At 38.6% G+C, this 72,089-nt stretch overlaps 2 protein-coding genes and 1 pseudogene across 3 annotated transcripts; 1 reads left to right on the forward strand and 2 right to left on the reverse strand.

Annotated features, from left to right (window-relative positions):
• Positions 1 to 10,833: 10,833 nt before the first annotated feature.
• On the reverse strand, positions 10,834 to 19,825 carry LOC111338860 (uncharacterized). 2 transcript variants are annotated; one of them, XR_016001455.1, is made up of 6 exons: positions 19,726 to 19,825; positions 19,114 to 19,301; positions 14,884 to 14,959; positions 14,019 to 14,246; positions 11,220 to 13,571; positions 10,834 to 11,188 (listed from the first exon to the last, which is right to left on the reverse strand). XR_016001455.1 is itself a non-coding variant. In XM_022945404.2 (5 exons), exons 2-5 carry the CDS (start codon positions 19,258 to 19,260, stop codon positions 12,580 to 12,582), a joined length of 1,443 nt encoding a protein of 480 aa, XP_022801139.1. In that variant the 5' UTR covers positions 19,261 to 19,301; positions 19,726 to 19,825; the 3' UTR covers positions 10,834 to 12,579. The 2 variants fall into 2 exon arrangements, 1 of the variants encoding a protein (XP_022801139.1); XM_022945404.2 differs by having other exon boundaries at positions 10,834 to 13,571.
• Positions 19,826 to 30,965: 11,140 nt separating this feature from the next.
• Positions 30,966 to 31,753, forward strand: LOC148730756 (uncharacterized; annotated as a pseudogene).
• A 14,884-nt stretch (positions 31,754 to 46,637) lies between these two features.
• LOC111338868 (uncharacterized) lies at positions 46,638 to 50,288 on the reverse strand. Its single transcript, XM_022945412.2, has 4 exons — positions 49,286 to 50,288; positions 48,588 to 48,663; positions 48,242 to 48,469; positions 46,638 to 47,860 (listed from the first exon to the last, which is right to left on the reverse strand). The coding sequence occupies exons 1-4, from the start codon at positions 49,445 to 49,447 to the stop codon at positions 46,833 to 46,835; spliced, it is 1,494 nt and encodes a 497-aa protein (XP_022801147.2). The 5' UTR covers positions 49,448 to 50,288; the 3' UTR covers positions 46,638 to 46,832.
• Positions 50,289 to 72,089: the final 21,801 nt, after the last annotated feature.

The raw sequence follows: 72,089 nt of genomic DNA on the forward strand, positions 1-72,089 counted from the left end.
GTTAAAAGAAGAGGACAGGACTAACTTTGATTTGAATTCTTCCTTTCAATTTTTTATTTTTTTAAATCAGTTCCTACGAACAATCTGGAACATGGCTCTTGCAAAGGGACTGATTATCTTGTTCATTTGTTTCTACGTGTTTACTGTCATTCTCGGCAAAGAGGTAAGTGTTGTAGAAAGTTAAAGCATTCAGCAGCAAAGAGCAAAACTGAAAGATGAATAAATGAGTTTTTTCGTTTATCCTCAATCAACCCCGAAAGAAAATAACAAAAAATTTTGGCCGTTGAAGGTCTGAGTACTAGGCTAACCATGGACCATCGCTGCAACGAAGCGCCAGCTTATACGAAGGTGAAATTACACCGCGTATGCCAGGAGGGAAGATTGCTTAATTCACATTGATTTCGCAATCGTTTCCCATAAATTCACTTATCTCCATACTGTTGTAGAAAGTTAAAGCATTCAGCAGCAAAGAGCAAAACTGAAAGATGAATAAATGAGTTTTTTCGTTTATCCTCAATCAACCCCGAAAGAAAATAACAAAAAATCGCCCGCTCACAGCTGCGACGAATGCAAACACTTTCGTGTCACGCCACGCAGCCAACATGGTACTTTTAATGCGACGGTTTTATTCAGCGTACTTTCCTTACCTTAATTAATGTTGACTTTGACGAAAAAGTGCATAGGACTGCGTAACTTCTAAAGTATAGATTCTTTATTTAGTATTAGAGAGCTTAAGCACCTGACGTTCTTGACAACACGAACGGCAGAGAAGCCGCGTAAGACTGGATCGAGGCCTTGGTGCGAAATAGAAAGGTTAAGCAGTGGACGTTTTTCAGACACGGACTTCTACCCGTGTTAACATGTCTTTGCTAAAAGATGCTAGAGATATGACCTTAATGGACAAGGGAATAAGTTTCTTTACCCCACTCTCTTGACAGAATGAATAATTCGTCTTACATATTTAATAGGCCATTCGCTCCGACGAAGGGCTAACGCTCGAATCGTCAGCTTTTGTAATCATTACGGTGGCCAATTTACCATTTCAACTTTGTTGATATATCCAAATTACCACTTCATAGTTGTGTAAACAATGCGAACAAACGAGCATGAAGTTTTCAGTGCATGATCTGGATGCCTAGAGGACCATTTCTCTTTCTCTAAATTCGTTAATCACAGCGAGATTTGTTATTCTTATGTTTATAGTCGGTTGCTCAAAACCTAGCATAGATGCATACGATATACGATGTGCAGTTACAAAATACAACCGATGCAGAAAGACAATCATCTATCTCATTTTGCACTTTGTTATTGCATCTAAATGTCGCTTAAGTGTCTTAATTCTAAATTATCGCTCAAAGTGATTTGTGATAAGCTTAAACCCGGTTTAAAAAAATCTTAGTTCTGCATTTGATGATTCAAATGGACATGAAATCAAATGACTTAACTCACTCAGACTTGGCGAGAAAACTGTCTGCCATTGTCGAATCCCGTTTAATCTATCGATTAAGCAAAAACCGCTTTACGCGCTGCGAAAACGTTTTTTAATCACTTAATGAAAAGCAGAAGAGCTTTTTATGGTTTTGAGTCAATAATTTGTCTCCTATAAACAAAATAACAGCTTTTTTTTGTGGCGTCCTACCTTCAACCTGAAAAGTGGCGTTCTGGCGTCTGCGACCTGACCACGCGAACGTCATAACATGCGCAGTATGTATATAGGTCCTCTAATGACTTCCGGTAGGCGTTCGTGACCTCAAGAACGTCTGGTGCATAAGCTCTCTATTGTGTGACTAACGACGGGGAAGCGTTCAGAAAAGGCACGAAGATATTCACTTTTGATTGCCGGAGAGAGTGCACTTGTATTAAAAACAAGAGTATGAAATGTAACGATTTGTGCCCACGGAAGAAACCCAAATGCCCAGATGGTAATAAAATGCCTAGGTTCAAGACAGTAACGAAAAAGCACAGAGGTCAAGTCTGCAAATGTGAAGGTAAATGTTAAGTTTATCTAGTAAGAATGCCCTAATAACAATTATTATTACACGTCTCGGGCAGTCAGAGGGCCAATAACTAAAATCAACCAATCAAAATGCTCTATTGCCGATCAATATTCTTTCAGTATTGGACCAGGCACTGTCCCGAATGATCCCGAATGATACTGCACTTGTGTCCCTTTGAACTTCAGTCGTGTAATAAATCTCTTATTAGGGAGCCTAAGCAACCACGACGACGAACAGAGGACGACGACCGGAAGTAGTAAGAACGTCACTGCGCAAGCGCAAACCAAGAATTCTGTCGTCGTCTCGACGTCGACGACTTGGGAAGGACCTGTTTCACGTCGTCGTGAACTTCCGAACTTCAAAGCAGTTTTTCTCATCAAAAGGTGCGGGTTTATTGTCAGTTTTTTGACAGTCTATGGCCGGTTGGAGTTTGTATTCACTTCTTCGGTTGATTTAAACCTCCCTATTCAGTTTTCTAAACAAATAAAATTCGAAAACCCACTAACTCAAATTCCTTCCTCCGCACAACAGATGTATAGTCAAACGGTGAAAGCGACCACGTAACGTTTAAGTTTATTTGAGTATATTTTATGAAAGAGTGCTGTTTATAATTTTTATTGAATGAAAAGTTTTAAATGGCAGTGCAATACACCTCTGCGTTCGGTCAAAAGCTGTGTATGGAAATGCGTGTTGCTGTTCTTCAATCGAGACGCTTTAAACAGCAATAAATCTTCAGATCGGTGGGTTAACATGAGCTTGAATACCTGTCAGGTTTTTGGAATCTATTTTCAAAATGTTTGATATAGATTTACAGCCATACAAATTATTGCGACAAAATTACAAGGGAAAAAATAGTATTCTTGGGTGAAGCGCGACGACTGCTATCTGTGCCGATCGCTAGCTAGCATTGATTAAATTTGACAGACTTCCTTCGTTTGCTCGCCAAAGGAACGAGCATCAAAGATAGAACATATTAGGCTAAAGCATGTTGAAAATCAGGCAAACCTTGTGCAAAATAGGTTTGTTTATATCAGCAACACTTAGAACTGAATTTAAATCTCAAATAACTTGCGTAAAATTTAATATTTTAAACTTTTGCGATGCGTAAATTATTGTAAATAAAGCTAAAGCTTAATAATTCCTTGGACTGTTGATGTTCAAGAATTGAACCTATATATCGAACTTTCGATATATAGGTGGAAATTTGATCCATGAGTGAGAAGAAGGTTTTGGACGTCTCTGAACGATGTCATTTCTTAAACTGACGAAGCGAGAATAAACAAGATCTTAGACGTCGTCGTCCTTGAGCAACTTCACTGCTTAAGTTTCATTTTCCCGCTAAAGACGACGTCCTCGTTCCAGACCCTCCTCGATTACTTGACGTCGTCGTCGTCCCTTTGGTCGTGGTTGCTTAAGAGAGGCCGCCAGAATATTTCGAGAATCGAAAATCAGTGACGAAAAATCTAATTTTTTTTTTATTTTGCCAAAACATCCCTTTCTGTGAACTAGTTTCGAAAAAAATCTCTTAAAGTTCCAGCGATTTTCTTTCCGGCTGAAATTTAAAAAAGTTTGAAAATTCGTTAAAAAAGCCGTTTTCGCCTTGCCTAAACGGTCAAATCGTCACGCAACTTTAGAAAAATGTTGGCAGCGCCAAACAAGTCCATTCACCATCAAACTTTGCACAGTAACTATAATATCACTGCACAGTAAAAGCATATAAAAAGTTTCTTGTAATTCTCCTTGGCATGGGTTTTATCGCCGTTGTTATTAAGGTGTATTTTGCACGCCTTTTTAGGAGACAAAATGAGGGCTAACTTTGACCGGTTTAAACGACACCTGGTACCTAAAAATTTCGACATTAAAACCCTATCAGACGAGAGCTCATTTATCAAACTATTCACCTGGAGAGTTTGGCCGTTGGAAATCAAGTCTCGTCTTGGTAGTTAGATAAAACGTGATGCCACCCAAGTGCCATGTAAGCGTGCAGAATTCGATGTTCATTTCAAGCTAATTACAGAGTCAGTTTGTCGAAAATACACAGAAAAAAGTAAATGACGTCAGCATCGTCATGTTTCTTCTGTGAAGCTGTGAATGTAAAGCAAAGTAGTTTTTAATCTTTTAGTCTTTCGTAACTACGTTTTAAGTGCCAGCGTGTCTCTTAACACATGTTAACACGGCTGATGGAATTTACAAACTTCAGAACATTTCGAAAACAATCACAATGTTGGCTAAAACGCCGCTACTTACACTAAATTAATGATGTGTTGAGTTGCTTCTTACCAAATATACTAAAAAATCTTCGTGCTTAAATGAAGAAAAAGAAAGCTATTTGGATCATTCACAGCATTCATGGTATAGACAACGTATGCAATTTACCAAGTTTATTGACCTGTGCGTGACCTAAGCCGTGACGCTTAACATGTTCGGGTCAACAAAGAATGGCCTCAAATTCTTTTATTTCTGCTTTAATAATCTTGGATGAAAGAACGATGTAAAAAAATTCGTCGAGGAAACTATCATCACATTTTTTAAAGAACTTTCCTAGAATAATTTGTGTGAAAATCTATCGTCGCGTAAATGGCCTTTTTGAATGGCAAGGATTCATCCATGTAATCCAGTTTTTCACTATTGCTCAAATAGTGCTTTACTGCGAAGGATCGTTCTCATATACGTCTCATAACCGCAGTTCACACATATGTTTCATATGTTTGTTGTTGTTTGATTTATCATCTACGGGTTTATATCGAATTAATTTGATGGCCTGCTCCCAGTTGGCTTGTTAGCTCAATTGGTAGAGCGCTGCACTAGTATCGCAGAGGTCAGTGGTTCGAATCCCGTACAGGCCTGAAATTTTTTTCAGGTCTGATTTTCACTATTGCTCAAATAGTGCTTTACTGCGAAGGATCGTTCTCATATACGTCTCATAACCGCAGTTCACACATATGTCTCATATGTTTGTTGTTGTAATCCAGTCGAGCGTGCAGTCAAAGAAGTCCTGAAGTGGTGGCTATCATGCAGGATGTTCTGAACACCTTAAAGCTGCAACACGGGGAAGTAACGAAGGCATATTTCAGGCAGGAAAACGCCGGTTGCTATCATTTATCATGTACGATCCTAGCGTGTCCAGCCATTACATAATCTAGCTACTGGTGTCCAGGTTATAAGAATTGACTTTTCTGACCCGCAGGGAGGTAAAGGTGCCGCAGACAGACTTGCGGCAAAATATAAAGGCCACGTAAGGGTCTACATAAACGAAGGCATCGACTTGTGTAAAGAAGTCAATTCCAAGAAGCTCTTCTTTCCCACGAGGCCATCGAAGGAGTGAGAGTAGTTGCAATTGACAGCATGGAGGATTCCGTTATTGATGATGCAAGGAAGATTCCCGGTATAAGCAAGCTCAACAATTTTAAGTTCAACCCCGAAAGCATTACAGCTTGGCGTGCCTATGAGATCGGGAGTGGGAAAGATATCAGATTAGAGAAGCAATCTTCCGGTAAGTGCTAGTGAGCTACATACAGTGTTGACAAGTAGCATATTTTTGATATGTTGCAATCTCCTTTGCCCCCTGTCCGCGCACAAGTCCCCCGTCCATACTCGGCCACAACCGTGTCCGTGGGTGTGTCCATCCGACCGTCTGACAGTGCAACCATCGATTTTTCTTTCTCTTGTCGATCACGTGTTTGTTAATTGATCGCTTCCTTCCCGCTTACCACTTCTTTTTTTTTCCCCGTGGGTCAGATCCGTTAGCCAGTCTCACTTTCGTCAATTTACAATTAACATAGCAATATTTTTTTTTTTACATGCATGGTCTATGTTGTACCTAATTTTCTTTGCAAAATCGCATAAAAAATTACCACAATTTAACAACGTCTTCTTTATGGAATCTTTTGAGGACCATAACATCCTTCCATTTTCAGAGTGTAGTTATCGCTGGATGGGGTCAACATTTTCTGCAGGTGGTTTTAAATCACTCAGCAAAAAACACCCCACGCAGACGGAGTCGGAGACTACAGAGAAACCTGAAATCTCTAAGACGCACAAAGTGATTGCTGGTGATGAAACAGCAGCATTTTCCTGCCCTCAAGACGGGTGCGTGAGAGTTTTTCAAAGGTATTCTGCCTTAGAGAAACACCTGACCTCAGAAAAATGCACAAAGTCTTTAGAGAAGAGATCTTTGCTAGACCTTGCCAAGATCGCATATAAATCTGCATTGGAAGAAGGTGTGGGGACTATAACAACTCTGCAACCAGTTCCAGGACGTGAACGTCGAACTGATTGCTCTAATAGGGAAGGCTGGGCTCTTAAGTCAACCAAGAAGGCCTACAGGCTTAGTGAGAAGCAGAGGGCATACCTTAATGCCAAATTCAATATTGGCCAAACGTCAGGTAGAAAATTAGACGGGGAAGTAGTTGCAAGAGAGATGAGACGTGCCCAAGTACCTGACGGTGCTCGAGTTTTCAACGTTGAGCCCAACCGCAGATCTCCTCCTACTTCTCCCGCCTTGCTGCTAAGGTTCGGAAACAACCATGACCGGATGATTGCGATGTTCAGGCCAGCGAAGAGGAAACAAACTTCACGATGGCAAGGAATTTGGCCCTAGAAACTATATCTCTTCAGCACCCAATATTGCTCGATCATGTGAAAGTGTAGTGTGATCGTCCGGGTGAGTGTAAAGTTAGGTCGTTCTGTTCGGTTCGTTTGTAATGTTAATGTTGTGAATAAGTCGTTTGTATGGAGCCGGTAGAAGTTGACACCTGTTTAGGGGAGTCTGTTCTAAGTTAGTAAACCAGCCGTTGAAAGTGGTCAATGCTGTAGGTTAGGCATTGCGCAGAGGAACTCTGCGCAATGCTTAACCTACAGAACGACCTAACTTTACCGACGGATCGAAACGGACCAATCATGACCGACTTACGCCACTTGAGTCTTACAGTCAATAACATCACGGAAAAACTGACCAATCATTTTACACGAACTGAAATAAGAACATTCTACTGACAACAGGTATTCACTTGACTCTGATGACGTCCGCACCGGTTGTCGAAACGTCAGTCACTACCATTGACAACAGTCCTTCTCAATCAGGACTACACTCACCCGGACGATCACAGTATACTTTCGCATGTTACCCCCGGGTTCAAGCCATTTACTGCATTGTTCGATCAGTTCGATATTTGTACCACAATAAAAAACGACACGTTGAAGAAGCTAAAGCTTGGCATGCTGCAGAGTATTTGCCAGAACTAGGAGCTGAACGTTCCTGTACTTGCCATTCGACGAAAAGCACCATACCTTACCTTGCTTGGTGGAGCTGTTTCCCAGTGCTCATGCCAGATACGCCAGTATCCCATATTAATTCTGATCGGTTACCTCGTTTGCTTGTTATTAATACCTAGGGCTGTAGTGGCTGAACAGACCGCCTAATCGATGATATTTTATTTACAGGACCCCAAGGACAACAGTGTTACACACTGATGGGTTTTTCAATCCTGTATAAAAATTCGTTATTATTATTATTATTATTATTATTATTATTAGATAAGTAAATTTTAATCAGCAATTTTGGCATTTTAGGTGGTTTAGGAGTTTCTGTTTTGGCTATTTCAAATTAATTAAAACAAGAGGGTAATTTAACAAAAAAAAAAAAAAAAACACAAAATATACGTACGAGATACGATTTAAAAAGACATGCAGCCAATGGAGTAAATGGATAACTTAATGTAACTCTAAAAAAAAAGCGAGCAATGGACAAAAAGAACACAATCGCGCTATTTTAAAATTCCCCCGTAAATGTTCTCAATGGTCCTTTCATTATTTAGATCGACAGGTACGCAGCGAGCTGAAATAATTATTGAGCCGTCACACGCATGTAAGGTACACTTTGTGCGTTGCCAGGAAGCTTCTCACGCATTGCATATGCGTTTCATGAGTGCATGTGTAGAACTCAAATACATATTGTGATTTCGCAGTAATTTGATGCTCCCTCTTTGGAATAATGTCATGGCTATCTACGCTGTACATGTTGCACGGCGTCGACCAAGGCCACATACTTTTTTACACTAAAACGGGTATGTACTTGCTTTAACAGTGCCATCAGGTGCTAGTCATTTGCACGTTCGGTTATGTTTGAGTTTGCTTTTCTAAAACTATATGCAACTGTGTTTTGGCAGCTGTTAAATTTGACCACTTGCGGCACATCTCAAATTGCTTTTCTCAGGGAAATTCTCAGTCGTGTTTCCAGTGCACTTTCCTTTGCGGATTCTTCAGTGTAGCACCAAATATTTTTAATAAGAGTTTGACGAAGTGAGCAAAAAGCAGAAAAAGGCTTAACCTAACTAAGTGGTCAAATTTACTGGTTACCCAATTTGGATCATGGGTTAGGTCACGTACGCAAAATGGTCACGCTAAGGATGAACTTACGAGAATTTTCAAATGTTATCTACGTTTTCGGTCACATATAAGTCACCAAACCTAAAATCCTTCTCTTTTACTAAGTTAAAGTTTTAGGAATACGTTGAAATTTACTTTTGGATATGCAGTATAAACTGAACAGATCATTTCTTCAAGTATAAGAAGCGATGTTTTTGTCAAGAAATGTTTCGGAATGTTTTTAAGTTCGTAAACCGCTTCACTGAGTCGCGTTAAGAGACATGCTGGCACTTAACGCGTGATTAAGAAAAATTAAAAACGACTTTAGTTAACATTCACAGCTGCACAAAAGAAACAACGATACTGACTACTTTCAATGGTCATTTATTTTTTTCTGTGTATTTTCGAAAAGATGACTTTATAATTAGTTTGAAATGAACATCGAATTCTGCACGCTTACATGGCGCTTGGGTGGCATCACGTTTTATTTAACTACCGAGACAAGACTTAATTTCCAACGGCCAAATTTTCCAGGTGTATATTTTGATAAATGAGCTTTCGTCTGGTATGGTTATAATGTCGAAATTTTTGGTACCAGGTGTCGTTTAAACCGGTCAAAGTTAGTCTTCATTTTTTCTCCCAAAACATCGTGCAAAGTACGCCTCTATAAAAACGGCGATAAAAATCATACCAAAGAGAGCTACAGAAAATTTTTTATATTCTTTTACTGTGCAGGGATATTGTAATTATTGTGCAAAGTTTGATGGTGAATAGACTTGCTTAGCGCTGCCAACATCTTCCTAAAGTTGCGTGACGATTTGACCATTTAGGCAAGGCGAAAACGGCTTTTTTAACGAGTTTTCAAACTTTTTAAAATTTCAGCCGGAAAAGAAATCGCTGGAACTTTAAAATATTTTTTTCGAAACTAGCACACAGAAAGGGATGTTTTGGCAAAATAAAAAAAAAATTCGATTTTTCGTCACTGATTTTCGAATCTCGAAATTTGCTGGCGGCTTCTCTTAAGCTCCCTATAAGCGCGAAATATATCGTATTAACCAAGCTTGCTCGGGACCGTACTGGGAGAAGATCGGCCCTCGGTCTTTTTTGTACGGACCTCGCTGCGTTCGGTCCGCGCTGTCAAGACCTCGGCCGGGCCGATATTCTCCCAGTACGGCCCTCGCGCTTGGTTAATACGATATATTTCGCGCTTACAATGCGAAGCGTTACTAGACGTGAAGGTTACTAGCTTATGTATGGAAAGCCGATTTATTTTTGGACTGGCTGCCAACGGTAACAGTGAAACTACAATTCTAGCTGGAAGTCCATACATCTCTATGCGTTCTTTTTGCGGATGTCTTCTGTTGACTGTTAGGCCAGTATTAATTTTGTAGCGACTGTTTCAATAAAAGGGCTACTTTGTCCCCAGATTCCCTGCGACAGCATTCTGGCGCCAAAATGGGGTAACTACAAAAGGGGTTATTGTTAAAAATTCTTATTACACTAAGCGCAAATCAAACAGTTTGCCATATGGAACACTCAGAATTCTCATTCATTATTATTTTAACAGAGTGTAATAATGGTTTACAGTAACAGAGTGTAATAATGGTTTACAGTAACAGAGTGTAATAATGGTTTACAGTAACAGAGTGTAATAATGGTTTACAGTAACAGAGTGTAATAATGGTTTACAGTAACAGAGTGTAATAATGGTTTACAGTAAAAGTGCAAGTGTAGCTGTTATGCAGTAAGCACCGACGATTTTTAAAACGAGAAGACCTTCTTTCTTTATCTAGCGCGCTCTGAGACTGACCAATCAACTGGAAGCCTTTGTTTCAGCATTTTGAACATGGCTAATGCTATATACAGAGTATTTCTAGAAGATGCTCTGTGAAAGAACTCAAGTTCGCGTCTCTAAAGGGTCCATAGTAGAGCTCTCTTTATATAGCAGAGTTAAAGGAAGCAAGCGGTTTAATATTAATTGGACCTTTTTTCTTTGGTTTTAGTGTTTGATAGATGCATCAAGATGTAACAGCATGGATGTGCTAACCAGGGGAACTTCGGGGTGAAAAAATACGATTTAAGCTATGAGTCAGAGTTATTGTATGATTACTTCTTGAAAATAATAAAGTCGATTATTATTATTATTATTAATATTATTATTATTAAAGGGTTTTCAAATGTGTTAAGTGTCTCACTATCTTTGCTGCACGAATTTCCCTGATTGGAAAGTGGTTTCAAGAAAAGGAATTAATTTTGGAGGCTCTTAATGAATGCAGATCCTATTGCTTTGGTCAATGAAGGGCACGAGTGTTTTTTCCTTTATTTCCTTTGTTTTTGTTTGCTTTTGTTTTTTTTTTTTGTTTTTTTCAGTTTTGGGTTTAAGAACAGTCCTCTTTGAGCCGCACCCTCCCGACGAAACAAACACGCTAAATATTAAACGAGCAAGTGCATGTAAAAATTAAAGAAGGACCACATTAACCACACATTTTTAATAAGAGTAGATGAAATTTTATTTACAACAATGAAGTGTTTTGATTATAAAAAATCTGACATTTACAGTCAAATCTGAGAGATAAGCGCAAACATCCAAAATAACAGACACAAAACTGTTTGTGGTCTGTTTCTATTTACAGATATATATTTCTCTTAAACTAGCATCTAAAAGTGTCTCAACTATTGCCACATTGATTACAAGTCTTCGCGCCAAAAAACGCGTCTGTGCGTCAGACACAAGTTTTTTCCACGCTCTTAGCCTCTTGGCCTCCTAAAGAGATGAAAATTTATTATCTAAGCAACAAATGTCACCTGGAGAAAGCACAGGAGGGCTCAGTGGATGAATTGGCTTTCTTTCACAACCTCAGTGAGAAAAGAACAACGACATATTTGCATTCATGCTTACGTGGAAATGTTCCTTGATCAAGAATTTCATCGTATAAGGCCTTAACTGTCTTTCATATATGGAACTTTTTCAAAACTATGCTTCATAGTTTGTGTGTAAGTTCTTAATCGAACTGAATCCCTCCAGACATATGCTTACTTGGAAGTCAATGCCACGCACCACGTACACGAATTACTAATAGATTGTGAACCAGTCAAAACCTTTGCAAGATTTTAGTTTAGCTAAATTGGACCCAAAGGCTGCAAGAAATAATTTATTGGATGAATCACTACGCTTTTGTATATAGGCTGATAGTTTCGAAAGAAACTGTTTGGGGCTGCGTTGGTGGGAGTAACGAAATAATTTGGATATATCAAGAAAGTTGAAATGGTAAATTGGCCACCGTAACGATTACAAAAGCTGACATTTCAAGCGTTAGCCCTTCGTCGGAGCCCTTCGTACATAGGTTTTGTTGTACGATGAGTAAATACAATAGGATTGTTTGAAAATGACTGTTTGCCAGATCTGTTTGTTTGCCGTTGTTTGCGCTTGTCACGCATACATTATTATGCAAAATTGTGTGACGCGCCAAAATGACATTGGAGTCACGTTTTGAAATGGTGGTAAAGAACAAAAAACAACAACAACAACAACAACAACAACAATAACAACAATAACATGCGAAAATACACATATTTTCTGCCATAGGCGCAATTTGTTCTCATGGAATTAAATTATCTTAGAGAAAGTCAAAGAATGAATGACAAAATAACTGAATGCAGAAATGAATAAGTGAATGAATGGACGAATGGATGAGTGAACGAAATTAGGTAAATTTGAATTCCCAATGGTAATCAATGCAGCATTATTCTAAAGAATTCGGGTCATGGGGAAGGTTAATAACTGATGGATTTATACTTATATGGTTCCGATCGCTGTAAAAGCCAATAAGGTCTGTATCACTATCATTTCTTTACTTTAAGCGAATGGATTTCCATGTGGAGCTCACTTGGTTAAATAGGAGGTTGAGGGAGTTGCTTCACAGTTTTTTGACTACATGCAGGTGTTTTGTCCCTGTACAGTAGTTTCTTTGAAGCCATAGTTATATATCCCTTCCATTACCAAAATGTCAGATGTTATTATCCTAACGTATAGAAGATATTTCCCGTTAGACATATTCTAAGAATTGAATGTTTTATGAAGACCACATCCTCCATTTGACAATTTCCTTTGTTCTCGCTACCTTCCTGCATAACATTGTACTGAATACTAGCCAGGAGAATATATGTATTTTGATCAGTTCTGAGAGTCAAAGAAATAATTTGTAATAACGCATCCTTACAGCTGGTTTGAGACATCTGTGCGGGAAGAAAACCCAGGATTCATCTTTCCTAAGTCAATATCTTCAATTTTTCCTTCTTTCCTGTGGTTAACAACTCCGCTTTCTTTCTCTTTCACATCTCCGTTGACATGAGTTTGTGGAAGTTGTTCCTTCTCTTCTTCAATACTTTCCATAATCTTCTGTCCAGCGTAAGTGATGGCACCGAAAAACACGAATCCAAAAGCTATGATACCCACGGAAACTCCGATCAAAGCCTTAGTGAGTGGGACGATCGCGTACGCACTGACCAGGGCCACGGTGTCCAAGACATATATCAAACCAGCAAGGACCTGTCGATGGAAATGGCTGCCCAACACAGAGCCAAGGGGAGCTCCTAACACAACAATTGGGACACAGACTGCCAGGTAATAGTACGCGTCGGCACTCACAGCTTGTTGGATAACTTGGCGCCAGTAGAAACCCACCACGGTATTTCCCGCCATTAGCACAACGGAAGTTGGTGTTGCCGTCTTTTCACTTACTCGGAACAGAAGTGTCAGCATACTGAAGCTGCAGATGTCCACGCCACTTCCGGCAATGGCAGAGAAAATTCCGCCGATGAATCCAGTTAAAGTCAGAACAATCATCTTCCATAGCGTGAAATCTGGGATGACTTTGTATGTTTTTCGCTTGTGGTAGAGATTCAAAAGGAACAAGGCAAAAGCGAACGAGAACCACACGCAAACAAAACCAATTTTCTTCTGAGGTGGGGTGAGGTTAGGGTCAATGAACTCCAAACCAAGTGCCATGCCGACGATTCCACCAAGCGAACAGAATATGATGGAGTGCCATTCAAGCTGCACGCGCATCCAAAAGATGGTGAAAGCTGCCGCTGTCATACCGCAGGACTGGATCATCAGTGAGAAGTCACGCGCCACTGCTGGAGCAATGTTAAAAGCGAGGGTCATGACGGGAAAAGCGACCGCGCCTCCACCTTCACTTGTCATTCCTACCACGGAAGAGAAGAACTGATTATGTTTTCGATAAATCAACATTTGGCAGTTGAAGAAAGACTCATGGAATTGGAAATGCAGTATTTAGCTTTCTGATTGTTTAGGATAGAATGTACTGACTCTTTGGTTCAGCATGTAATGAGAGAGCGCAACAATCGCTTACATAAACGGTCTCATGCTCTTTTTCAGGAGATACCTATGAAGAATGAATTTTCTTTTATGTATTCAACACTGATCTAGTTTGGAATACAGTGCGACAAGGATAGACAAAATCTTTTTGCAACGAAACGCGCTTTTAATCTGCATAGTTGAAAATAAAAATCTTTACCAACTTTCAAGCCATCGATTGTCTAACTTAGTCCAGTCGATGCCGGGAAAAACAAACAAACGAACAAAGGAAAGAAAGTGAGGTTTTCGTAAGGGCCAATTAAGAAACTATTTACCTGCAATCATTGAGCCAAATATCATCGTTATGGAGATGAAATATCGGTCAGGGAACAGGCTCCAGAAGTCGTAATTGATGGCGCTACTCCACCAAATAACTTGAAAGAAGATAAAGGGAATGGCCACGCCCACCAGTCGACGGTGCTGGACAATTAGTCTCTCGTGCCATGGTGCGTTCGGGTCGAGCTTCTGAAGAGCCTGGGTTTGAGTGTCGGTCAGTGCTTGACCTGGAATGTCAAATTCAAAATTTGTAGTTGATTAACCCTAGCTTCGCTCAGAACCGTTGCCAGTTTCTTCCCTTCCTCAAATTTATTCTAGGGATGAAAAGCAGTGCTAAAAAAAAAAAGATGACATTTGGACGGCGACACGTCACTTTCATGAAGTATAAATGAAAAGATATTGACAGTGAAATATGAAAAACGAAGGTGTGAAACAAGGCATTCAAATTTGGAGAACAAAAGAAATGGAATAACTAAATGAAATAGTTTGCTGGAAGGAGGTTGTTTGAGTGTTTGAGGATGAGTAACATCCATTAATAAAAGCAATCAAACTTTCCACGGCATTTCTCTAAGATTTTTAAATTGTTCATTAAAGTTGCTTTGCCTTTGTCAGTGTTCTTACGTACATGTGTTAGCCATTCACGGAATATTTCTGCTCCTCAATGAGTTGATAAAAGTGGCGGCACGTTAAAGCTACAGAATTCGTATCACAGGAATGGCATTAATTCTCTTTTCTATTGCCCAGATAAGTCCCATTTTGACCAAGCAAAACCACAAGTAAATCGTAGTGAACGCATATTGGTACATTTTCATTATCTCTAGACGAAACACGACTTGAGAGGCTCTAAGACTGCGACTAACTTACCTTCCAAGAAATATTTCTTGAACCATTCCAATGGGGTTCGCTTTCTCTTTACTTTTGCATTCACGCCTGAGTCGTTCTGATAATCAAAAGTAAGTAAATCAGTAAAGACGAAATAAATGAAACTATGTAAGTAACAAATTATTTCAACTTATTAATACCCAATTAATAGATATGTTACCGACGACCTTTTGCACGATAAGTAGATCCAAATTCGACATTATTAGAGAAAAAATTCACAAACACATATCTGGCAGAATTACAACTTCTTTAATTTCTTCAACAAGATAAAAAAAAAATCCTAAAACTTTGTCCAGCAGCGAGGGTAATGGACTGGTCTAATCTTCAGGGAAATTTCGCAAGTGTGTCCAGTGGCGTTGCCTTAGCAACCACATAAATTCGTTACAAACCCACTAAACCCAAAGAGTGACCTAGGACCCGTTTCTCGAAAGTCCCGGTAACTTTATGGGCCCGTAAAGCTGTTCTATTTTCATTAAAAATGAGGTTTTTAAAAGTTTTCAAAATGATACAATAAAACTATCAGCTAAAGAAACAAAAAGGACTGGGTTGGGTGCCAGAACTTGCTTTCCTGTCCTTAAAATGTTGATTTTAAAACATGGCTTCGGGCTCGTTAAGTTACCGTGACGTTCGAGAAACGAGCTCCAACATCGAATTTATGTTTACAGTAACACTACAGAATCATTCAGTAAGATCGTGAGAAATAAAGGAAATGATTGCCAATCGAGAAAGCTTTGATACTTAAACAAATTGTCTTCGTCAGTAACAAAGGAAATGTATGGAGAAGTGAGTGGAGTATAAGGACACATGTTGGAGTGTAAAAAGGTGAAGGACTAAAAGAATGAATCCGTTTGTTTCAAAGTTCCAGCCAGTTTGTTTCTACTCTAAAATCAGCGTAGAACGACTGTCACTAACATGGTTTATGATTTCTTTTTTCAATCACTTGGTTCACTTCTAATTCCTATTTGAATGTGGTTTCGGTAACGTTATTGATTTGCTGCATGCTTAAAATATTAGATATTGATTTACGGCCGGTAGGTCTTTTGATAAAAAATGATAAATCATACATATCATAATGATTAATGGCTCTATTAATGACTCTATTATCGTCATTTGAACACACCGTGTTCATTTGATATTCAACGGCATTTGCTAGCTATAATCAAAGTTCGATATTCGTGCTTGATATTAGATTTAAAGCATGCTGATTACGTCATATCACTTGAAATTGCTATGATTCAGCAAAGTTGTGGTCTCTATATGCTAAAAATACGAGATAATCTATATCTGTAAACTAACCCAAAAGGAAAAACAGTGACAGACATGCATTCTAGGTTGAATTTGAGACTGTTTTCTCTTATCCAGGTAACAATCTATCATCTAATCCTGTTTCCCTTGATATTAAAAGCGACATTGCTAAGGTGCTTGACTATGCCACTTTCATAATTGGACCAACTCAAAGTGAAGTTTGATCTTTATCTAAGAGTCTATATCAAGTGTTATGCACCCGGTATTAAATACAGTACCTCAGTCTTTGACCTTAATCTTCCTTAAAAAGTTCTTAAATAAAATTAAAATTTACTGTATCCACTTTGAGTCACTACTGACCGACTTTTGATAGCTCAATAAATTCTCGTGTTTCGTTAAGGTGAAAAGTAATTCAGATATTTGACTTAATTGAGCGCATTTGTTGTTCAGGTTAATTCAGCTGCAAGCTAAAGATGCTTGCAAGAGGGGGAAAGAGATCGACTATGAAGCGCGATACCAAAGCAAGTGCCAATAATCTCCAGCCGAGTGTTGTTATTGTTCCGTTATTGCTTTGTTTTCTTACGTTCTTATGAACTTGAAACTTAACAGAAAGAGCGCTTTAATTAAAATAGGTTTGTGGAGTGTTCCCATCGGTTACGCTATTAACACAGTTTGTACGGGACTCTACTGAGTCGAAGTTCCTTTAAAACGAATCTTTTGAGACGGTGTCGAACAACTTTTTATTTTCCATCGAAATTTCGTACTTTAAAGCGCTTTGGGCTGTGAGTCTTCACGGAAAATATGAAATGTTTGAAAAGTGTTAATAGTCACACATTTGAGCTAATCTTCCCCACTTAAAAAAAAAAAACAAGGGAGTTGATGTTAGCCGCACTCATTACCTCACAGGACTACTCAAGTTATAGAGGATTTGGCTCTTAATTTCCAAGGTCAATGTGCCTCACAGATGCTCTATGGTGTACCAGACCCGAGAGAAGTCTCAAGTTTCTGTTTTTCTTTTTTTTTTTTTTAACGCTGGATGTGCAGGCATATTCAAAATTTTTTTGAGAATGATACCATTTTGTTACGTAGTAATGACCAATTCGACTTTAAAGCACGAACAATTTGTCACTTATTGCTTTAGCAACGTCCCTCTTAAGTAGATGAGCAGTGATTTCTTTCGTGAAGTTTTTCTTGATCGCTGAGCCGCGTAGCTGAGGTTGTACTAACTTAGTTTACTTCAGAGGTAACTTTCGCTTTCTGGTGTGCATTTGGTTTTTGTTCGTAGAACTGTTTCAAATGCAAGCATACAGTGACTTTTCTAAACGGGCTTTTTCTTTCTTTCTCTCTCAAATCGCACCGGAAAATTTTAGTGCAAACCGAATGCAATAAACCCAGAGACTAATATGAAATGTTTCATGGAGACAAATGCCAGAATTAAAGAAGAAAAGATGAAGAAAAATCCAGTCGTTACGATTTCGAAGCTATAGACTTTACAACGGGTAAAGCTCAAAATTCATGACGCTGCCTGTGGTCAGTGAAATTGATGTCCAATAAAGTTTCGTTTCCTTACATACAACCGCAGAAATATCCGGTACGTAGGCCTCATATAGCGTGTGCCCATGGAAACAATTTAAAGCAAGCCGTTTTGATTTTCATGGGACATTCATGTTTAAACTTTCATCATTTCTGAAATTAGTGAAATGGATATCACACATATTATAAGAGCTGCCCTGAGTATAGTTGTTAGAGTTTCAAGTCAGCGTCAAAGCTCCTTGCATAGGCTTCTCAGGTGCGTTTTGAAAACGGCCCAATATTTGTGAATAAACGCCGGCCGGTTTCGCTGACGATACAATGAGAAAAAGAAAAAAAGAACAGATTTGTAATATTGGCTTTTGGTGATAGCGAGATAATTAAAAGTAAACAACAACTTTATCGCGATGACGTCAAATGACTCAGCTAAGGTAATATGGTAATCTTGAAAGGTTCTTCCTTTCTTCTGCGTAAAAAGGCTTGCTGGTTCCTGTTCTTAAGGTTTTCCTTCTCTGTTAGTTTTTCTATGTTTTCAAGTTATTTGTTTAAGCATCGCCAGTTTTTACGTCCAAATGATAACTCACTCGTTTCAGTAGGGCACCGAAGTGCAGATCTAAAAGAGTTTCAACAAGTAGTGGGTTCAGCTCTTAATTTCCAGAACCGCAGACACAATGCATCTTCTTTAACGGTCTGATACTCTGGTGCAGTCGTCAGTAACTGAGATTGTTTCAGTTTACAAACGAAAATTAAGGGAAAAGAGACTAAGGAATGATACAAATAATCTTTCTGAGCTACTTTTCCTGAAGCTATTTAAAGAGGCTTACAAAACTAATTCTTCAAGTGCGTGCACTTTGCAGGATTCTTAAATATTTCCTATGCAATCAAGTGAACGGAAAACATACGATATAGGTCGATTTGGGCAGACCGTTTTAAAGTCGAGGAGGAATTTGTAAAATTGAAGTTACTAATATTGAGTAGCTTTAAACTTTTTGAAGAATTGTTTTCATTTAATTATCATTTTTGATTTTCAATAGTGCTTAGGAGAAAAGTTATGATGCTTTTGCCTAAAGAGATAAGATAGCTGCGTAACAGACCAAAAGGGCCTAAGGTGTCGTTAGACAAAAGATATTAAAAGTGGTGTAAATTATATTTCTCAATAACTGAATAGTTCGTTCCATCGCGAGTTGTTATAGTGCTAAAAAAATTAAAATCCCTCCTTAAACAAAGTTAATCGCTTGTGTAAAATAAAGCTACTGCCTAATATTGGCCCTGGCTCCCTGGTGTATATTCCACAACCCATGGTTTCAAAACGGAGGATCTTTTAAGACTTCTGGCCAAATTGAACATGTTTGGTACCTTTTAATTTATTTATGTTTTATTTATTCATGAAGAACACTGAATTAACTGAAAACTAAGCATTTATCAAGTAAGCCTTACTTGTGGCTGTGTAGTTTGGTTCTCGTAAGAAAATTGGCTCCACTGTGCATGACCGAGAGTCGGTGAATGTGGAGGTCTGTGGTTGTAACTTCCATCTCCTGGAAAATCCAGCGCAACTTCTCCGTTTACATCACCTCTCCTTTCCATCGCAACTTCCTTTACTTGCAGGTTGACTTTGTCAACAGCACCTTGGCAAAATCATGGAACACAATTAGAGACACAGAAAATGAAGCTGGATAAATTAAACGAGCGAAAGCAAGAACTTATTGAAGAGCTTCCTGAACAAAATTTCACTTTGTGACTCCAACGATAAAACATTCTTTGGAACTTGTCAACATTTTTCACAAGATTCGGCAAAAAAATATAAACAGCGTATTAAAAATTATCAGGTTTGTTAACTTGCCAGAGAAAGCACGCGAGAATACATAAGAGAGCCTCCCTTAATAAAGTTCGGAAAACAAATAAAGAATGATGTTGCGGTAACTGTCATGATAGATGTTTTTAGAACTTGCCACCATATGTCACAAGACATAAAAAAAAAAAATAATAACAAATTGTGTACTGAACATTAAACACGTTTGTTAGCCTGTCAGAAAATTCATACGCACTTACTTTGAGATCAGCCCGGCTAGAAACGGGAGTCACTACTTGTGGATTACCTCGATGATATCATCGTTTATTTAACATCCTTTCATAGGTACACGGAATTAATTGTCTTGTGACTATTTACGGAAACTGTCAACTCATCATCATCGTACAAAATACGCGATATTGTATTTAGGAATTAAGGCATGCAATGCGATTGGCTAAACCACCTCATTCCAACATCTTTTTGTTTGGCTGCATTTGTAAATAAATATAGCGTTTCTAGGGAATTTTCGGCGAAAAGAGGAAAATTCTTGCCCTGGGTTCAATCTATTGATCAATTTGATTTTTAAAAAAATGGCGCCAGGAGTAAGTTAAATCTTGCTATGCGACAAAAATCCTCTTTGAACTCTACGCTCTAAGATGTGGTGCATGATTCTCTCTTCTAGTTGTTGTACTTTTCCTTTGAATTCACTTAAGAGAATTTGGTTCTAAATCAAGTTGGTACGCCTCAGCTGATTAATTTCTGTATTCTCATTATTAACTCGATAGGCGATGTATTGAAGTTGTGATGGGAAATGACATGTCCATCACTTAGAGACGTTGATAAAAAGGATAATGCACAAAATGTAGCTTACTAACATTGAATTGAGATGAACTGAGCCCCGTGGCAACAAACTCACTCTACTCATCCAAAGGAATTATTTTAAAGTAAGGACGACTTTTACCATTGAAGACTTCAAGTTTTAATAACCTTATTCGTACATATAAAAAATATTCACAAGACCAATGCAATAGTGATATAAAAAAATTAATAAATAAGCTATAGAAACGGGTTAACACAAAAGACGTACACGAAACTATTTAATCTTAAATCACGCAGATTCCAGGTTCGCGGTAAGTCACCAAGAGCTAGAGTTCTTCGCACGAAGTATTTTAATCGGACGGAGCATTTAATTTCGGTATATAACAAGTATTATGGATCATCAGTGCTCCGAGTGCGGGCATTATGTGGAGTCGGTTGGACGTTTAAAAATTGCTTTTAAACTACCGCTCCACGGCTTGTGAATTTAAAAAATTCAGCTTGAATTTGCAATACGTTGAACATTCCCCATCGTCAGCCATCCTGTATTTCGTTTGTTTGTTATTGTTCCTTATGTTTCTTCTTTTTATCTTACCAATCTGATGATTTCTGTAAATTCCTTCCAGTCAAAGGTGGTTTTACGCTTCGCGCAAAAAATGTTACAAAATGTTGCCAAATGCTGTTACGTAATGCCCTATAACTTACGTCTGGTAGTTCTAAATTTAAAAAATTCGTTTCCTGTCACCCTTTTTTTCCTCCTACCAGGCTCGTTAACCCGGTTAATAAAGTTTCTGGATGAACATTCGAGGTCTAAAATAAGAGGAAAAACTGGACTTACTTCTCTGATTTATTTTGAAAATAAAGGGGGCCACGCCAAGCAAAAGGCTTATTATTTTTCTGCATGTTTGTCGCTTCTTTTCAAACATTCAAATTACCCTAAATTGCTTTGCGCAGTCAATTGGTTTGACGTCATTTCAACCGCATCTCCTGGTTCGCATGATTATCTGTTATCATGACCTAGTGGTTCTTTTCTACACGAGGCGTACTTTGGACACCTGTTCAATGGGCGAAGTTTGACGGAAATACTTAAAATTGTTGTTCGGGTCGTTCACTACTCGTGAGTCTAGCACAATAACTTTACTGCCTATTGTGGACGGAATCTTGATGAAGTATCATTTCAAAGAACAAAATCAACCAACGTACTTTGAAAGGCAAAACTGAACGGAAATACGTAAAACTGTTGCTCAGCTCTCCAGACTGAATGGAGCTTTTTAGCCCAATATATCTTGTGTGGATCTAAGCACTGAGTAAAATGTATAATCTTTTCGGATTCAAGCGATGGTATCATGATAAACGTCATTGTAAATCTCGAACTTCTAAATGTATGCTGCGGTTCATTGCGATCCTTTTCAAAACACAATTAGCTAAGCGTCATTCACCATGAAGGGCAACATTAACTTTTATTAGAAAGCAGTAAATTTAAACCAGCTCAAACCATCTCAAATTCTTCCTCTAAGTTTGATATTTACCCATTTTTCGTAATCTCATCGTCTTTTTTTTTCTCGCTTGCAAACTTATCTATTGAAACCGTGTGGTAGGAGATATTTGATTTGAGAGCAATCTATAGTCGAATTATGACGAGCGAATTAGCCGGTGAAAGTCCGAATCTGCTCACTGCGTTGAAAGGCCGACGGGCGATTTAGTCGTCTCATCTATAACTATCAACTATTTGGGAATATAGTAAACTTATGTCACTCTATCATTTAAAGAGTTCTTAGTCTTGATACAGACTGATGAAAAAATGAATACTTGTGCTATCTCTCTTACCGGAAATATTTCTGCATTTGCCCTACGGTCGGGTAAATAGGTTGAAAGCGTTCAAGGATCATTTATCACACGCTACACAATATAGGAAGACCAATATCTAGTTTCAGCATCAACGATGTTTTTAAGTAATTGTTTATCTCTTAATATGCAGCTAAATGTCTCGAGTGGTTCAAGCCCACGCCACTTATGTTCAAATATTTTGAAAGAAATAAAGAACTAATTTCTGTCGGTTATAATATTCAAAGAAAGTAAGTGAAAATCCATTTAATACACGTTTCCTGAGTGTGCAGATGAAATCGCGTGAGCAACAATTGCAATGCAAAATTTATGATGATTTTTGAGATAAGATTTTTAAAAATGACGAACTTTACATCGCATTTAAAAATGCAACGCTTGTGAGTACCTTCCTAGCAAACGTCAAACATACACAAAGAAATGACGTCTGCCTCAAACAAAGTGATCTGGCAGAGCTAGACAACTTTGTTCGTTGCGGAAATTACGGTGTTACCTCACAAAACAAAACTAGTTTCGTCCATGAACGCAAGAGTGACGTTATCACGGTCATGCTAACGGCAACATTCAGACTCCGAAGTTTCCGTAGACAAATTTTTCTCTTGATAATCTAGGTCTGTCTTCTCTAAAAAAGGATCAGCCAGTTTTATGAAAAGGATCTCAGAGTTTGGGTGTGAAATTTTGAGCATTATGCTTTTGAGAGTCCCCCATGAAATCATAGTGCTATGCCCAAAAATAATGCTCAAAATTTTTCCTTGAGCACAATTCAAATTTTCAAAATATCGAGATCAAATTTTTTCAAGTACCAGGAAGAAAAGTAGGCTCTCTGTTGACATTATTCAAGCTCAGTATATTTTATCTCTTGTTGAACTATTGCATCACGGGAATTTTTAAGAACTTTAGTGATACCGGCGTTAAGCTGAATGCTATAAGTGGAGCGTTAGTTTTGCCCAAAATTGTGCCACTATAACTTATCTAACCCTACTCAAGTTGTGCACAACGAACGTTTCTTGTTTAAATAACTTAGTACATTTGTCAAGGACTTTTTATAGGCAATGTCTACTTACGAGCGTGTCCACGAGGAAACCAGGCAGAACCGGGCAGGGGCGATAATGCTCAAATCACCGATTTGGCTCAAACTTGGCACAAATGCTATGAGAAAATTAATGGTCAAAACATTTCATTCCCTGAGAGATATAGGGTCCTCGTGGGCCTAATATATATATATATTAGACGATACCACAAAGGTTGGGTCGTTTGGGGTGACCGTCTCGGTTCTCCTCCATCCTAGCATTAGCACTGCACTGATGAGGCCCAGAAGGCCGAAACAGTACTGTCTGCAGTTAGATATAGCTCTTTGGCATACAAAGCTTTGCTTTCATGTCCAAATTGAGCACTCTATCTAGGATGAGTCATTGCCGTTGCAATTGCGCATGCTCGCTGGTTTACTCTAGTTTGAGCACTCTGGCATGGCTTAGACGATACCACAAAGGTTGGGTCGTTTGGGGTGACCGTCTCGGTTCTCCTCCATCCAAGCATTAGCACTGCACTGATGAGGCCCAGAAGGCCGAAACAGTACTGTCTGCAGTTAGTTATATATATATATATATATATATAGGAAGTCTGCAAGTCGATTTTCGCGTGGAACAGTGCTCAATACGTTGAAGCAGAGCAGAATAGATATTATGAGAGGAAAAAAAGGACGTAACTACATTTCCCGACAAGCCTGTTTCGTGAATCGCTTCACTCTTCAGGGGTTTAAACCCCATTAAACCCCTGAAGAGTGAAGCGATTCACGAAACAGGCTTGTCGGGAAATGTAGTTACGTCCTTTTTTCCTCTCATAATATATATATATATATATATATATATATATATATATATATATGTATAGATATAACCAAAATAGCGGAATGAGATCATCATCTACTAAAAAGTGCTCAATAGCAGGGCTAGAGCTATGGATAATTATACTTCAAAATTTACGTTACTTGAACTTTTACTGCAACTCTGAGTTTCATGCCTCTTGCGAAGCAATCGTCAGGTAGTTGACGGACCTTTAGTCAACTAGTGCATTATCCACCTGACGAGAGAGGACTTTTCCTTTCGAAACAGATCTGTAGTATCAAGTTTTAATTTTTATTTTCCTAAATAATCGTTTACAAAGCTCCATATGATTGTAGAGCACTCTGCGATTCAAAGATGAGGTTTTTTACATTTTTACATTTATATATATATATATATATATATATATATATATATATGTAGCCCTTTCTCTGGGGTGTTCTTGGTATGCTGTTACAATACAATTAATTGCTGCATTAGCGGACGGCTATATATACTCGAGTAGTTGTCATTTACATTTATTCGCGTGTTACGACCGTCCCTTCGCCCTAAATATTAAATGCGCAGTGACTAGGGGTTATCAGTTTCCCTTAAACGCAGTTCTACATGCTGCTATATGAAAAATTTAGCACGTTTACTGAATCATTGAGGAAGGGGAGGGGGTGGGGTGAGGAAGGGGAGGGGGTGGGGTGAGGAAGGGGAGGGGGTGGGGTGAGGAAGGGGAGGGGGTGGGGTGAGGAAGGGGAGGGGGTGGGGTGAGGAAGGGGAGGGGGTGGGGTGAGGAAGGGGAGGGGGTGGGGTGAGGAAGGGGAGGGGGTGGGGTGAGGAAGGGGAGGGGGTGGGGTGAGGAAGGGGAGGGGGTGGGGTGAGGAAGGGGAGGGGGTGGGGTGAGGTAGGAACGGGGTTAGGAAGGGGTGGGGTGAGGAAGGGGAGGGGGGTCGGGTGAGGAAGGGGAGGGGGTGGGGTAAGGAAGGGGAGGTGGTGGAGTGAGGAAGGAGAGGGGGTCAACGATCAATTTCGTAGTAAGTATCAAACCGACATAGTGACTGCTCTTAAAGGTTACAAAGAATAACCGATAATCCGCTAATGTTAACATCAAAACACGGAAAATATCCTCTGTTGTGCGTAGACACTTGAACTTTTTTTAGTGATTCAAGTAGGGCAGAGACCATGCCTGCCTAAATTCCTTTAAAGTCCGAAAATGTTAAAATGTAAAGTTAACAAAACAATGGACGGTAACTGTAGGTTGTCAATCAGATACCCGTTGATAAGAGAAATCGTGTTTTACGGACGTCAGCTCGCATTTCAAGAATATGGGAATGTCAGACTTAGCGATTTTGTCAGAAGATGAGTTTATTTCGCTGAGAGCAGGATTTTGCGACACCGAAAGTCGCGTTTTTGCAAACATCTTAGGCATAACGTTTGTATGAAAGGTGACTAAAAGTCGCCCTCGCCTTCAGAATTGTCCAAAACAGCGATAGTTATCCAGACAAAGCAGGAGATTAGTTCCGTCTGTAAGATATTTTTCCAGCGAGTCTGAAGACTGGTTGGATTTTTAAGTGTTACTAGCATGAAGTGATACAGGTAATTCTTTTGTAGTGACTTATTCATACACTCACTTTGCGCCGACGTGCGGTGCCTTTTCATTTTGGTAATTATTCGCTTGGATGAGAATTTTATCTTTATAGACTGATTTTTCGCCATTCCACCCTTCTGATTTTCTGTGCCTCAAAGAACGGGTGTCCGTAATCAAAATATGAAAACATTTGTTCATTTCGTATACTTGCAGTTTTATCAACAAGTTATCTCGTGAACAGGCACAACCAAACGTACTAAAGACAGGTAACTGCTGTCAATAAAGGCTTAATTCAAGATAAATTATAAATGAACCGATCATGGTGGACGGTCTCAAATTTTGCGTATTTTCAACGCCCTCAATCAATCGCCTATATAATAATCTTTGTCGAGCCTTAGCGCAGCAAACAATTCACAATTTCTTCGATTTCCACTTCCTTTATAAACATCACTAAACAAGCTTCTTCTGTTGCAAAAACAGCTACTTTAATTTCCCAAACAGCTCTAATTGTTTTACACGAAAGTATTTTCAATGAAACCCGCTTTATTATTATTATTATTATTATTATTATTATATTTTTATAACTCAGTCATTTGAAACTTTTACAAGCACATGTATGTTTACCTGAAGTATATTCCACTATCTTGCATGTGCATTGCATTAATTTATGCAAATAATCAACTACTCTTCTTCCATTAATTTTTTTTAAGATTAGCTTTGCTTTGCTTTACATACACATCACATGCTCTACTACTGTAAGGATAATTATGATCCCCATCAGTAATATTACATCATATCCCTACAGAACATTGTTATGAAACATTCCCATTTGACTTGAAGCCATTTTCTTTCAAGGTGGCAAAATATATGTATATTGCCGAAATTAGCTAAGAATTTCTTATTGACTACAACTAGTGTAGCCATACCAGTGCTCCCCTCCCCAGTAATAAGTTGGGAAAAGAACATTTGTATGGTGCTATCATTGTTTACGTTTGGGAATATCCCATCCCTGATTTTTAATTGACTGGATGGGCACAGCAGTACACAGGCTAATTACAAGCTTTTGGTTACTCATGACTTAGTGTTAACTGGGAATTGACAGCTGACTTAATACAATCAATTTTCTCCTGAAAATTTTTAACAAACAACTTTGACTTCAGAAATACTTCTGATAATTTCCCTCTGACATTTCTAATTTGGAAGATTAATCATCATAATCATTATGTTCTTTCCACCTCCATAAACACCCAACATAAGTTCTTTGTTAATAATTCAGGCAGCTTCTGAATAAGATATCAAGTTTAGAAGATAGTTGATTCATTCAAGGCTGTTGCAATATGAGAAAAGACAATACAGTGCTTTATTCACATAAATCAATTAAATTATATTATTATAATTATTTTACTTTACAGTACTTTTGTTTTTTAAACATTTGTTTTTTTAAAAATTTGTTTTCTAGTAGTACCAAGATGGTAATGTTACTTTGTGAATCAGGGAGCTATATAAACCAGAAGTATTCTGTTAGCTTACTACATTTTATGTTGCCGGATGGCAGTAAGTTAGTAAAGAAAGAAAAGAAAAAGCAAAAATAAATGAATAAAAATGATTAGTGAGGGACTGAGCAGCACAAAAAAGAGACATTCTACAAATTATTCATGGCTGCGATGGGAAACAAATTCTTGTAGGGAAAGTAAAATTATTGCTTAGAAAAAAAATTACAGCTTGAAAAAATAAATTTACAAACTAAGGTGGAAAGTGAAAACTTAATTAATTACCATTACAATAGACATTTTGTACTTAAACATACCTCGGTTTATTCTTCCTCTGGTTGAGCCAACTTTTTGTATTTTTGGGGGCTCCAGTCCTATGCATGTTACAGTCATAGGTTTTTGACCAACTATGATACCTACAATAACGAGTGGGGATAAGGTGTCCGTGCTACACGGGCATGTTTTGTCTTCTCGGCGAATCTCACCGGAATGCCGTTGACATGCCGATTCATACGGTTCAAGCCACTGGTTCACAAACCTGATGGTGCAGCGTCCTCGGATCACCGCGTCAGCCATTCAAAAACCGTCTCATTTTTAGCCTTAGTGCTTATGCTCTTCTATAAAGAAAACTTAGTTGCCACGGAGCCGCCAGCGAAAAACAACAATTTAATATCGTGTGCAACTTCAGTTCGGCTTTGGCAAATTGTATAATTAAGCTTGAGAACTATCCAAAAGGTGAACGGAGTTTCAAAGCTAAGTTTACAGTATTCTTTCTAAGTTTTGCCTTTTTACGCAGTCGATTTGACTCACGGCGAAAACATTGTAAAAGTTATTGGATTTTATGGTTTCGTTGAGGTGTCCGCTGACCAATAAAATACTGTATCGTACCTTAAAAGGCGTATTTTCGCGGTGTCGCTGAGTGAGGGCCAATACCTTTCAAATTGAGACCAAGTCCTCTGGTTTGACGACAAAACCCGGAAGGGCAGGCGTATGAAACTGAATTGGCTTTGGACTGGTCCTTGGGATATTATTAAGCGTCTGAGCGGAAGTGGCTTACAGGATCAAGTACTACAGGCCAGCTGGGAGTTCCTCTAGGGTCAAAAGGAGAGTAGTGCATTTTAATCAGTTGAAACCCTTTAATGGAACCTGCGACAAGGGCTATGGTAACTTTGGGGTTGAGATAGGACCTACAGAGGTCTTGCCTCCTTTGTCAACACAAGCGGACAGTGATGCGGTAGTACTCGTGTTAGAAGGCGACAATTTCACGGAAGCAGTTGTAGAAGCACCTTCTAAGGATCTTGATTCACACCCTCCCCAAGCGGAAGATCCAGTAAGAAGGTCTCAAAGAGGAAGAGGCGTCCACATTTCTGGACGCGAGATTATCAAGTGAACACTGAAAGTGCCATTTTTAAATTTTGATGAGAAATTCTACTAGGACTTTTTAGTTTGACGACTTTGCCTTCTCTGAGAAAGGGATAAAGTGAGACTGGTACCGAGTATTGTAGGAGGTGACTACCAGGCCTAGGCACGGTAGCCAAGCGTGAGTTCAGTTGACGATGTGTAGCTGCGAGTGGCGGTTGAGTCCGTAATAAAAGCCGTTACATTTAAGGGCTTCTGTCTATCGTTCTTTACATATCCAGAAGGTGTTAAAATCAACTGCTGTCGCACCAGCAGGCTGGATCATCAGTGAGAAGTCACGTGCTACTTCTGGTGCTTCTGATCCGGCAGCACTTACGTTTCACTGCACATGATGCAGTGCATGAACTATAGATATTTTTCGGACATGTATATCGCGAGAATTTGAAAGCTCATGACTTATCACTGGTTATCTGTTGCAGATCATTGATCAGCATGCAACGTAAACACCACCCGCGTTGATGGAAGGAGAATGTCAAAGATAGTTTCCACCAATATTTTCCGTGTTTAAATAACACGAGGTTTCTTTACCACATTCCTGAGAGTACTATGTAGAGTAGAGTAGATATCTTTATTTATAGAGGATAGCCCCTTCAGTGTAGTAAACACTGGTATCAACGGGGGTCCTGTTACCCACCTATCCCACCTCAGGGGAGGATATCATCACACAGTAATCTCGTGCGTGGGAAATGAACGTCTCCTGTCCCTAACCCTGCAGGAGACGGGACCTCCATTTATTCGTCCCTGTCCGAGAATACTAGAATATCTAACCATTTCTTGATGTTATAGAAAGGTACCATATTCTTCTCAATTATTTTAAGACCCTGACTGTCGGTCCGGCCGATGCTGGAGTCCTCAACCTCCCGCACAACAGTCCAGCGCTCTATCCATTGGACCAACCGGGAGGCGGTTATGCAATGTTACAATTTCCTTTAATTACCGATAACAAGGCGCACGATATGGAGTGTCCTGATTGGCTCCCTAATTCAAACTAGCAATCTTATTGGTATAACTCTGTGATGTATACGCCCTATTTCACGGCGTGCCTGTAGAGGGCGCTGGTTTTGTCAGAGGAAGCTGCATCGTTCTTGAAGCCACTGGGATACGTAGAATGAAGGGTCTTGTGCTGAGCATCTTTGTTTCCTGAGCAGTTTTTGCAACTGGTAGGTTTATTCTTTTGGTCGTTGTAAAGTTAAACTGTGAAGTAAGAGAACAGTAAGGCTTGCGTGTGGGGAATCTCTCTTGTCGAACAGGCTTTTTACAGCTTTCAAGCCCCTTTCAAGCTATGAGTTCATTTCAGCGAGCTTGCAACATTCAAAAAACGTGTTCATAGTTAATACCCACCTACTCACGGAAAAAAAGGCGACAGATTGGTTTTCGTTGTACATGAGAATGTATGTTGATTGTGACCACGCTTAAGTGAAATTGAAAGGATGCCACATGCCCGCGCGTGTCGCCCGCTCGGCTCACGCTTCTTTCGCTTTGCTAACTGGAAACGACGAGGACTGCTAAAAGTGTGTTAAGGCGCAAGTTAACTCTTTAATTAAACTCTTTATCGACTGTGCATTGTTTTGTATTGTATAGTTAAGTGCAAACCTCCCTGTCAACTTGTATTTTCAATCTGAGGAGTTTACTTTGGTTTTGTTTCTCGTCAAGTTATCGAGTTTCGAAACTTAATTCAGTCTCTGATAATACTAAGATGTTTCAGTGCCAGCTATCATCAAGTGAGAAGCAAACTTTGTTAAAATCCTGAAAAGCGTAGTTGAATATTTCCCTGTGTAGCCTTGATTTGTTCTTTTTTGGTAAAATCACGGTGCTTAAAAGCCATAACGAAAATTTTCCTTGCTTATGCAATCGGGAAACAACCGAGGTACAAGTGGGTGTTGGCTTCTGACGAAAGCGCTCAATCTAAATTGAAACTATCTATGTATCTGGTTTTGCATTCCACCGCTCCCAAAAAATACATGAGAAAAATTTATCATAAACCAAATCTAACTTATAAATAATTTAATTTAATTTAATTTACTCCATTTTCACTGCATTATTTGCAGTGGGAAAGGACTAGAAAGGAACTTACGAACCATTCGTGCTAGTCCACCCTCCCACTCATCCCACCCCAGGGGAAGACATCCATCACACAGTAATCTCGTGTGTGGGAAATTTACGTCTCCTACCCCAACCCTGCAGGAGATGGGACCTCCATTTATTCGTCCCTATCCGAGGAGACTAGAATATCTAACCATTTCTTGATGTTATACAAAGGTAGCAAATTCTTCTCAATTATGCTAATCTATTTGTAAATTTGTAAATATATATCGAGATTTACCGAATGACTTTTGGACGCTTAAAGACGCAGCTAAACTCAAAATTTAAGGCACTTAATGATTCTCACATATCTCTGCACGAACTCTATTTCTTACGTTTAATTTCCATTTAATTGAAAACCTGTTGAACTTTATTCTTTGGTAGACTAAAATGAGTTCGAAAAGGTTTAGCGTTTAAAAAGCCCAGAACCTGCAATGGGTTTGTCCCGGAAAGTGAGAAACTTTGAATGTTATATATTAAAGTCCAAAACTTCCAATGAGTTTATCCCGGAGAGTGAGAAACTTTGAAAAGTTATAAGGAAAAATAGTCGAGCGGAAATGCAAAACATACATTGAAATTATCTCTTCATTTCAGCTTACAGCCTCAAGTGCCATATTTGTCTAGGAACCGAAGATGATTGCAGTAAGAAGAACTTGCAGGAAACAAGGACAGCAACTCGGTAGACTGTCCATCCGGTGAATGCATCAGGGTCTGGGCCAAAAAGGACGGCAAGACTGCAGCGGCTAACATTTATTCGAGTAGCGCCGGTTGTGAAGCAGCCAAAAAGGAATGTGACAACGTCAAAGACGGAAAATGCGCATTCGGCCGCTATGACTCCGACTACCGTAACACGAGCTCTTCAGTTTCCTTCAGTGTGATCCTGATGACCGTTAGCTCTGCGTTAGGTCTGGCACTACTAAAGTAGGCTGGCAAAGAGGAAGGAACCCTGGCACGTTGATATGCGTATTTTTTTTCCTAATGAGATGCATACAAAACCTTACATGTTTCGAAACGAAAAGTTAGAAAAGGAAATTTGTCGTTGCCTTTTGTTATATTCTTTAAGCTGATCTCACATTACAATTTTTGTTAGCTACTTTATAGTAAGGAATGCTTGAATTAGTAACGCTGATATAATTTCAACGGTCTTTTTGATATTAAAAAAGGTTCAGTTAAGTGTAATGGAAAGTTGTTTATTTGAGGGAAACACCTTTGTGCATTATTGGAGAACATTTACGCTACAATCAGAGAAGAAGAAAAAAGCTAATTGCAAATTTAAAATATTTGCAAGAGTACAATAAAGTTTAATTTTCTTCAAGTGCCACATTGAAGTGAACATGAATTCGTAGAACTCGTTTCTTATATGCGAATGATCATGTTTACTACTGATCTTCCCATAAATACCTAGTGACAAAGTCCTTCGCGCATGACGAACAGATTACACGAATTCACTCGAATGATCAAAGCGTTCTCTCATCGTGCTTGTCTCCTGAGATCTGAGTTTATTTAATAACGAATACGGAATAAATTATTCATGTTCCGTATCACGTTCCCCTGCTCTTTATCGCCTAATCTTTGAAATTATTTCCGGTCCTCTAGTTGATTGTCTTTCTTGGACCTTAACCTTCCATTTTTTTTTTCTTTGATTAAAAGCAATTGGCTTAAAATTCCTGCTGACGTGTGATGAAAAACTTAAATCAGAAATATAAAATGGTGAAAACATTAATGATTACTGATTATTGGCTTAATAAGAGCGTGTTAATAGCCTTTTCCAAATCACCTTTAGCCTGTTTTTCAAAGCGAGTCCTAGTACTCATTCTTTCAAATGATAATACGTTTTCATTCGCATGCACATTGAACTTATTTTCACAAAAATGGTTAAGCAACAGGCCTCGTTTTGAAAAAGAGGCCAAAGGTAATTTGGAAATGGCCTATTTACATGGTTAATTTTTTTATTCTGAAATGTCTTTACTGTAGCTTGTAATTTATACTTTTGCATTTTGTAAGTGGTTAGTGTGTTTGCCAACCGGCTTTAACTGACCTAATTGAGATAATGATGACTATGATGATGTAAATTATATAGTAGCCGCAATCTTTATGGTTTTATCAGACAAACTCCCGTGACGGAGCAAAGAGGTGTGTGCGTGAGTGTGTCTGTCTGTGTGTGTGTGTGTGTTGTGTGTGTGTGTGTTTGCGTGTGTGTGCGGTGTAGGGGGGGGGGGGAAGGAGGGGGATGCGTTGGGGGTGGGCTTGATGGTTCTCCTCAGAATTCTTGGCAGAAGTATACCATCCTGTTCTTCAAGAACCAAACCTATTTTAGATCAATAGACGCTTAAAAATTGCTTTTAAATTCCCACTCCGCGCTTTGTGAGTTTGACACATTCATCTTGAATTCGCAATATGTTCAATATTCTCTCACCTCAGCCTGAAGATGATTCTGTTTTTTTTGTTTGTTTGCATTTATTACTGCTAATTTTTTTACGTTATTTTTTCCTGATGTTTTTCTTTTGTCTTACGGATGCGTTAATTTCAAGATTCCTTCGAGTTGAAGGTGGTTTTTACAATTCTCACAGGAAGGAAAAATGTTAGAAAATACTATTACGTAAAAACCCTTTAACTTATGCCCAGTAGTTCTAAATTTAAAGAAGAGGTTTCCTGTTTCCTTTCTTTCTTCTTTCATTTCGCTCCTGTCTGGCTCGTTAACCCGGTTAATAAAATTTCTGAATGAGCATTCAAGGTCTAAAATTATAGGAAAGATTTGACGCAATTCTCTGATTATTCAACAACAACAACAACAACAACAGATTTTATTTCACCTTAATACGGAAAATTACAATGCTTGGGCCCGCAAGTAGCTAGGGCTATTCGAGGCAGGCACAAGAGAGGAAAATAAAAAGAAAAGAAAAGAATTCTTTAGAAAAAGAATATTTATATGTATAAGTATAATATATAGACGAACAATCCTAAAAGAAATCTAGTTTGCCGTGTGGCTCATAGACAGAATGAAACAGGAGGGCAGAATGTAGTATATACTCGAAGTACACACAGTTATAATCTTGATAGTTGCACTCTAATATCAGCAATTCTTATATAATCATCCTCTTTTTTCAGAATTTCAAAGAGTTTTTCCTTTATTGAGCTATTAAATTTATTTTTTTTAAGTGTTTTGATAGGAAATGGAATAATGTTCCAGATCAAGGTGCCAGAAATAGAGAAGGCTCTCTTCATATTTTCAGTTCTAACTGGTTCAACATAATAATTTTCATTGGTAACAGATCTAGTGTGGTAACTGTGGACAGAAGCCAGCCTCGTGAACATGTTCTTAATGTTATCAGGAAGGAGATTATTGTGGCCATCGTACATTAAAAGACTCATTTGCTCAAAGCACAAGAATGATATCGGCAACTGTTTAGTTTGTAAGAATAAGGGAACTGCATGAGCTCTTGGATCAGCGAAGAACATTAGCCTAAGGGCTCTCTTCTCTCTCTTCCTCAAGAACAAATGCCATAGCTGATATAGGGTAAGATTAAGGAGCGGTTTAAAGTGAGAAGTACACGACGGGGAACAAAATGTCTGAGCTTGGCGATAATTCCGACTGTTTTACTGATTTTCTGACAAATTTAATCTAAATGAATTTTCCATGAAAGATTCGAATCTATGAGTACACCAAGATGTCTAATGTAGTCTTTCGTTTGTAACAGTTGACTGGTGTTTGAATTGCTATTAGATAGATAGACGTTTATTGAGAAGAATACCTTAATAGCAGCTGGAAGCTGAATTGCAAAGGTGTACAAATTATGTAATAGAACTATACAATAAAATCAAACCTAAAAGGGAACTAATTTACATATACAATTGTAATAAATGTTAGCTAAAATGTCTTGCGCTTGCCGGAATGAAAGTATCTCTGAACCGATTTGTTTTAAAGGAAACTATAAATGGTCTGCGTTGTCGTAACTCCATAAGTTGACCTCGGTTATCGAAAGGCAGTAAGTGGTACAAACAATCCAAGGGATTGGAGACGATGTTGTTAAAGAATTTTAAGCAAAGGTCTTCTCTCCGATCCCTTATGGTTTTCAGCTCTGCCATCTGAAGCACTTCTCTATAATGATTATCATAACCGTATATAATTTTCAAGGCTCTCTTTTGGACACGCTCTAAACCTAGGCTCAAATAATTGGGGAGGCTATAATGGTAGACCTGACATCCATAAAGTAAGACAGATTGAATACAAGCAACATAAAAATTAACTAATTCAGGTGATGGTACCTTAGCTCGCTTTAACTGAGTTAAAAAGTAAAGGCGCTTAGCGGCCTTTTTAATCGTCTCAGTAACGTGAGTGTTCCACTTGAGGTTGTCTTGAAAATACACACCCAGTAATTTTACGACACTAACGGCACTAACCTTAGAGCCATTAATTTCTATCAGATCGTAGGAAGGAGGGAAGCGCACAAAGGAAACTCTTAGCTCATTACATTTTTTCGGATGGAGTTGAAATGAATTGAGTGTTGACCAGGTAGCTACTTCGTTTATCATAGACTTAGCATTGCTAGGACCACCCTTGCTTATGATTTCATACACTGTCGTGTCATCTACATATTTTATACAATCACTGGCTGATGGTACTTTCAAATCGTTTATCATAACCAAGAATAGCCACGGTCCCAATTTTGTTCCCTGCGGTACTCCTGCTCGGACCGATCCCCACTCTGAGAGACAATCATGTGCAAGTTTGACCCTTTGTTTCCTATCTTTAAGAAAGGCTATTATCCATTACAATTAAGAAAGGCTATTTACCATTACAATGTTAGGATAAAAAGAAATAGTCTTTTATCGTGAGCGAAAGATAATATAATTGGTTTTTTTGATGTTCAAGGTTAATTCATTGACAGCTAGCCACGAGGAAACTTTGTTAAGTTCTTCGTTAATCTCAGATTCAAGTTTTTTGAGATCGCCGTTTGCATAAATTAAACTAGTATCATCGGCGAACAAGTAAAACTGAAGTTTATTTGAACACTTATATATATATATATATATATATATCATTTATTTACAAGAGAAACAGCAAGGGTCCCAGTACAGAGACTTGGGGTACGCCACAGAGGGTTTGATGGGCATCAGATCTATAACCATTGACGGTCCTATACTGTTTACGACCAATTAAGGTGGCTGGTACCAGTTTTTATCTTTTTGATGGTTTGTAACTTTGAAAGAATACAACAAAAAGACTGACCAAGGCCAGTTGAACAATTTTACAGGGTTGAATTATATAATCATTGTTTATTGAAAAATAGGTGTTATTTCGTCACTAGCAGTTTCCATGGCAACGCTATCATGGGCTTATTGGGACGCATTTTTTAGCTTGTGGCTTAAATGATTCGAAAACTAACCCGGTGACCCAGCGTTTTTTTTTCAGTGATTTCATTAGGCACTTGAAAAGGAAAATGCACAAAGATTTTAAAAAAATTATACGGAGCGGAATTTCAGAAAATCTAGAAAAAAGGCAATTTTCACACCTCGCAAATTTCCTTCCGTAGAATTTTCTTTTTTTTTTTTCTGATGATTCCTTTCGAAGTTATTATCATATTGGAACAATAAAAAGAATGGGGGTCACCGGACTTGTTTTCATGCAATAGCTTTCGTGAGATTAGCAATTTCCACGTGCGTTCTCGCGCATTTCAAAATCTGAATTCTATAAGATCGACATTTGCTCATGATGTTATAGCTACCGCTGACAATTGCGTGTGCTCGCGCGAGCGCCTACGATCTAATGTTTACATACGTAAATTCGCCTTGACTGCGAGGAAAATCATTAAACAGCTGACAAAGACAGCCTCCCGGGCACATCTTAAAAACCCTACACACGACTTCTGGCTACATCATATTATTTTCTTTGAGGTTTCAAAGTCTTCTTTTACTTCAGGTAGATTATCCTTCATTTGAGTTCTTCTTTCTTTGCCGTCGCAAGATTTCAAATCGGTTGAATATTTCTTTTAGATATGAAGTGAAGCAACCTTTCTTCTCCGAATATCGTCTTCTTTATCTTAGTTTCTATCTCCTGCATTCACAGTGGCCGCTCAACACATCAAATACCCGCTCTTAGGTGAACTACTCACAAAAGTAGAAAAAATCCACGCGCCGCCATCTTTGTTTTTAATTTTCATCTTTTGATCTCGCGCTTCTTTCGCACGTTTCTCTCGCGCGTCAGGCAAGTGTGACCTGTTCCCCGTGCGAGAAAACTGGTACCAGCCACCTTAAGTACGTCTTAAACCAATTATTCACTATACCTCTGAAGCCGTAATTTTCGAGTTTTGAGAAAAGAATCTCATAATAAACTGTGTAGAAAGCCTTTTTCAAATCAATAAACAAACAAAAAGTGAATTGACTTTTATCAAAATTAATAAAAATGTCATTTAAGATTTCTAGAACAGCGTGTTGTGTACTATGCTTGCTGCGGAATCCATATTGTAATGAATATATTATATTGTGTTTATTGACAAACTTGACAAGTCGTTTAAAAACCAGCTTTTCAAATATTCTGTTAAAAATTAATAACAAAGAGATCGGTCGATAATTTCCAGGCTTAGATGCATCTCCTGATTTAAAGACTGGAACTACTTTGGCGGTTTTAAGTTTGGCTGGGAAAGAACCTGAGGATACTGAGACATTAAAACTTTGAGCTAAAGGTTGGGAGATAATATGGCTAGACAATTTCAAGATACTGACCGGGCATGAATAGAGTTCATAGGCTTTATTATTTGGTAATAGATTGATTTCAGCTACAACTTCTGCAGGAACAAAAGGGTCAAAATAAAAAGAACTTTCTATTGGCGGGTCTAAGAAAAGTACTAAAATCATGATCCAGCGACGAAGAAGAGATACCCGAACCCAACTTATGTCCAACAGTTGCAAAGAAAGTGTTAAGAGAATTACTTATTTCCTCTGGGTTGAATATCGGTTCTGAGTCGGAGTTAACAAGGTGGTGTATTGACGATTGGTTACTATTAGTCTTTCTTGAAATATATATCATTTATACCTCTCCACGTTTCTTTGGAGTTGTTAATATTTCCTTCAAAATAACGTTTATAATAGTTCTTCTTGCTTAGACTCGTTAGGCTAGTTAATTTGTTTCGGTATACTTTATATTTCTCCCAATCAGCAATAAAAAATAAATAATTTTTTATTCGTATTGAAGTTCGAATTCCTTTGGTGATCCATGGTTTTGATAATATTTTTTTCCCTGCACCTGGAGAGAGTTTTCAACGGAGCAGGCATATTTACCAAGGAGTTAATTTTTTTTTAAAAAGTTGTGAATGATTTGTTTGCGTCAATGTTTGAAATATTATCCCATTCTGTTTCTTGCAGCTCAGACAGAAAGCTATTAGCATTGAAATTGCAGTAGTCGTGAACTTGTTCTCAAACATCCGAGTTACCCAAATTGTTTGACGCGGAAAATTGGCTTGACATCCTTTCCGACCGCGACTCCTAGATTGCATGATTATCTGTTATTATATCCGAGTGGTTCTTTTTCCACAGGAGGCGTACTTTGGAAATCTGTTCAATAGGCGAGACAGGTCCTACTCTATTCGTTCGTGTGTGAAAAGAGCTTCAAGTCTCGCACAATAAATCTATTGCTTATTGTGGATCGAATCTCCACGAAGTGTCATTTCTAAGAAAAATATCGCGCAATGCACTCTGAAAGGCAAACCGGACGAAAAGGCAAATCTTATTTGGATCAAAGCACTAAGTAAAATGTAGAATTTTCGTGATCACGCAAGCTGTACCACGATAAACGTCCTAGTAAATCTCGACCTTCTAACAGTATGCCTCAGCTTATTGCGATCTTTTTCAAAACACAGTTACTCTAGGATCATTTCCCATGTGGGGCATCATTAAATTGAACTTAAAAACGATCATCGGAACTCAAACCAACCCAAATTGTTCTTCTAAGCTTGTTAATTACCCACTTTTCATAATCGTTTGCAAACTTATCTATGAAATCTATGTAGCTGGAGATGTTTGATTTAGGAGCAATTTATAGTCTTATTCTGACGAGGGAATCAGCAATAAAAGGCCCAAATCTGCTTAATGGATCGAAAAGCCGATGGGCAAATTAATTCTCTAGTCTAGGTTTAGCAACTGCTCAAAACAAAACTAGTTTCGTCTATGAACGCAAGAGTGACGTTATCAAACGCCATGCTAAAGGCAACACTGTTTACATTATTCAGGTTACAGATTTTATCTCATGTTCAACCGTAGGGAATCTCAAATAATTTCGTCCAATATGCCGACGATATGCTTGAGGCATTAAATTTAACATTATGCCCTAAATTATGCCACGGTAATTTATCCGACCCTACTCAAGGTTGTCAACGACGAACTTTTCTTGGGTAAATAGCTTTGCAAGTATAATCGTCAAGGAAATTCAATAAGGAATGTTTATTTAAGGACAATTTTACTTAGCAATTTCGGATTTGCTCATGTATGCAAACAGTCGAGTAGGCCGGGCAGATTGATTTGTATGAGTAGTAACATAATGAAATAATTGTTAGTCAGGCATAATGCATTTTAAGCTTTTCATCTCCTAACTGTGATTAAAGCTCGTTTTGATCCGAGTTCATCATTATCATTCTAGAAAAGGCGCAGTTTTTTTCGAGACGCTGTAACATCTACCGACTGCTTAGAATTACTTGGTCATGATCTATAGATAGCTACCTTCATTTTGATGAGCAAATAAGTATAATTTACAAGAAAAGCAGTTAGCGTGTAGGAGTCCTGATGCACCTCAGAACCAATACCCTCTGGTACCAAAGCACAACTATTTAAAGCTGCTATTCCTCCCTATCTAACTCATTCGCACCTTGTTTGGCACTTCTGTCGTTTTAACGACACTAGAAAGTTGGAGCGTGTACAAGAAAGGGCAGTCAGAGCTATTTACCGCGAAAGATCATCAAGTTATGACAAATTACTGAATACAGCTAGTCTATGCACCCTGCGTAATGGACGGTCACAGGATATAGCTGTTCTTATGTGCAAAAAAAAAAAGAACGAGACCAGATTAGCCCGAAATATATTGCAGACCTTTTTCGAAAGACAAACACACAATATTCACTGAGAAACAAGGAGTTCGCCATGCCTAGATTTAATGCGACTACATATAGGAAAGCATTCCATCAGATACATTGGCCCAAAGTCGTGGATTTTAATACCTAGAAATGTAAGAGACCTTCCTGCATTATTTGTATTTAAGCATTGTATTAGAGAGCTTGATTTAAACTCCTTACAGTAACATCAGACCCCTAAAGAGAGAATTATTTGGGGAGAGCGGTGGGGCGGGGGGGGGGGGGGAATAGTTACGGCTATTACAAATGGACAAATGCATGTGTGAGCGTGTATGGAGAGCGTATCCTTTCTAAGGTTTTTTGCTGAATATATAAATTTTGAAATTAATAAGCAAAACAAACGGATTTCGGCTCGAGTCAAGTTCCAGCGAAGAAACCGAAGAGGAAAGAAACGAAGGATACATAGCAGATAGCGAAGAAAAACAAGAAGAACAACTAGAGTTTTGAGAAGACTTAAATAGCGAGACTGAACAACGACACTACGCAACTAAGGAAGCAGAATTACTGAGACAAATTAATGCAGGACGAAATAAAAGAGCTAGGAGCCGAATTTAACCTACAATCTCAAGCCCGAAAGATAACAGCCAGCGCGTTGGCACAGGCACCTATTCCAGAGGCTCCAAGCACATACACACCACCTCATTTCATGGCCACAATACCGAAGATATAATCCGATGGTTAGACAAGATAGAAAATTGCTTGAAGCTTCGCCGTATTGACTTAATTGGTGATGAACTTTGCTCGCCCAGCCGAAGATTACTGCAGAGAAAGGTATTTTCGCAGACCTGCGGGATTCCTTGAGGGATCATTTGTGCAAATGACAACCAGAGTTGGATAATTCTGCGAGCCGTTTCTACCCGTCAGCAAGGCGCCATGGAATCTTTGAACAACTACTTAGCTGATTTAAAGCGTTGTTTTCCTGTTTCCTTTTTTTCTTCTTTCTTTTCACTCCTACCAGTTTCGCTAACCCAGTTAATAAAATAATCAATCGAGATCTAAAATTATAGGAAAGATTTGACACAATTCTCTGATTATTCATGAAAAAAAAGTGGGCCACGCCATGCAGAAAGTATTTTATTTGTTTACATCTTTATCGCCTCCTCTCAAACATTCAAATTACCCCAAATTGTTATGCGGAGAGACTTGGTTTTAAGTCCTTTCGGACCGCAACTCCTGGATTGAATGCTTATCTGTTATCATAACCGGCTGGTTATTTTCCACACGAGGTGTACTTTAAACATCTGTTCAATAGGCGAGGCAGGTCGTACTCCATGCGCTGGTGAGTGAAAAGAGTTTCTAGTCTAGCACAATAAATCTATTGCTTATTGTGTATCGAATATTCAAGAATTGTCATTTCTAAGAATAAGATCGCGCAATGCACTTTGAAAGGCAAAACTGGACGTAAATAAAATTCTTATTTGGATCAAAGCTCTGAATAAAATGTATTATTTTTTCGGGATCACGCAGTTTTACCATGATAAACGTCCTTGTAAACTCTCAAACTTCTAACGGCATGCCTCAGTCTATTGCGATCCTTTTCAAAACAGAGTTAGCCTAGCATCGTGTATCATGAAGAGCATCATTAACTTTGACTTAAAAGCATTAGTGACTCAAACCAACCCGAATTCTTCCTATAAACTTGCTAGTTACCCACTTTTCAGAGTCATTTGCAGACTTACCTGTCAAATCTCTGAGGTAGGAGATATTTGATTTGGGAGCAGTTTATAGCCTTCTTATGACGAGCGAATCAGCCAAAAAAGGTCCAAATGTGCCTAATGGTCCAAAGTCCGATGGGTTTATTAATTCTCCGGTCTAAATTTAGCAATAATATGTTTTGTTATTTGTCGTGTTTTGATTTGTTTTAGTTTAATTATTGATCTATTTTTTTTTTAATAGGAATACAGTAAATATATTTCATTTCATCACGCAGAGAGTTCGTAGTTTTGATACAGACAAATAAAGTGAGGAATTTGATGCTCATGCTATCGCTCTTATCCAAAAAATCTTTACAATTGCCTCAGGGTTGGGTGAATAGGTTGACCTCGTTCAAGGATCATTTATAACACACTTTATCATAGGAAGACCAATATCTTGCATCAATGATTCTTTAAGTAGTTGTTCATCTTATGTACGTAGCTAAATTGTTTCGATTGGTTCAAGCCCACGCTACTTTCATTCAAATATTTTGGAGGCAAAAACGCACTTATCCCGGTTAAAAGTTCCATAAAAGAGTTGTTTCTTGAAGGCATAGAGGGAATATATAGAGTGGATAATAATTGTAATGCAAAATTTTTATGGCGATTATGGAGATAAGATTTTCAAAACGGATGAAATTAACATGTATTCAGAAAGTAACCTGATAGGTTTAAGGCATGGGTCGCACTTGGCAAAGTTTAGTTTGAATGTGGTCACTTTGGTGAAAAAAATCTGTCATCGGGGCACATTGCCTAATACGACCCTAACTATTCCAGTTCGCAAAAACTTTGAAAACCGGCCAAAATATCAAAGACGCCGTAGTGCTTGGGTGGGGCAGGTAGATTTCGGAAAACTCGAGATAAACAATAGCTATCACAGCGGTAACTATCTTCGCTTGTCAGTAAACAGCAAACGACTCGACTGGTCGCGGAACTGACCAGGCATATGGCGCTTGAAGTAATCTTCGCTGACGTCGATCTCTCGCTCTCATCATAGCGGCAGTCAAGACAGTTAAACAGGCGTTAACCCATCTTTCAGCCGAGAGGGGGATCATTAAATATTCATACAACGTAGGTGCACGAGGGGGTTTTAGGGCATCATTATTATTCATACGGCGTAGGTGTGGAAGGGGGGTTAGAATTAGGGTTTTAGGGTTATGTTAGGGTTAGGGTTAGGGGGGATAGGGTTTTAGGGTTTAGAAAATTAGTATTCATAACGCGTAGGTTTGTGTGTTGGGTTTTTGCATCTATTTAAAAAAATAACGGTTTTTTCAAACAAAAGGAACAAAAGAATCCAAGATGTCGGAAGGATTAACTCCAACACACTGTGTTTGCATATTACAATATTTACTGTCACACAACGCGGTATTTGATTTGTAAATACTTGATAAAGGCTAGAAAAGCAGTCATCATATCTCTGTACAACTGATGGAAAGTAGATTGTTCTCCCACTTCTTGGTCGTAGGTTTCAATTTCGTCAATGTATTTAGTCACTTGTCTGCGTATATCACGAAGATCTTGTGAGGTAGCTTTTTCGTTTACAATGGCGAATAATTCGTCTAGGATTGTTCCAGCCCATTGGGGATTCTGCTCGATCTCTTCGTCCAAATGAGCTAGAAAGAATTCTTTAGTAGTGGTAATTTCTTTGTCTAAAAGTGGAGGAGAAAGCCACCTGCTACCTCAAAGACCCTAGAATGAAACGGTGCACTTGGTTGTATTGCGTTTAAAAAATGAAATGTTTGTAAAACGTTGTGAGATCATTTTATACATAAATGTGTTTTCAACGGTATTGTCTGTCTAGTATTGATTGACAAACTGTCAGAATAAAAAACGTATATAAATCGATCGCTTCATCGCGACGTGGTTCAGTGTAGTCATGCCATCCTTTCATGACTTTACATGCGAATGCGATCGATGCGAATCGTGTATATTAAAGGCTGAAATAGAAAGGGAAAGGCAGCAAAAAGCGGCAGTATATAATCCAAAGCGGCTACAAGTTTTCACAGAGCACATAGCGGGTCACTTGGGGTAAAACGAGTGTGTATACACCAGAAGAAATATGGTTCCAATGTACTTCGTGTTGGTATTATACTCCCTATTATATACTCCCTATATTATACTCCCTATTATCTAATTTGATGCGCGAAATCTCAATTCCTTTCACGTCGACTCGTCAACGAACGGCCTATGGATATTCCCTAAAAAACTCTTGGAATAGACAGTTTGTAATCATTCGTAGCGACGACGGTAAAGCGAATGCATCATGACCGACGTGAGAATTTTGAACGAATGTGAAATACTGTATGAGAACAAGTATCTATTCGATTTGTGCGCGCCTAAAAAACTGTTATTATTTTCTGCGATATTTACAAGCTGCGTTCGAGAAGAAATTACCATTACTCGAGATGGATGACCCAGCCTCCAAGTATAGCTTCACTGATGAAAGCCTGCGAGGAATTATTCGACGAGACGGGCAAAGAAGTCAACGAATGGCCGAATCCAATAGGAGGCCACATGTTTAAACATTGGGAAGCGTTTGAAAAGTTGGGCGAGCGCTTAAGGTCAAATGATTTTTATGTGGACGACGTGACCGAAGTCAGTGTTTGCGTCCTTACGTAATCCCATGAAAAGTCATTCAGATGTTATGAGTGAAATATGTACTTTGACATGTGTCAAATATTCACCCACGTGGTTTAAAAAACGGCAGAGTCGCATCGCTTTATCAAACATTGGTCAACATGTTTATGGAAACATTTACAGCGCCACATTGAAAAAGAAACTACAGTGTGAAAAAGCGTATAGCCGTCAACTGGGATTGGACTTTACAACTTTCACGCTTTGGGACTCACATGTTGGGTTCCAAGAATGAGGAGCATCATTAAATTGAACTTAAAAACAATCATCGGAACTCAAACCAACCCAAATTCTTCCTCTAAGCTTGCTAATTACCCACTTTTCATAATCGTTTGCAAACTTATCTATGAAATCTATGTGGCTGGAGATGTTTGATTTGGGAGCAATTCATAGTCTTATTATAACGAGCGAATCAGTCCTGAAAGGCCCAAATCTGCTTAATGGATCGAAAGGCCGATGGGAAAATTAATCCTCTAGTCTAAGTTTAGCAACTATCTATTTTATTATTTATCTTGTTTGGATTTGTTTTAATTCAGTTATTAATCTATTTTTTCAAACAAGAATACAGTAAATTTTTGTCATTTCACCATTTAAAGAGTTCTCAGTTTTGATACAGACAGATGGATGAGAAATTTGGTGCTAGTGCTATCGCTCTTTTTCGATAATATCGCTGCATTTGCGTCAGAGCTGGGTTAATAAGTTGACTGCGTTCAAGAATCATTTATCACACGCTTCATCATCATTGTCCCAGCGTCAATGTTGCTTTAAAATAACTGTTTATCTTTTATTATGCAGCTAAAATGTCTCGAGTGTTTCAAACTCACGCCACTTTTATTCAAATATTTTGGAAGCAATAAAGCACTAATCTCAGTTGAAGCTAGTCATTGAAAGTCCATTAGAGAATTCTTTCCTGAATGCAGGGATGTAATCGAGCGGGCAATAATTGTAATGGAAAATTTGATCCTCTCATGACGATTTTAGAAATAACAATTTCAAAACTAATTATCTTTATATTTCATTTAAAAGTGCAAAACTTGTGTGCTCTTGTTTTACTTTTTAGGAAAGGTAAAAACTACACAAAGAAATGACATTTGCTCAAACAAAGTGGTTTTGCAAAGCTAGACAACCTTCTTCGTTGCGGAAATTACGCTGTTACTGCTCAAAACTAAACTAGTTCGTCTATGAACGCAAGAGTGACGTTATCAAACGCCATGCTAAAGGTAACACTGTTTACATTATTCAGGCATAGTTAATCGAGGAGACCCTCGATTAACTATGATTCAGGTTACAGATTTTATCTCATGTTCAACCGTGGCATCAAGGGAATCTCAAAGAATTTTGTTCAATATGCTGACGTTAAGCTCGAGGCATTGAATTTAACATTATGCCCTAAATTATGCCACGGTCATTTATCCGACCCTACTCAAGGTTGTCAACGACGAACTTTTCTTGGGTAAATAGCTTTGCAAGTATAATCGTCAAGGAAATTTGATAAGGAATGTCTATTCAAGGACAATTTTACTTAGCAATTTCGGATTTGCTCATGTATGCAAGGAGTGTTTTTTTCCGAGACAGTCCACGAGTAGGCCGGGCAGATTGATTTGTATGAGTAAGACATAATGAAATAATTGTTAATCAGGCATAATGCATTTTAAGCTTTTCGTCTTCTTACTATGATTAAAACTCGTTTTGATCCGAGTTCATCATTATCATTCTAGAAAAGGCGCATTTTTTTTCGAGACGCTGTAACATCTACCGACTGCTTAGAATTACTTGGTCATGATTTATAGATAGCTACCTTCGTTTTGATGAGCAAATAAGTATAATTTACAAGAAAAGCAGTCAGCGTGTAGGAGTCCTGATGCGCTTCAGAAAGCAATACCTACCGGTACCAAAGCACAACTATTTAAAGCTGCTATTCTTCCCTATCTAACTCATTCACACCTTGTTTGGCACTTCTGTCGTTTTAACGACAGTAGAAAGTTGGGGCGAGTACAAGAAAGGGCAGTCAAAGCTATTTACCGCGAAAGATCATCAAGTTATGACAAATTACTGAATACAGCTAGTCTATGCACCTTGCGTAATGGACGGTTACAGGATATAGCTGTTCCTATGTACAAAAAAAAAACCAGATTAGCCTAAAATATATTGCAGACCTTTTTCGAAAGACAAACACCATATATTCCCTGAGAAACAAGGGGTTCGCCATGCCTAGATTTAATGCGACTACACATGGGAAAGCATTCCATCAGAGACATTGGCCCAAAGTTGTGGATTCTAATACCTAAAAATGTAGGAGACCTTCCTGCATTATCTGTATTTAAGCATCGTATTAGAGAGCTTGATTTAAACTCCTAACAGCAACATCAGATCCCTAAAGAGAGAATTATTTGGGGGGAGCGGTGGGGTGGGGGGGGGGGGCAAATAGTTACGACTATTACAAATGGACAAATGCATGTGTGAGCGTGTATGGAGAGCGTATCCTTTCTAAGGTTTTTGCTGAATATATACATTTTGAAATTAATAACCTTTACTAGACTTCACAAATAGGCAATGAGAAAAGTAAAAATATTTTTCATAATTAAATTGGAGATAATGGATGAGGTAAATTCATGTCAGAAGTAGGTCGTTCCTGTTGGCAAGAGCGTACGACAAGGCAAAGAGCTCTAAATACCCATCTCTGTTTTTTTCTCGTCCCACGCTCTAGAAAAGACGAAGAGATTTTCATATACTGTTTATTTAATGATCAGCTTGAAATTCACCGAATCTACTGATTAACATCTTGGTGTTCGGAGCCAACGTATCTCGCAGGTAATCTTTAAAATAGCAATGAATCCATTTCACAATTTCTCTATCACACCTCATAAAGTGTGTCCAGTTTTTGCACATCCTGTATCCCCGAATTTTTACTTTTCCCCTGAGCCATTTCAAGTGTTTCAAGACGACGAACTTTGTCTTTCTCGAAAACGGTGTTAACTGCAGTAGAAGGTTGCATTGTATTTTCATAGGTATCATCCTCACAACTGACCTGTTTTTGTCGTTCTCTTTTGTTTTCAACTCCTTCCATTATTCTTTTTCCAGCATAAGCTATCAGCCCAAAGAAGAAAAATCCAAACGCTATGATACACACGGAGGCCAAAATCAAAGCTTTTGAGAGAGGCACAATTAAAAAAGCACTTATAAGAGCAACGGTGTCCGAAATATAGTTGAAGCTTGCGAGAACCTGACGATGAAAATGGCTCCCAATCACGGATCCCACTGGAGCACCCAACACAACAATCGGCACACAAACTGCCAGGTAATAATATGCCTCGGCACTCACCGCTTGCTGGATGACCTGACGCCAGTAGAAGCCCACTGCTGTGTTTCCTGCCATCAAGACGACGGACGTAGGTGTGGCAGTCTTCTCGCTTACACGGAAGAGAAGGGTGAGAACGCTGAAGCTGCAGATATCCACGCCACTTCCTGCGATAGCTGAGAATATTCCACCGATCAATCCGGTCAGTAGAAGCACAATGAGCTTCCACAATTTGAATTCTGGGATAGTCGTGTATGTTTTCCGCTTGTGATAGCGATTCAAAAGAAACAGAGCAAAAGCGAACGCAAACCACACGCATACAAATCCCATTTTCTTCTGGGCAGGGGTGAGTTGAGGATCGATAAATTCCAAGCCAATTATCATGCCAAAGATTCCTCCGATGGAGCACAATGTTATGGAATGCCATTCAAGCTGCACGTGCATCCACAAGATGGTGAAAGCCGCTGCTGTCATACCGCAGGACTGGATCATAAGTGAGAAGTCACGTGCTACTTCTGGTGCAATACTAAAAGCGAGGGTCATGATGGGAAAAGCAACTGTGCCACCACCTTCACTTGTCATTCCTAAGACCGAAAAAAGCCTTTCTTCGTACGTGTTTGTCACTAAAAATAAGTAATAATGATAATAAAAAGAGATCCCTACAGAACGGAATGCAACTCTTTTACGCTTCCTATAAACCTGTTTAGTGTTTCGTTAATCTTTGAAAAGGTTTCCCAAAGTATACTGTCAAAAAATCGTTTCACGGAAATAACTTTTCGTGAGGACTAGAGATTGGGCGTGAAAACTAAAAAGATTGTTCACTTCCAGCAAAGGACTGCAGCGCAGGTTTGAATTCTTCTGATAATCGACGTCACATAACCCATATTTATTTACTTTAAGAGAATTAAGGATGTTCTGTTTACGAAAGAAAGCGAGATCAGTGACTTTGAAATATGAATCTGTACCTGCAATTAGGGAACCGAGAACCATCGTTATTGACATGAAATATCTGCCAGGAAACAGACTCCAGAAGTTGTACTTGATGGCACAACTCCACCATATGACTTGAAAGAAGATAAAGGGAATAGCTACCCCCATTAGCCGGCGGTGCTTGACAATGAGCCTCTGATAGTATGGCGCGCTCGGATCGAGTGTTTCAAGAGCTTGAGTCTGAGTAGAAGTCAAAGCTTGACCTGTAGGGGTGCAAATGCTATGATAATGTGACCGTTTTCATCATTATTTTATCAACTCGTCATTTTTATCCAAGTTTATTTGTTTAAAGTACTTTGATTTTAATTAGAACGTACTTACCTTCTAAGAAATATTTTCTCATCCATTCACTCAAAGTTCTTCGTTTCTCTCTGTTTGATTTGATAACAGGACTGGTCTGTAAAAAGATGGAGAGATATCATCAACACATTGAGTGTATTTTAATGCCCTTGGTGTATTTACATTTAAACGAAACAAAAGTGGTTCACATCACTTTTTTTCGCAAATTGGGAAGATTCTGTTTAGATTGCAGGTTATCAGCATAGTTTAAAGTAGGAAAGTGGACGACGGTAGTGACCTAATGGTCTGTGTGCTAGACTCTCGGTAGAGAGATCTGGGTTCGGGACATGGGGCCTGTTTCTCGAAAGTCCTGGCAACTTAGCTTAACGGCCCCAAAGCCATATTTTAAATTCAATGAATTAGGAATAATGAATAGAGAAGCAGACTAAGATACCTTAAATATTCCATTTTTTTCTCTTTAGCTACGTGTTTTTTTGTATAATTTGTAAGACTTTTAGGACCCCAGTCTTGAATGAAGAACAGCAGCCCGTTAAAAAGGAATTACCGAGACTTTCGAAAAACGGGCCCTTGGCACGGTCAACTTAAGCAAGACGGAGGAGGGATACAAAGGGAGTATCGATGAGTACATTTCAAATGAGACAAATTCTCCTCAACGGAAAATAACAAGGAATTTAGAGAAATGATTTTCAGGATATTGAAGAAAAATATAAGTGGCCTACTTGGTCAGGTGATGCTTGGGTTTCTACTGCAATTGAGCTATTTTTTGCTTGTTCAATTCCGGGTGAAATTAATGGCTGTCTCTGGAAGGAGCAGTGTCCACTTCCTCGCAAATCAATTAACACGCTGAATTCTCCATCTGCTGTGCTATCTTTTGATTCCATATTTTTCACTTACGGTTACCAAGGCTGCTCCTGTTACCTTGAAAAAAGATTCATAGATGGACAAAATTCTATTTTTTTGTTGTTACCTTTCCTTGGTAACGTCACGCAACAATACAAAGCAAATAGACCTTGCTGAGGAGACTGACGAGATATTCTTTTATATGGGAAGGTTTATCATGTCCTTTGACTCCCTTAGTTGCGATGTTACTAATGATTACCGATGTGAAATATTTACATTTGAAATCTCTCTCTTTAGCCGTCCTGCGTAGATCAAAAAGGGGATCAGAAACAGGTCTGCTATAATGTACAGTAACGGGTTAGTCATGTTTTAATTCATATAAGACTGGGTGAGTGATGACCAATTCGAGGCTATCCAGAGTTTTCTAGTACTAACATTCTTTGGATTATTGAACCGGAATGTAACCAATCAAGTACATAACTCAGCTACTTTGATGAAGCAGCTTTGACCCGAGACTAATTAAACAAAACTTATTGTGATTCAAAACATCCTGCTCACGTGGAGATCATTTGGAATCGTTGCTATAAGGCCAGTTGCAGGCTTGAGTACATCAGAAATTCTGTCCTGATAAAAGCCAAAATTGCGTTGCTTTTTAGATCTTTTTCTGCATACAGTAAATTGGTATCATAATAACTTTTAATTGACGACAACTTCAAGTTTGTTTAGATCTTTTTCTGCATACAGTAAATTGGTATCATCAGCAAATCGGTAAAAGCCAAACTTTTTAGAGGAACGATGCATGTCATTGACATAAATTAAGAAAAGAAGCAGACCAAGTAAAGAACTTTGAGGGACTCCACATACTATTCTCCAGTTTGCTAGAGACAACAGAACCGATTTGGGTTGATTGCAACCTGACAGACAAGTATGACGAGAACCAGTCATTAATCAATCCTCTAATTCCATAATGGGGTAATTTATGCAACAAAATGGAATGATCAACCGTGTTAAAGGCCTTTTTTAAGTCAAGGAAAATGTAACAGGAAAATGATTTTTTATCGATGTTGTTTTGAATTTTATTTAGAATATCCAGAATTGCATGTTGAGTTGAGCAGTTCTCTCTAAATCCATATTGCGACGTAAAAAATAGATCATTTTTATTTATAAAAGATTTAAGGCGTTTGTACATTCTTTCTAAATCCATATTGCGACGTAAAAAATAGATCATTTTTATTTATAAAAGATTTAAGGCGTTTGTACATTCTTTCTTCCAATATTCGATTAAGGACGGACAGTAACGATATTGGGCGATAGTTGGTTTGGTCAATTTCATCATCCGCTTTATAAATTGGAATTACTCATACCGTACTTCAATTTGTGGGGATAGATACCAGCTGAAATGGACACGTTCATTAGTTCAGCTTGGGTATGAGATATAGCTTGACGTGCGGACTTCAAAAGACGAACTAACAGTCGCGTTAGGACAGCTTTAAGATATTTTTTGACGTAGATGTGCTTATTTTTGTTACTGAACAGAACAAAAAAATCATCGATACCAAACTTCATACATAAATAGCTTCACAGCTTCTTCAGACAATGAGCAAAGACGTGTAAATTCATCTTAAGAGTTTACAAAGTATGAATTATGAAAATCGCAACAGTAAAAGGCTTGCCTCCATCAGAAGCCACCAATGGAATGCTAAGGTAAAGTGATAGTTGAAATTCTTCGACGCGACCGTTTTAAAGACATAGTAAAGGGAACTGTCTTGTCTCGTGAAATTGTGCCATCCTGTCAATGTGCTATTGCGTCATGTCATGAATTTTGTCATCATGGCATTTCCATCGTTAACTTATCATCTCTTCTTAAGAAATGTAATGGAGCAAAACAAAACTCTAAGCAGGAAATTGATATGCCTCTCTTGTTTGTAAACAGAATGGTTTTTTTTTTTTAGTGTTCTATTGGACACTTCAATATAGGCGGGAAACATAAAACGAAATAGATATTACTTTATTTTTGTTTACTAAACAGAAAAAAAAATAATCTACACCAACCTTCATTTATAAATAACTTCACAGCTTCAAAAAACAATAAGGAAAAACGTGTAAGTCCGCCTTAAGAGTTTACAAAGTATGAATTGATCAAAATCGCAAAAGTGAATATCTTGCTCCGTCAGAAGCCACTAATAAAATGCTAAGGTAAAATGATAGTGGGAGATAGGGTTCATTTCCTCAATAAGAAAGACTTTGAGTAGTTAAGATACTCTATTGTCCCAGAACCGCCCTTTCTTAACTACTGCTTTGAGCGGTCTCTGTCAAAACTGTTGCGAGCTTTAATTTGGACCGAGCAAGTACAAAGTTGGACTGATTTTAAGTACTATAAGTAAGTACTATAAGTAAGACGAAGACCAAAAGTTATACAATAAATCTTGCAAGGATACCCACCACAAATTATAGATGCAGACTCACTGCTTTAAACCTCGGTGCTTCATTCGTATCGATCTGAAGTACCTTTAAAGTGATTATCGAGAATTTCTATTAGAAGGATTATTACGCCACGTTACAGCAGCCTGAAGACATCCTCTCGGTGAGAGTGAAGGTGAATACTCAACTGTCTAAATTAAAAGGGGTAAGTTTCTAAAGAAACTAAGGTGCTGCGTCGGTGGGGGTAATAAGGTAATTTGGTTATATCAACCAAGTTGACGTAAATTGGCCACCGTATAGAGTTGCAAAGCTGACGTTTTGAGCGTTAGCCCTTCGTCAGAGCGAATGGAGGAATTGTGGGCTGTGTGTGGGTTTATATGCATAAAGTGGAGCCACGCTATTGGTGGGAACATGGTTACGAGAAAAGCACGTATAAATTGGTAGAATGAAAAGCGTTCGTCGAAACCCATGGAGTCAAAGGTGCCTATTTGAAAGATAAACTTTTGCTGAAGAGTTTTGTGGCTTTCCGAACTACCTAAATGCAAGGAAAGTCCGTACACTGTCATATGCTGCTTAAAATGACTAGGTTCATTAAAGTGTCTGCGACTAGTTTTGATGCGTCCTTGTCATTCCTTTCCACGACGCGAAACGCGTTCTCGGAATCGATCACCTTGTCGCCTTCCTGTTTCGCCGATGTATATCTTTTGACAATAAGTGCAAGTTCTGCAATAGATGACGTTGGTGGAAGTGCACGTGATCAGTGATCTTAATGGATCGTTTGGGTCCCGATATTTTATCGGCGTTGTGAATGCAAGGACAAGTTTTGCCTCGTGCGCGAGCGCATTTAAAAGTGCTGGGTTAGTCACTATTTTGGAATGAACTTCTGACCAAAAAAATTACCTATGTTTAATGATTGAACTGAGTTAAATCCATTATTCTTAAAAAACTTTAAATTGCTTCAAAACAGTCCAGAGACTAGTATTATCTTTTTGCAAACCCCACTCATTCCGTTCAAACGCGACAAAAAACATTTTTAAGAGGCTGTCTCTCTTATTTCCACCCTGTCAATTTCGCGTCAAAAATAATTTTGCTTGAAACCCTGTCAACAAAAAGACTTTTCTTTAGGAAAGAACTAAACTATATCTGGTTTTATTCGAAATAACTTTCTGACTGCGTCAGGGGCCATAACTATTCCCAGTCTATAGGGACCGTCCCAACGCCTAGAAAATTGAAAAATAGGCATGTTTCGTAACACTGTAAAATATTTCTCTTCAAGAATCAGTCATAAAACTCCACAAGTCTACATTTCGAAGTTTGGGGGCTGAGATTTGGAATTTAAAGCTGAACGATGGCAGTATGAAAGACATCCGTGGTTCCGTTTTCACAGAGGTCCGCATTAACCATTGCGGGTGAACCCGCTGGCCATTTATTTTTTCTGGAAGGCCTGCAAGTGTAGTATTGGCATGCAAGTGCTTTTTCGAAACCAAAAAGGCGTCAGTCTGTAGCGAGTCTTCAGCGAGGTTGATAAAGCTTTCAGAATGTAGAGGTGACATCAATAAACATGTACAAGAGTGTCACTTAGGTGAGCTTAGGGGAAAAGTACAAGAATATGAGCTTATCGTTAACAGGTCAGGGTTGCCACACGACCTTTCCCCGTATCAACTTGAAGAACTTTGGATAGGGTAGAGTAGATAAGGGTAGATAAGTTTATCTCTCACATTTTCACAGAAAATCTGAATTACAATGTGGTTACAATTATTTAACAAATATATAAAATTACATGCGTGGATAGGGACTGGGCTACAATGGGTTTAGAAATACAAGATAATTAATTAAATAATTAAGAATTAACATTTAACTATGCGGGTATGCAAATATATATAAAAAGAAACTCTTATTTGTTGAAGGCTAAAATAGTCCTTGGGAAAAAGCTGCGGCGCAGTCTTTCGGTCCTGCATTTAGTCACTGAAAAATTGCTAGCGTTCCTCAATTGATACTGATGCACTTGCTTTCTTTCTTTCGGGAGATGTTTAAAAAGTGGCCCTCCTCTTGAGATATTTTCAAGAGTTTTAACACAAAGTTCACTACGTCTTTCAACTAATGTTCTTAAATTAAGGAATTGCAGAGCTTCTGGGTAAGATAAAGTAGGTACTATGATTTTAAGAGCACGCTTCTGTATTCGTTCTAGCTCTTGTGAAAGGTAGGATGGGAGGGCGTGGTGCCATACTATACAGCAATATTCATAAACAGATCGTATCAGTGAGATATAGATAGTGGTTAAATCATTCATCTCCACACCCCCTCGACGGAGTACTCTGAGTATGTGTAGGCGTTTAGAAGCCTTGGTGACAGTAGCTTCAATGTGATTGTTCCATTTTAAGTTATTCTGAATCACCAGGCCAAGTACTTTGTGTGAAGTTACAAGCTCTAATTGTTGGTCGCCAATCTTCAAATGAGGGAGTTCTGTGGGTTTCTTGAGAAAGCATATCCGCATTTCTTTACACTTTTTAGCGTTGAGTTTCATCCAGTTACTGGAGCTCCAAGAGGCCACAGTATCGAGACTTGTTTGGATGGTTGAGGTGCTGTTCCTTACGAGCCCCTCAGACAACGATACATCATCTACAAACTTCCAAGTGAGGGATTCAGGATCAGAGATGTTCAAGTTATTTATCATCACCAGGAACAACATTGGACCGAGTTTTGTTCCCTGGGGGACGCCGGCTGTTGTTGGAAGCCAGTCAGAGATGGAGCCAGGTAACAACGCATTGTCGACGGTTAGTTAGGAAGCTTATTATCCACGGTATTAAAAATATGCGAACTCCTAAGCCCAGAAGCTTCTCTATCAGTACGTTGTACCCGATACGATCGAAAGCCTTAGAGAAATCTAGAAAGCAAAGGCGGAGGTGTCGCCCGGGTGAGTCGAGGTACGTAAGCCAGGTGTGAATCATGTCCAGTAAACAATACGTTGTTTAAGTTCCCTTCAGGCACCCAAACTGATTTGGGTCGATTTTATCCTTGACATCGTCAATTAACCATGTAACTACGAAGTCCTCAAGGACTTTGGACAGACAGGGAGTCAACGAAATAGGTCTGGTGTCGCCTTCATTCATAGGTGGATGTACTTTTGGGATGGGTATTATATTAGATTCTTTCCAGGCTGCTGGTACAACGCCAGATCGGAGTGATGTGTTAAAGATGGTGGTGATAGGTTCAGCTAGTTCGTAAGCAAAATCTTTGACAATGCGACAGGGTACGTTGTCTGGACCATGGGCCTTGGAGGCTTTTATTGCAAGTAACTTCTTGCAGACTTCGTGGGGTTGCACAAATGGGGCTTCTGCCTCAGCAGGGAGGAAAGCTGGTAGTAGATTACTGTCTAGTGGCGGTATGTCCGAATTAACTGAAACGTAAAATCGATTTAAACTGTTGACGAGTTCTTGTTGGCTCATGATTTTCCCGTCACGCTCCAGTGAAATAAGGGATGGCTTTTCAGATCTGCCAGACATTTGGTTGATAAAGTTTCACCACTTGCGGCAGTCATCTTTCTTTAGGTGTTGTACTTTGTTCTTATAAAAGGACTTTTTCCTCTTCGCTATTTCTTGCTGGACTTTGTGTTTCAAAGAGCGCCAGGTTGGGATGTTGCCGCTGTGAAATGCTATCTGTCGGTCTTTAATCATGAGCTTGAGTTCAGGAGTTATCCATGGCTTATCTGTTCGATGCAGCTTGATGGTCTTTGCGGGGAGGATCCGATTAATGGCGTCTGTTAGTTGGATGGTAAACGAGGATGCTAGATCGTCAACAGACGGACTGGGTCCAAGGTCGATGAACCATTCATGTGTAGTAGCTCATCTTCCAAAGGCGTCGAGTCCAGATCGAGGGTAGTGGCGCACCAGGCGCTTAGTGGATTTAACCCCAGGGGATCGCCTGTGCACTTGGCTAGGATGCCACAGTACGATGTTATGATCACTTGAGCCTAGCGGAGCACGAGTAGTTGGACTGCTATACAAATTATGCATGTTCGTTAGTATGAGATCTAGTATAGCAGAGTCTCTGGTAGGTTGTTGGACGACTTGCTTTAAACTGTGATGAGTAATCAAGTTACTGCAATCAAAATCGTTGAAATCGCCAAGAAGGACCAAACCATGATCAGGGTGTTCGTTACGCAGACGGTCAGTAGTATTAATTAAATAGTCATTCAGTTCTTTTGACTGTCGGAAGGTCGACCTGGAGGATGATAAACAACACAAATAGCTATGCCAGATAGAGGTCTTGGCAGGCGTCTGGGACGCAAAGTAAGCCATAGGCATTCAAAATTCGGGTTTTCTAAGTCCAAGCGCCGCTTACAAGGTATCACATTGTTCAAATAAACACAGATTCCGCCACCTCGGCCAGCTACACGATCTTTACGGAAAAGATTGAAAGCACCCATTGACAAGAGGCTGTCATCGATATCACTACGCAGCCACGACTCTGTGATAACGACTAAGTCGACTGGTTTTGTTGCCAATAATGCTGTTAATTCGTCCAGCTTGGGAAAGAGGGAACGAGCGTTCAATAGGCAAAGGCTTGGTAGCATCGCTTTCTTACCAGCTATCGAGTTGTTGTTGTTGTCGCCACTGCTGATGTTGCTGTGCGTGTTGTTTAGGGCAGGGGCCGCCAAAGGTGTTAGCTTGATAACACGTACTGATGGGGCTTTACGTCTTTTAAAAGCTTGAACACGTTCGGTAATCCTCACGGGAATTACTCTCTGTATATTAGCATGTTTGCCAGGAGAAATAACAACACAGTTATTAATATTCGATCCTGCCGAAGTTAACCTTTGGGAGGTTGTTATTCTTGAATTGCGTCTAGAATGAGCAATTGTCTTGATGTTAAGAGTTCTAGAATTGCTAATATAATTGCATAAGTTCCAAATCCCGAGATTTTGTAGATGGAATTTCAAATCTTGGTCGATCGGTGGATTGCTGATGTTTTTGCCGTAATGAATCAATTGAGAAGATGAATATATCACACGGTGTGTATTTTCCGATTCGTCGTTATGATGGTGGTTTAACGTTGCTCCGGGCTGTGGATGAACATCTCCGCTTTGTAAGATGACTTCTGCGCTAGGAGAGCGAATGGTATTTGAAGGTTCGGGTAGTTGTAACACCACTGGGCCATGTTTGGTGAATTTAACCAAAGGTGTTTTAATCCTGTGTGTACGCTGCACTTTAAGTGTCCGGTGTTCGCTAGCGAGTGTAGTTACTTTGGCTAGGTTTTTAGTATGCTCTTCGGGTGTAGCAGATGACTTAAAGCAGGGTGTAGCGGCCAGTAAACAAAAAAAATATCGAGAGCCTAATGGAGACGCGTTCGTCCGCCATTAGACCCCAGTCCCTTCATTTCCCCAGTCCCAGTCCCCATTCCCAGACCCCAGTCCCTTCAAAAAGCATATAGGAAACATGGGTAAAAACTGGCGACCGCGTCGCACTTGCCAGTAGCCGCTGCACAACGACAGGAAAAAGCAGCTAAATACTAGAAATGCAGTTCATCTCGACGTGTCAAGGGAAATTAATACCATCTTTGCACAACTCGTTCTAACAGGTTCCCGTAAGTGTGACTTTTATGTAAATTCTAGCTTACCAATCAGGTATTGTCCTAAAATGTGCAGCACGGTTTAAATTAAGATAAGATCTACACATATATTGAGGTGCGGTAAATATCAGAATTCAGTATTTTGGAATTTGATTAACATTTGGGTAAAAGCTCACACGCGAGTGAGTATACAAAAAAACAAAAGTCAAGAATCCTTTCCTGCAAAAAGTCTATCTGAGGTCAGATGCAGCCGGTTGCTATCAAGACAGCTCCCTAGTAACCGCTGTGGAGATGTCGCAAAAGGAGTTGGAGTTGAAGTTCATAGTTATCAGTACTCGGAGCCGTAGTCTGGTAAAGACATTTGCGAAGGTATCCTCTGCCCAATGAAGTCCTCTATTCGCGCTTACTGCAACGAAGGGCACGATATTCTAATTGCCGTGGACATGAGAGATGCATTGACGCAACACCCAGTGAAGGGAACAACCACTGAAGTTAGCATAGTCGACGAATCAAAGAACACTCTCTGTATAAATAAGATTGCGCATTTTAGTAGCTTCCACAACTTCGAATATGGAGATACCGGTCTGAGAGTTTGGAAATGTTATCGCATCGGTAAAGGGAAGTACATTCCATATGACGTGATTGATATCAAGCACCAAGGTCAAACGTCCCTTCAAGCCATAGAATCTCAAGGGTTTTATGATCCTCCTGAAAAGCGTGTGGTCAAGCGTGGTTCAAAGGACAGCAAGGAAACAGAGAGTAGAACGCGATTGTTTGAATGCTCTGTGCTTGGATGTGTTGAAGTGTTCGAAACGTTTTCGCAACTAGAGCTGCACCTGGACGTTGGAAAGTATGCAGTCAGCAGGTTAAGCCAGTATGATGCAATCAAAATGGACTGGGCCCTTTAAGTTCTCGTCGATAGATACCGCTGGTATCGAGTTTTCGAGCTGTTCGTCAGATTCCAGCACACCACTCACTTTTCCTGGAGATACTTCGCGCCACTCGCCTCTACGAACAGGATGGGCCGTAGGCAAAGCGAGGGGCAGTGTTAGATTTTCAAAGAATGTAAAAGAATACCTAACGGCACGGTTTACACTTGGAGAAAGAATTGGGTTAAAGGCAGACCCCCCCCTCCCCCCAAGTTGCAGTGGACATGCGAAATGCGAAAAATGAGTCAAATGCACGTTTGTTCACTAGAGAACAATGGCTGACAAAGAGCCAAGTTCGGAGCTTTTTCTCCCGGCTAGCAGCAATGCGACGCAAATATCAGGGTGTGATCGGGATACCGCTGGACGAGGAGGAAGATGTCCAATGCGTCTAGAAGAATTCTGAGAGACAAGATCTGGTAGACAAAGTTAACAAAGAGATCAAAGTCTCGCATCCAATCTGCTACGACACGTATGACCTATGTGAACGTTACCACAGTAACACAGTTCAGAAATTCAATGTGGTTTTGTTGAGAGCCATCTGTAATCATTTTGAGATCCCTGTACAATTGAAAGACAAAAAGCAGATCCTCGCAGACAAACTGTCGGACGTGATTAGTGATTTTCAATGTGTTTCACGGTGGAATTATGTAAAAAACATGTCTTATATATCCAGTTGTTGAAAGTGTAAAATATGTTCTACAGATACAAACTGCCTTTAGTTCCTATATCAAGTTCTGAAGGCGTTGTTATAGTGTAATACTCAAAGTTTATAATATCTCTGACATTAAATTTTGTCGTGCTTTACGCGCTTAGAATTCATAACTAAATCAGTGAAAGATATTACCTAGTTGTCGACATGTCAAGCAGTGTCTGATACACGATATAGGCATCGCACTGAGCCTTGCTCTTCTTGTCAAAATTATTTTTAACGAAAACAGGGATTAGCCTGTTCAGCTTGTCGCAGTCAGTGATATTTTTTTTTTATAAAAACGATTGAAAATTTACTGGAAGCAACACTTATAACAACTGTTCATACGAAGCATGTGTCAAAATTTTTATCACGTTGGTAGCCGATTTCTCCGGCTATTGACAGGTTGCTGGTCTGTGGACACAATCGACACGGAACCGAGAGAGGCAAGCTCAAGACATTTGAAATTAATTTATTAATTATATCATATCAAACTCCAGGCAAAAGTATTTGTACTTTTCAGCCACAATTTTCTCCCCAAATATTACATTGAGGTGTAAATTGGGATAGAACAAAACCATGCGACACAAGCTATCAGCGGTCTTCTCTTTTGTGCGGACCTTTGTGAGAACAGTATAACATCGAATGGGATCGTCGTGATCTAGATTTAGGCGATCATTTCTTCACCTCAGAAGCCTAAAACCTTCATTTCCCCCTCACCTTTTAGATATAGAGAGGTCATCTGATTCTGGAAATATTCAGCACGGAAGCGATATTAAATGGGTGATTAACCGCGAAATGTGGCTATAATTCCGATCATTTGTTTTGATACCACGAATCCCGATGAATGCCGCCTTCTTTTCGAAGGCAATACCTAGCTATTTGTTGAGGTTGTCATGGATTTCAGCAATTTCGTTATTTGAAAAATACTGAAGTTAGCCATGAAGCCGGGCTGCAAAGCGGGTAAGCTGTATTTATGACTAAAACTGCTGCAGTAGTTTGATTTTAGTGTAGGTGAAAAAATCGCGAATGTCCGTGCATATGCTGATTCAAACGGTCATAACTTTTGAAAAATCGAGAACGTAAAAGGGTTTTTGCATACCTTTGCCTATAAAGGTCTAAACTTAACGGCTGTGTAGGATAGAGTTGTCAACAAGGTCCCAAATCCTAAAACGTCTAAATAAAAGTTATTTACAGCCATTGGCCGATGGCGATTTACAGTGGTCAGAATATGCTAAAAGTCGCCTTTTCAAATACATTGAGAGGGAAAATTTTAACTTTCTTGGCAAACTAGAAAGGTTTTGAAGCCATGTGATATAAATTCGGTGGCTTAACTATGCGAATCAAAAATTTTACAATGTTACAAAATATGCCTATTTTTCAATTTTCGAGACGTTGCAACGGTCCCTACGGACTGGGAGATAATTATGGCTCTTAACGCAGTCAAAAAAATTATTTCGAATCAAACCAAGTCTAATTTAGTTCTTTCCTAAGTAAAGTCTTTCTGTTGATAGAGTTTCAGGCAAAATTATTTTTGACGCAAAATTGACCGGGTGGAAATAGAGAGACAACCTCTTAACTCTCAACGGTGGCCAATTTACAATTTCAACTTAGTTGATTTGACCAAATTGTCTAAATCAAATCCTGTGTAAAAGAGCAGCTTAGTTGTCATGTTTTGTTTCAAAGTTGCCATGGTATGTCTTTCTTCACGCAAAAAATGTAGCACCAATTTCAGTTACCTAGTAGAAACCTGTCGCAGTAAAAAGCGTAGTTTTGCTTTCGTAATGGGAGAAGACTGAATGATAAAATGGAGTTTTTGGAATGCGATATTGAAGTTCAGATGGGAATATATTTGAAAACATTGGCGTAAACGTGTTCATTTATTTATGTTGGCTTTTAATGTTAGGGAGCACCTCAGAGTATCATGGAACTGTCAGAGCAATTAGCTGACGGCAAATAAGGAAAGTAACTGATATAATATGCAATAAGAAATATTTTTTGCTAATTCAATAATTAGTTCTCAAAACGTATATGTGAAAATATTCGCACCAATATGCAAGAAGAGCGCATGCTACATCGATCAAATGTTAAACAAATTATTGAGTCTACCACAAATGCGGTCATTGATTCATTATCGAGCGCCAAATGGCGGATTTTTAGAAAGTTATATTGCATGGACAAAAATCGATTAAAGCAATGTCGTATAACGTAATTACAAGAGACCATGATGACTTGGTTACTGAATATACGTATATTTTCCTTTGGAAGCCCGGAATCATCTCTATTTTTCGAAATTATTTCTAAATTAAAATGAAACTTTGTTTAATAACCCGGCATTCTTCTTTGAAATTAAAGGTGATTCAGCTACCTACGCTGTTGTTAGATGCTTTTTCTTACACTCAGTGGATACCTTTTTATTTCTGGCTTTGGTTTGTCTGTTACAATTCACTGCTAACGAAACTAGCTGAGATCTCAACTCTCAACTCTACTCAATTTAATTCTATTCTGATTGAAAATGCTGTTCGCCAGCTGATTTAGGTGACACTAAAGGTGACACGACTAGGCTGTCAATCTTCATGCATCGTCATCTTACTTTCTCAACCAGCAAATCACGTTAAGTTACGTGCAGCAGTTCTTACATACTAAGTGTGCACATCGAGTTTTTTACGCATTACAAAACGACTCCTACCTAAAATTTTATACTAAAATTTCAAGATCGGCCAAAGCAGAAACAATATTGATCATGTAAAAATTGTAATTGACTTACTGGAAGAATTAGAATCATACTTGGAAAGGTATCTTGAGAGAATATAGCCTTAGAAGGCTCTTACATAACAACAGAATAAACAGAAAACTTGGAGAAGAAATGGCGTACACAAGTAGCGCCACCAGTGAACTATAAAAAGTTCCCTGGTTTAAAACTCAGTGCGGAAGATGAAAAGTACAAACGGTTTACCCTTAAGGTCACTTAAAGACAAACAATCATCTTTAGCGAACAATAAGCAAAAACGCGTAAATTCACCTCAAGAGTTTACAAAGTATTACTTGATGAAAATTGCAAAAGTGAAAAGCTTGCCTCCATCAGTAGCTACTAATGAAATGCTAAGGTAAAATAATACTGGGAAATCGGGATCATTTCCACAAAGATAAAGATGTTAAGCGGTCTCTGTCAAGACTGTTCCGAGCTTTAATTTGGACAGAGCAAGTACAAAGTTGGACTGATTTTAAGTGTTTGAGTGCTTTAAGTAGACGAAGCCCAAATGTTATGCAATAAATTCTCCAAGGATACCTGCCACAAAATAATAGATGCAGACTCCCTGTTTTAAACCTCGGTCTCTCACTCGTATTGATTTGAAATACCTTCCAGTAGGTTATCGAGAATTGCTGTTAGAAGTATTATCACACCATGTTGACAGCAACCTGAAGACTTCCTGTCGGTCGAGAGTTAAAGTGAATACCCAACTGTCTATATGAAAGCCTGTGTAAAATGCAATTCAATTATCGCGTTTTGTTTCAAAGTTGCCATGGTATGTATTTCTTCATGCAAAAATGTAGCACAGTTCCGCTTTCGTAATGAGAGAAGACTGAATAATATAGTTTACTTTAAAATGGAGTTTTTGAAACGCGATATTGAAGTTGAGATGGCAATATATTTGAAAAAATTGGCGTAAACGTATTCATTCATTTATGTTGGCTTTTAATGGTAGGGTGCAACTCAGTGTATATTGGATCGTGAAACTGTCAGAGCAATTTGCAGACGGCAAATAAGGAGAGTAACTGATATAATATATAAGAAGAACTTATTTATTGTTGATTCAAGATACAGTTTTTAAAACATATATTTGAAGATACACCTAATTGCAATAAGGTTGTCAAAGAAAAAAGCAAAGAGCAAAAAGCCAAATAGGAATTAATTAGCCATGTGATTTACATTTGCGTATTTTAATAATTTAACAATTACTTAAGAAGTCATTAACAATAACAAGACACACACGTGTCTTGTTATTGTGAATGACTTCTTAAATAATTGTTAAATTATGAAAATACGCAAATGTATATCACATGGCTAAGTAATTCCTATTTGGCTTTTTGCCTTTTGCTTTTTTCTATGACAACCTTATTGCAATTAGGTGTATGCCCGCCAATATGCGAAAAGAGTTGCATGCTGCATCGATCAAATGTTAAGCAAATTATTGAGTCTACCACAGATGCGGTCATTGATTCATTATCGAGCCCTAAATGGCGGATATTTGGAACATTATATTACATGGACAAAAAAATAGATTAAAGCAATGCTGTATTACGTAGCTACAAGAGACCATGATCACTTAGTTACGGAATATACGTGTATTTTCGTTTGGAAGCCCGGATACTCTTTACTCGTCAAAATCATCTCATAATTAGAACGAAACTTTGGTTGATAATCCGGCATTCTGCTTTATACATTAATGGTGATTTAGCTACCTAGCTATCTACAGCAGACATCTGCTGCAGAATACCACCCAACAAGTGAATAGTTGCCTGCAATCTAAATAACTGCATAAAATTGAAATTTATCCCATCGAAAAGACATTATAATTAACAAACATTGTCTGCTGTGGACCACTTGCATAATTGGATTATATTCGTTGTTTATCATCGGCGTTCCAAAATGGGTTCCATCTCTGTTCGATGACCACTCGCTGTTCAAGGAATCGGCTTGCATTTCACGGCCCGAACCAGCTCCCTTTCTGAAGGATCGACGATCGGACTTGCAAAAACTGCGGATATCAATACTAGGCGTAGACCTCACTCAGGGGCTCATGAGTTATGAATTGTTTTATTCCGGATCGTTCTCTTTAGTTAAATAAGAGCATTTTGATATTAAGAACGAAAGAAATGAGGTTCTTAAGGAAAGTTGTGATTGTTTTCAATTCTTTATCTGAGGCCTGAAAAAATGCTGAACTGAAGATTTTGCTTGGACGTCAGTTTCAATAGTCTTAGGTAACAAAGTTATTATTCGTTGTCCTTTTGCAGTTTTAAGTCGGTTTAGCAGGAGATGAAACCCATGAGATATTGACAAGCAAAGTTTAAAAGTAGCAAAGGCATAACAGGGATTTTGTCCTGCCTAGAGATTTGTTTTGCTCCATTAGGTTTCTGTAGAAGAGATGATAAGCTAAATAAGTTAAAGATGGAAATGCCATGATGACAAAACTCATGACATGACGCAATAGCACATTGACATGATGGCGCAATTTCACCAGATGACACAGTTCCCTGACTACGTCTTGAAAAGGCTCGCCTCTATCAAATCCAAATCACTGAGCTAGCTCCATTTTAAGCTATGACTATAATGCCATGTTTGTCAAAAATAACGGTAAAACTTGCTTTAAATAACTCTCGCTGAGCCTTTTTATGAACAATGAATTATTAAACGTGGAATTAGATGGCGTGAGATTAGCCACAGTTGAAAGTCTTATGTAAAACTTAACTCAATCGGAAATACTTCTTTATCACTTTGAAAGTTGATCCAGCTCGGCAATATTGTCTCATCTCTCGAAGGTTCCGCAGTTTGGTGAGTTTGTTTTGGCTAAAGTGGAAGTGCTAATTATGACTGCAGTAAAACTTATCCGTTTAAGAGAAGAGAGCCGCAGGATACTATACAGCAGTCTGTGGAGTACCATCCTCAAACAACATTGAGTGTTACTCTCGCTAAGAGCGGCCCTCTCAACTTCCCGTCCGAAAGAAGTTTACCATAATTTTTTTCCTATGAAAAGAGTTTAGGTCACATGTTTAAAAACTTTTTTTTCCGATTGCCTATTTTTACCTCGCCACAAGCAAAAATTGACTTTTAGCTAGACCACCCCTGTAGACAACGTTCGAAAGCGTAAATTTCACAGCTTTTGTCCGGCGCACTCCAACCGTAATAGTGTAGCTCACTGAATTCTCTCTCGCTTCAAGTTACAAGCTATATTCAGTCAGTTCACAGACAAAATATGGAAACTTCACTTGAAATCTTATTCATACCTTCGACTTTATTTGCATACCAGAAACGAACCAATTTAAAAAAAAGAAATCGTAAAATGCAGGCGTAAATCGGGCTAAAAAACATATCGCAGAATAGTTTATACACCAGTGAGGTCACCGATTGCCTCAAACCTGCGGGTATCTCTCTAGCTTTCATCCACTATCGTCTTGAAAACAATGCCAATCAATGTAGTTATTTAATCGCGCACGTGTCAAAGCTCATTTGCATAATTCTGAGAAATGATCAAGATTTGTCTAGGCTTTCATAACAATTGGAAGGAAAATGAATTGCGAGTTGTCCTAAAACGTTGCATAAATATGATCAGTCGCAACACTTGCGCGAGCTACAAAGTAAACAAAGGCGATCAGAAGGCACTTCCTCGATACTTTTCCTTGAGTCAAGTCAAGAGCCACGAACAGAGTGGAGAAGATCAAAATTAAAGAATCCAATTTGGCATTCTGGTCATTGAAAACATACTTTGTAGCTTAAAAGGACACACAAACAAGTTAGAATACATGTACCTTAACAGTGTTATTTACAAAACAACCGTTCTGCACGAATGCTTACAGTTTCTAAGAACGTTTAGCACACGGAATGCGATCAACTGGCCCTCCTTTCTGAACATTTATTGCCGTCATTAGAGATTTGATGTTGTTACAGCCCACAACGTTCTTGAGGGACAAGTTCAATCTTTCCTTGCGACCAAACCCGGTCTGGTATATTAAATGACGTCATTTTTCTTACCAGTCTATTTATTTCATGACTTGTTTCGCAGGTATGTAAATTGTAACTAAAGAGTAGTTAGTGTAACGAATTAGAACCGGTAAAGGAATTGGGGATGGTGTTTGAGTCTACACTGGTCTACCCTCCTCCCCCCCTGTTCAATATTTTTTAGGGGGGGAGTGAAGGCTCTAGCATACCACGATCCAGCCCGCTTGCCTTAGTTAAGTCTATTACTCACGTGCATGTTTGTTTAGCGGAAAGGAGAGGTTAATTTTTTCAGTTATTTATATGTTGTGAGATATTTATCGCCAAAACAATGTGTACCTGTTTCATGGAAAGCAAAGATTGTAGTGGCTGCGGGTGTGTAAGAGTTTCAGCCCCGATATCTCTCCTGGAATGCTAGGACGACGTATCAAGTCGTTCGAAGTACTAGCATCTATCCAGCGAAATCCTCGAGTACGAGTAAATTTTGCTTCGTTGCTGTCATTTTGGCTTCGAAATGGAAGTATAAAACGGAAATCTGTGTATTCTAAACATCGGAAAGCTTCAGGAAAACACTAGAAACGGGGTAAAAGTACTTTTCAGCACCCAGAGCGCAAAGGAAAGTGTGAGGCAGTGAAAGGAGGCCGAGTTTTCTACGCCAGACTGGCTAGAAATGTTTTCGAAGTTTTCGAAACGATAGGTCCAGTCGAATCACATGAGTAATATGGCTAAAACACATTTTTAATGAACCTCTATATAAGGTTCACATGCTATTGCCATAAACACAGTACGTGTAGCGAATGTATGCTTATGTTCTCAAAGGACATCTTGAGAGGATTCCACTGAGTAGATATTTATTTATCGTGGAATTATTTATCTTCTTTAATAATAATTGTCATTTTGTGGCCTCTTCTTTAGATTCGTTCAAAGTATAATTTGATATTAAGATTTTAATGATGTGCAGAATGTGATAGTAGAGGCAGAAGCACACACTAAGTTCACCAAGTAACATCTGTATTGGTAGGACAAGTATTGATAGATGATTATTTGCGCTTAGTACACTGTGAATTTCAAATTATTCTTTAAGTAAATAGCTTTTTGTGTAGCTGTTCCACTTTAGCGCCAAAACGCAGTCACAAAGAATCTGGGGACGAATTAGCTTTTTTATACTTAAATCGGCGCAACGAATTTAAATACTTGTCTGACATCAACCGAACACATCCGCTAAAAGAACATGTAACGAGTTCTGTAAAGATGTATGGATTACCCAACAGAATTGTAAGTGACATTTCGCTGCGAATATTTCAGCCCTTCAAGTGTAATTTCATATTTAAAACGCAATTCCTTCAATTGCTTTGCAGTTTGACTGTTGCCGATGTTACTGTAAGTCATGGAGGTGTTACGACTGATCATGTTTATGCAACATTTTAGGAGAACTCGCAATTCACTTTCCATTGTTGAAGAATCATAGCATGAAAACTGAAAATTCTTAATCTTGGGATCCTAAAGGAACTTATGAGATCGAAGACAAATCCGAATATGTGGAAGCATTGTAGCAGTTTTAAACGAACGATGTAGTTAATTCAATATTACCACAAGTGAAAACATTGAAGTGCCGCAGTCAGGATGAAACATATTTGAGATTTAAAAACGATCTCTGGCTAAAATGATTAAAAAGCTACGAGCTTTCGACTGCCCGAACTGCAGTCTGCGACGGGTAAATTGAATAATAGGAAAGTGACGAGAAAATTTGAATAAAGAAACGAACTGCGAAATAATGAGAATGTAAATGATTATGAATATTTGTCAAAAAGAATGTTGTGTTGTCCAGTTAACGGGCAAGATAACGCAGATAACAATTCTTGCCCATTATCTGGGCAATGCAACATTCTTTTTAACAAATATTCATTATCATTTACATTCTCATTATTTCGCAGTTCATGTCTTTTTCAATTTTCTCTTCGCTTTCTTATCACTCTTTTTACCCGTCGAAGACTGCAGCTCGGACAGTCGAAAGCTCGTAGTTTTTTTTAATCATTCTAGCCAGAGATAGTTTTTAAATTTCAATTACCACAAGTGTAGTTTATTCATTTAGACTGGAACAACTTGAATCTAAGACGTAAGAAAGCACTGAAGTGGAAACTTTCCATACAGATTATACATAAACCTCAATACTGCCAATATTCAAGGATACAACTCGTTAATCGAAATCAGATAAAGGCGTACTCTTTGCATTTTCTTCTCAGTTTATAAGACATTGTATTTTAATTTATCCTTAGCATCTTCCAAAATATACCAAAAGGTGTGGCGGACATTATGTTGGAAGAAATCGAAAGTGATGACGCAGGAATATTAGCAGCTGAAGGCTTTTGAAAAGTCCCGCATTAAATGTACTTCCCTTAGTCTTAAAACTCATAAAATGGTCTTCAGTGTAACCCTTTGCCTCTACTTTAGGTTAGACTTTGAGAGATATTTCTTTTATTGTACGAAAAGGTTGGAAAATGTTTTTGCTTTCCACGATGAGCGATTGTCTCGGTATTTGGTTAAGGTATTTGCTTTCTCTTTTCTGTTGTGACTGTTTGAAAAGGGACTAACAAGGAACATTGATCAGAAAGCGACAACATATAGTGATCTTTCTTTTTCTGTCAAGAAAGATGCCGTTCGTGCACACAGCGAACAGTTATCAAAGACATTCATCTATATGGTGGTGAGTCTTGTTATTTACCCACCTTGAATTTCAAGTTTCTTGACTGCACACGATGAGGCTGATTAGCGCCGGTAATGATTTATTCATTGGAAATGTGCAATAATTTCAAAAGAAATCTAGAATCTTGTTCGCAGAGTTATTTGTTTCCTTCGTTCTTTATTATTTGTTTCCTTCGTTCCTTTCTTTACTTGTAAGTAAGCAGCAGCCCCCAACTCTAAAGCTTTGCTACTTTTGCTGCCCAAAATATTACACAAATCTTCTCGACTTTATTTTGTAAGAGGAAACCGGATGTTACAATGTATAGCTTTTAGATTATGGTATATTGGCTGATATACCATAATGGCTAAGCCAATAAAAAGTCTTGAATTGCATTATCCAATGATCCAGTTTTTAATAGATAATTATATATTTTATATTATTTGTTTTCTATACTTTTTTTTCTTGTTTTTTTCTTTTACCTGAATAGTGTGAATAAAAATGTTGTTGTTGTTGTTGTTGTTGTCGTTGTTGTTGTTGTTGTTGTTGGAAGGCGACTGAGGTTGCGCTCAGACCGAGTCCTTCTATTGTTCTTCAGAAAGAGGAAATATGTCGTCATGAGACTTACGAAGGTAAATTTCCCTTTCGAATTAGGAGAATTCAACCCATCGGTATTACACAACTCACGCCGGATACTCTAAAATAAAACCTTGAGAACAGGCACCCAGAAATTCAAAGAAAAAACTGTTTCAAAACCTTTCAATCTTAGCATAGGTTTAAAAATAAGCAATTTACAAATCAAAATTTTATTTGAAAAGTAAAAACCAAACGTTTTGGACCCTAGGTAATTATCGGGGTAAATAGGCACCGTCCGCTAAATTGCATATTTTATATCCTTAGGTAATTCGCGATGGAAAGTTAGAGTTCAAAGTAGGCTTCAAATAATTAATCAGTGTCATTAATGTATAGATTTTTCCAAGTTTAAAAGCAGAGCTCCAGTTCGTTTATTTTCTTGCCTTCATTTTATTAAAAATCCTTGGCGCTGCTTGTAGAAGAGGTTATCTAAGGAGATTTGGGGTCAGTTCCGGTGGGGGAGGGGGAAGAGGGAAATTGGCGGGGTCTGGAGCCTATGGACGATGTTCTTACAACTTGCAAAACGATCAACACGTATGTGATTCAGCGGTCTTCATAAGCAGCTGAAGAACTTCGCGATGTTCGTGATGTTTTGAACGGATTTTTTGGAGGATAGGGAAGGTATTCTTCTCCATATATGCAGTATCAGTTGAAATCATATTCTGTTGAATGGGAATGATAATTTCGGTTTGAGAAATTTAGCCAAAATTTAAAGAAACGACGGTAAACAACCTCGAGTATAGATATATTTTACTTTTGGATTAATAACAGCAATAACAATAACAATAACAGTTTATTGTGAAAATACGCTTAGCTACAATAAAGGCGAACCTTTACAGACAGAACGGGATCGGTATCTGCGAAAGCGCGCCAGCTAATTTACAGGTATTCCACAAAACACAAAAATTAAAGTTGAAAGTTGAATGTGGAACATGCTATAGTTATATTTATAATAATAAAATCCTAATAAATATATCTTGTATCGAAATAAATACTGAATTCAATAAATAAGCGTGAATATTATAAAAATTGCACTAAGTTGACTTGTCTAATGGATCTCTTAAGAGACTTAAAATTCGTTATATTTCTACGCCGGTTCGGAAGTGAATTCTAGAGTTTCGGACCAATATAACGGACTGAGTTCAAACCATGTGTAGTAGACTTTGGCTTGGGTAGCAAGAGAATATAGTGACCTCTTAAATTATAGTTAACGTTCTTCCTATGAACTATCAGGTCTTGTATACTTTTGGGCGCTAAAGAATTGTGAACGGCGTTAAAAATAGACAATATATTTTTAATTAATCGTTGTTGTTTTAAAGATGAGAGGCCTAATGCGTTAATAAGTTCTGGATAGCTCGTGTACTTATCCCTGAAAACAAAACTGATCGCGCGCTCGTTTATCCTTTCCAATTTATCTGCGGCACTTTTGCTACAGAAATTCCAGGTTTCACTGCAATAATTGAAGTGAGGAAGGATAAATACTAAACATAGGTCACGCTTTGTTTCGAAGGGAAGCATTTTCTTCATTCTTTTAAGAACAGCTACTTGCTATGAAACTTTCCTACATATTTTAGCAACATGATTGTCAGACTTCAATTTGTTATCTATCGTTATGCCTGACATCTCAGATTCTTTGGTCACTGGGATGCTGGAATTTTCACACTTGAAAGCAAGTGTGGCATCAGATTTTCCCATCACAATGGCTTGATAATTAGAATTGTACCTTTTCAGACCATTGTCATCATACTATTTATCAACAAGCTCCAGATCAGAGTTTATAGCACTCTCAAATTCTCTGTAGTCATTATTAGCAAAGAAAATTTGCGTGTCATCTGCGTAGCTAGAGAGTTTGCATCTTTTCACGATAAATAGGAGATCGTTAATGAAAATATTAAATATCAAAGGAAATATTATTCCAGCTCGAATATTCTCCAGCTATTTTTTACTCGTTGTTGAAGATCTGAGAAATAATTCTCAATAATATTTGCAGTTCTCTCGTCAGCACCGTATTCTTTGAACTTCTTCACAATGAGATCGTGTGGTAGAGAGTCAAAAGCCTTCGACAAGTCCATGGAAACAAGGCCAATTATTTTCCTATCATCCAGCTCCTTTCGCCATTCCTCCGTAAGTCTGAGCAGGGCAGTATCGCAACCATGATGTTTTCTATAAGCGAACACGAACTTGTGGAGAATATTTCTGAACCGGGGACTGACTCTTGAGTGGATGAGCGTTTCAAAGACTTTTGACAAAGATGGAAGAATGGTGATAGGTCTGTAATTATCTTTTGACAAGTTGCAATCTTTCTTATACACAGGAGTTATTTCGCCCCTTTTCCACTGTTTAGGGATTTTTCCAACGTCTAGAATATAGTTAAAGAGAGTGCAGTACGGCTCACATAACACTTGAGTAGAGTCTTTCTCTGCCCTCGCGGGAATAAGATCATGGTCAATGGCTTTGTTTGTTTTCATGTTACGCATGATTTCCTTCTCTTCCTTGGGGCAGGTATGATTTAAGGTGATCTGGCCGCTGGCGGAGTCGTTTGGAAAATGTGCGAAATCCTTCATACGTTCAGTTGTTTTATCAGTGCCAACAATGTTTGAGAAGAACTCGTTCAAAGTTTCTGCAACTTCACGTGGCTCCCGCATTATCTGATCGTTCTTCTTAAGAACAAAACGACTATTGTTCTTTTTTTTGCGTGAATTTATATATGGTCTAATTGTGTTCCAGAATTTTCTTTGATCTGCGTATTTCTCCTTGCAAAGTGTCTTGAAATGGTTCTGTATAGCTTTTCTTCTCATACTAACAACTCTGTTTCTTAAGGCACGATATTTTTTCCACTCAACAAGATTTCTGGATCTGTAATATGGTTTTTTTTGGTTTGTCTCGGTCCCGCATGATCTTCCGAATTTCGTCGGTTATAAATACTCCAGCCGGTGACGGGCGTTGCTTGACTGTTATCTCTGACATCGAATGCAGTACGCTAATACTTGCTTTGATCAAACATGAGATGTACTATTTTAATTAGCCGCTATTGTCTTAGCATTAATAG

The sequence above is a fragment of the Stylophora pistillata genome, chromosome 5 (genome assembly GCF_964205215.1).
Source record: "Stylophora pistillata chromosome 5, jaStyPist1.2, whole genome shotgun sequence".
Taxonomy (NCBI): Eukaryota; Metazoa; Cnidaria; class Anthozoa; order Scleractinia; family Pocilloporidae; genus Stylophora; species Stylophora pistillata.

Bases quoted from the DNA above. Each gene is read 5' to 3' on its own strand.
- LOC111338860 (XM_022945404.2), bottom strand. From the start codon at position 19,260: ATGGAAAGGAGAGGTGATGTAAACGGAGAAGTTGCGCTGGATTTTCCA. The intron at 14,247-14,883 runs GTAAGTTAGTCG...TTGACATTCCAG, and splicing joins CAAGAAATATTTCTTGGAAG to GTCAAGCACTGACCGACACT. The intron at 13,572-14,018 runs GTAAATAGTTTC...CTTCCGTGGTAG, and splicing joins ATTTGGCTCAATGATTGCAG to GAATGACAAGTGAAGGTGGA.
- LOC111338868 (XM_022945412.2), bottom strand. From the start codon at position 49,447: ATGGAATCAAAAGATAGCACAGCAGATGGAGAATTCAGCGTGTTAATT. The intron at 48,664-49,285 runs GTAGGCCACTTA...ATCTTTTTACAG, and splicing joins CCCAAGCATCACCTGACCAA to ACCAGTCCTGTTATCAAATC. The intron at 47,861-48,241 runs GTACAGATTCAT...TTTCGGTCTTAG, and splicing joins TCTCGGTTCCCTAATTGCAG to GAATGACAAGTGAAGGTGGT.